Raw genomic sequence first — 72,089 nt, forward strand, 5'->3', positions numbered from 1 at the left:
GTGTACCAAAGAATTGTGTGTGTGTGTTTGCATGTGTTTTCTTAAATCGTGTCAAATTTTAAGAGGGGGGTTCCAAGGAAAAACAACAAACACTGATCTAATCTGTGCATAGTTTCTCTGCTTTTGTGTGATAACATAACTGACTTTCTGTTCAGATACAGACAGCCATGACGATGTAAGCGAAGCACCCGTACGTCAGGATGAGGAGTTCACTGGGAAGAAAGTCAAGAAAAAAAGCAAGGCCACAAAGACTGAGAAGAGACAAGCTTCCCCCAAGTCCCCTGTCTCTATAAACAACCCTCCAAAACCTCCAATTCTGAATCACATGCAGCAGGTCTGTCATTGAAATTAAGCTTAAAAATGGCATGCTGCATTCTATTTTACGGGTGCAACAGCTAATCAAACTCATTGATTAAATTGATTATATAATTTAATACAACTACTTGGGGACCACACAAGGTCAAGGTTGTACTTTATTGTTACATCTTGTGTACAGACACATGAGAGTAAAACGTAGTTTTGTTTGGCCAAAACAATGACCAGAACAATGTACCTTGGGAACGATGCAATTGGGAATACATGCTCTATCCGGTTATGCAGTAGTCAGCCATACCTGTTTTCAGAACACTGGCTTTACCCATGTTTAAGAATACCAGTGCGGTACCATTTATTATTCAATGTTAATTGGTCGACCTGTCTCACAGCAATCTCAGAACCAGACAGAAGTCCTCCGTCCACAACGACTGCACACACTTCCGAAAGGCCTGCCATCTCTGACAGCACCCCTGTGTCTCACCCTCTCAGCCCAGCAGGTGGCAGCAGATTATCACAGTACAAACCTCCAGGTATGACTGACAGATTATCCCAGGGGGCTCTATAGAGCATAGCAGTGGGTATGGTTTTCTGGACCCACTGAAAAATGGGCCATTCATTTTTCATGGAGATTTACAAAATTATCAATCAATAATTGTAAGCCTAGAATCAAGCCACCCAGGATCCTGGTGAGTCATGACCATAACACCTTTGATACTGTGAACGCTAAACAAAGGGTATTTATTGAATGTAGTATATCACATATTTTTCCCGCCACAGAATAAAAGGGTTTATGCCTGGTCATGATTCACCAGGATCCTGAATGGCTTGATTCTAGGCTTAGAGTTTTACAAAAATATTTATATCAATTATTCTATGGGAAAAATGAATTGGAGAGTTTTGAGTGAGAAAACCACAGCCACTGCTATGCTCTATCATCATATAATCTCTTCGATGAAAACAGCCTATAACAAACTCACTGTGAGCTTGTAGAGCTGCTATTTCTGCCAAATGTTCGCCCCAAAATTGGGACGCTGAGGTAAATTAAATAAAGACGAATCGTATGCAATAGATGTGTGAATCTGCATTGGCCTCACTATTTGATTTTATTCGATCACGTTTATTTTGTTAACAATTCTATTTGATTCTGTGATGCATCTCAATTTCTATTTTTAAGCTAAAGGCTTCTTTTTATCAGTTAATACAATACAAGCAGCCAAATGCATTTTACATTTGTAAAGGGAGAAGGAGAAGAAGTAAATGAAAGGCTGAAAATACAACTTAACAGCTTTACTGCTAATAATAAATACATGAATACATGAATAAGGTTTGGATTCCATATACGTCAGCACGTCTTCTATGGAAGCATGTTGTGCAGTTATTATTTTAGCATTAGAGCATTTATTGTGTTCCCTGGTTGGCAGAACAGGAACAATATGACTAAAACATATTTTTACACATTGTGTTTGACATGAAAAAGTTTGAGATCCACTGACAGACTGTTTAGAGGACATTTTTGGAATTTGCCACAAGTCTTAATGGGGTAACAAGTAACATATATGTAAAAACACAAGTGAGTGCTTGCATGCGTGTTCTTAAATCTTGTCAGTTTTAAGGATTTAAGGAGGGGGGTTCCAAGGCAAAACAAGGGTGAACCACTGATCTAATCTGTCCATTGTTTCTCTACTTGTGTGTGATAACGTAACACTGACTTTCTGTTCAGATACAGACGGCCATGACCATTTCAGCGAAGCAGCCGTAAGGACGAGGTGTTCACTGCGAAGGAAGTCACCAAAGGACAAAAAGACTAAGAAAGTCTCTAAGAAAGTAAAACATACAGCAGGTACATTAGCTTTGAAATTAAACTTTGAAACGGCATGCTTCATTGTATTTTAGGGGTGAAAAAGTAAATCAAACTAATTGTTTGACATGTGAGACATGGCCAAAGCATTTCCCAGCCAAAAACATTGAGAACCCCTGCTATAGAGCATAGCAGTGGGCATGGTTTACAAAAATAGATTTACAAAAATATTTATATCAATTATTTTAAGCCTAGAATCAAGCCTGGTGAGTCATGAGTCGACCATAATAACCTTTGTTACTGTGAACGCTAAACAAAGGGTATTTATTAAATGTAATATATCATATTATTAAATATATTTTTTCTCCACAAATCATCAGGATCCTGGCTTGATTCTAGGCTTAGTTTTACAAAAATGTAATTGATTATTCTATGGGAAAAATGAAGCAAAAAATAAATAAATAAACATGCCCACTGCTATGCTCTATAAGCCCCCTTTGTCCCTCTACAGTACACCATATAATCTCTTAGATGAAAATCACCTATCTACAAACTCACTGTGAGCTTGTAGAGCTGCTATTTCTGCCAAATGTTCGCCCCAGAATTGTAATTAAGGCCGTTATCTCAAAGAACGAATCGTATGCAATCGTGTGTGAATCTGCATTGGCCTCACTATTAGATTTGATTCGATCACGTTTCACTTTCACTTAACAATTCTATTTGATTCTGCGATGCATCTCGATTTCTTCTTTTTTTCATAAATGTCTTGACTTTGGATTAAATAATGTAAACCAAAATAAATAAATGGTATAGACTTAGCCTACCTGACGTGAGGAGGTTCAGTCCTCAAAAACAAAACCTAAATACGTCTTTAAACTTTACAGTTTTAATGCTACAATATACAGAAATAACATTCATTCATTTGGATTACAAATAAGCCAACATGTCTTCTATGGAAGCATGTTGTGCAGTTATTATTTGGGAATTTGAGCATTTTATTTGGTCAATTATGTGTTCAGAAGCATCCTATTAATGCTATGCACACTGCTGCCATCTTGCCAGGAAGGTGCTATATGTGCAACTTCCCATAGACAGCCCATTCATCCAAACAGAACAGTCCTATCTAATTGTATTAAATAACGTCAAACTCACCAACATTGCAGTATGGAAAGCTTGAATTATCCTCTTTCTATCTGCAATGTGTTTGTTTAGACACTGTAGACATGTTATGAGCTACTCTACTCCCTGTCAAGAGATACCTTGCAGATTATTTTTTTCTAAGTGCTGGAGTTTGGAAGTTCTCATTGACTATCACTCAACAGCCCATGTGTACCACATGGTACCACATGGAAAGGGCAAAACATAAAGGTTACTGAAAAGGGCAAGAACATAAAGGTTGCACTGAAGCACAACTATCCACAGCTCTATGTTGGACTAAACACTTGTTTGTGTTCATAGATGTTCCTGTGGCCGCTCCCAAAACAAAGAATGTTTCCAATGTGGAAACGTGTCCTGCCAAGAAGGCCAAGGCTGAGGGGAAGGCGGGTACAAGATGGTTCTGTTTCATGGATAGCCGTTCTGTTCAGATGGACAGATGGACGTGGAGGAAGGAGGGTTGGAGAAGGAACAGGAGGAGGCGGTGGAGGAAGGAGGGTTGGAGGAGGTGGAGGAAAGAGGGTTAGAGAAGGAGCAGCGTGACAAATCGAGGAAGAAGGAGCCTACCTGGTGCCAGGTGTGTACACAGATACGTCCTGAGGGTTAAAGGTCAGAGTTATAACATTTGTATGTATAAGAATAATAGAAACAAAACTATATCCACAGAGCTTAAAACATTAAAAGTGAGATGTAAAAAAAAGCTAGTTTACATACACAAAGATTATCATTGTGAAATAATAATTTTAATAATTTTGTCAGGTTATTGTTTATCTCTGTTATCGTCACATGATAATTACATGATACTGGATCAATGCATAGACACAACGATATCGTGTATCGAAGGCCTATCAGATAGCGGTATCAGAACAACTCCTATGTGTCAGATTTGGAGGACAAATCTGCATACAAAGCAACATACTGTACATACTGTATACAGCCTCATTGCAATATGTCCACACACCTTATAACCTTTTCAGAGTTTAGGATTCAGCCATGAGCCATGTTAGTTTACCTATGTAAGCTGATGGCCACCATTATCCTGTGGTTACATTATCCATGTGGTTACCTTTTCCCCCTACCTAAAGGAACGCTGGGAGGCTTTGGTTCTATTTGAGCATATTTGTGTTTCTGGTAATATTATTGTCCACTCATTTTGGGGGGAGGGGGGTGGGGGCTGTGCTCATTCCGCTCATTCTCAAGTCACCATCCCTCTCGCTGCAGGGGTGGAGAGAGGATAGAGCCAGGTTGAAGGTGTCAACAGACCTCTTACACTCTGGAGGTATAAGATTTGCATCATATCAGGCCATGCATGAAGCAAAACCTATTTTTAGCCCATGGCTCTGAATTCCTGTGACTGGTCCTGATACACAGGATACTTTTGTTCAGCCGACAGTATTTTTTATTCTTTATTTAAGGACATCCACAAGCATAATTATTATACAACCATTTTTCAGATAGTATTTATTTTATTTATTTTTTCAGTTTTAAACGGGAACAAAAATATTAATAAAATAAAGCGTATGGGAGAGATAGATGATGTGTACAGAAATGTTAAAGTATAATACAATATAATAGTCATAGGAAGACATATATGGGGTCATTATTGTGCCAAAACGTTTGATCGAACAGAAACAGTTAGTTGAAAAGTAAAAAATTTACCTGAAAGTCTATTTTTTTTTCTTGAACTTGAAAAATGATGTATTCAAAAAAAAAAATCAGTTTCATTTTTAACTTTAATATACATTAAAATGTTCGAGTATAGCCAAAAAAAATCATTCAGATTTTCTTTTTACAGATTCAATATTTTTTTTCGCTTCTCACTTTGGCACAGATCTTGCGTGGGGGCGTGGCCTCAACTGAGAGGGGCGTGGAATCATGAGTGACAGGCGCATATATAGGTGTAGACTATTGTTGCCCACTAGACAATGTTAAATTGCATGCTGTTGGTTTGTTAAATAATGTACAGTATGTGTGACTTAAACAAAATTAATGTAGGCTATTATGGAAGCCAGTACACTAATGTGAATTTCTGTTTGATTGTTCTAGGACCAACTGAAAAGAGACTTTCTGCAGAGGCTACTCACCAAAGTTTCCCAGATAATGCAAAAACTGCCTCTAGATGTGGATTACTTGAGATGTGAAGTCAACCAAGAGATGGTTATTTTTACATCATTGTTATGCCAGGTTGAGATGCCACAGGATGTCATCAATACGTTCACTGAACGTTCTTAATATACGGGACAACACTAATCAGAGTCAGGTGCCACTGTCAGCAGTGTTACAAGGAGAAATAGGACGGCCAAAATATGTTGTGTGTCCTCAGGAACTTCAAAGCCTGATAGAAATGGCCCTACCAGTGTCATGCATTGCAAGAACTCTGTGGACAATGGGACTCCTCCACAATCCAGTAGATTCTCCACAACTGGCAGAGGTACCAATAAATAAATAAATGGTTGAAACCCAAACCATTAAAATTAAATTTATTCACAGGCCTGTGTATAAGACTTATAAATTACCTCTGATAGCAGTCTTCAAACACTGTATGAGACTTATTCCTTTGGACACATTGAAGAAAAAGTGGACCGGATACTATAGATACTTGCAGTGTAGTATGTTACATGTTGATCTGACTGTGCTTTCCTTTTGAATGTGATAGGGAATGGAGGATCCAATCATCCAACTCTTGCTGTCGAGTCTCAACACTGCCAGGGAGATGGATGTGACCATGGCTCTGGAGTGATTCTTACACGTGTTGTATGTCTCCTCTGTGAACAGGATTTGGCCGGCCTCATGGCCACTATTGATGTTACAAGACCATCCGAGTCCTTCGGCAAAGACATTTATTTAGCTGTAGCCTACTGAACTATGTACTGAATCATGACAAAACAGTGCAGCAGCCAGCCACATGGTAAAGTGCCTGTTGGTTCTTTGTAGAACAATGTAAAGTTATTTAAAACCTACATTTAATTGTTGTGACTGACAACAGTGCAGCCACATTTTAAAATTATGCCTGTTGGTTCTTTGTAGAAAATGTAAACAGAACCAACATTTTGTAACTGACAACAGGTAAATTGCCTCTTAGTTCTGCATAGTCTGAACAGTAGAACAATGTAAACAGTAAAACATTTAAGAACTTTGACAGTGAAGCTACAGGTGAAAAAATAAAAATCTCAAAATGCTTCTGAGGCTAACTTAAAGGACAACTTTAGTTTCTTTCAACCAAGGTTCGATCATGTTTTAGGTTATTAGAGAAAATAAAAGTTTTTATTTATTTATTTGCTGCTCTCTTTCGTTTTAGGAATTTTAGCTCCTTTTGACATTCGAGAATGGGGCTAAATATGTATTTTTTTTTTTACAACATTTTATGATGATTTATTTTTATTATTTACTATAGTCCTAATAAACCACAGGAAATTACATCTGGCCACAGAAGATCACAGGATCTACTGAATGTGAAGGAGGCCTACTGGGGGAAGCCATACTGTGTGTCATGTTTGTCACATTCTATAGAGGGTATGCGCATGCATAAAGTGAATGGCAGATCGAGTGGCAAAGTGAGTGACAAAGCTCACGTGTTTTACCGGAAGCGTAATGGTCCTGGCACATGCACTCACAACTGGGAAACAGACAGTGTGCGCTCCTTAAACTCTGTAGCGCAGTCGTGGTTGAAGTCGATAACTACCCCAAAATCCTTCATATCTGAGGGAAGTAGTGGGATGTGTAGTATAAAAAGTTAGGTGGCTAGCGCACATCCAGTTCCTGTCTGGTGCTGGACTAAGGTAAGTACAGTGAAGAGAGGAGAGTCCGCACACAGGTTTGCTCCAAGGTGTTTGCTTTATATTCAATACACCATAAATAACTTAAATAGGACACAACGTTTCGGCCGTGAACGGCCTTCATCAGGTGATAATCGGCAGTATATGTGACAACTCCCTTTTAAACCCAGTCGTCACATCACGTGACTGATGACGACTGCATGGGCAGGTGATTCACTAACACCAATAAGTGACATGACAATAAATATAACAATATATATGAACATGAATGACCACCACAGCAAGCAAGTTTACAATAAGGCAACACAGTTTCAAAAGAACAGTTTCAATAAAACTTGCTGTTTTTTTTTGCTTGTTACAGACTGTTTTAGTATTTTTTAAATACATGTTTTAAATATTTTTTATATATTTGAGATTTTGCATTTTTTGTTTGTTTTTAAGATTTAAGATTTAAAAAGCTTTTGGTACCAAAAGTATTTTACAGTTTGGGCAATCTGCTCCAAAATTGTGTTAATCAGTCAGAACAATATCAAAGGGAACAGGTAAGAGACACATGAAGGCTAACATTCAAGATCAATCAATGGTTCTCTGGACATTGGCCAGTAAGTCGATTAATTAATCGGACAGATTAATCAGTCTTTCTTTACAGATAAACAAGTCCAAAGTAACAGCTTGAACAGATCTACAAGCTCACAATATTATAAGGTATTAAAGTTAAATATGACTTGCCTAAGCCGTGCAGACACCCTGTTTTTCAGAATGGGACAAAATTATAATTTTTCAATACATAATGAGATCAAATCGTCATCAGTTATCGGCCATAACAGCAATTCATTATATCAGATATCGGCCAACATGTCTCATCGGCACATCCCTAATTCAGAGCGAACGTTTTAACTCAAATCTTTTCTGGGGTCCCTGGAACAACATATTTTCAGATGGGGGTCTGTGGCCAAATACAGATAATTCTGGGGGTCCTTGACATGAAAAGGATTGAGCACCACTGACATAGAAACAAGGGATTTAGAAGCCTTTTTATTTAGAATCTGCCTCAAGTCTAAATGGGTTAAAATGGAGGGTATACCCTGGAAAATAATTCCCATTGATGTATATAATATACCATACAGAGGAGAAATGTGCACACGGCAAACGAACTGAAGTTCCACGGTGTTTATTCAAACGGAGTACAGCATACAGCAACAGCAATAGACTCACGCGTCGCCAGCAGCAGAGTGCATGGCTCACGTCTCCCACAAGGCTCGCGCCCCGACTGACTAAAGTGATGGCATTGTAGGCCACCTTTTAAACATTCTTCATTGGTCAAGGGGGTCGACATGGTGCATATTATAGTAGCAAAGTCCTTTGATCAACAGACCCCTTTTGTCATACACCGGAATTAGGCTCCTAGCTACTCCTGAGGAGACCGACACCCCTCTGTAGCAGCTGTTCACCAAAATAGATCTAGCCTACTGTCTGTAGCCTGTAGCCTATGTAAGTTACACAATTGACAAAGGCCTTGCAACACTGTATAATTATGAGATCCTAATATTCTTCATATCCCCCCTTGATCATCACTTAAGATGATCATCTAAAAATATGGAACCATAATTATCTTACACCCGCCTTGACCCTTAGCTTAGACAATACATTCAAGAAACCAAAAACCACAGCATTACAGTACAGAATTCCCCCAACATGGTTTTCAGACATCCATACGTATATGAATAATGGAAAAATGATTAGTACAGGTAACTGACATTAAACAATACATATGCCGCTTTCAGCTCCATTTTACAAGAGCACTTTTTGATACGTAATAACCTACGTGGTTTACGACTAAACTCTGCTATCCAATGTTAAATACACATTATCAGCTAAGACACTCCGGACTTACGTCTGACCAAAATCACACACTGGTGATCCCCAAGTAAATACCCATTGACACGCCAGAGTCTAACCATAATATCACATATCTCTTCATATCTATAGGAAAATACCTCATTGATTCATAATTAGGCTAAATGACTCAACTTATCTAATTATACGACGAACACATACCAATATGAGGCCTATTATAATTCATGCTGAAAACAAACTTGACGCACAATTTGTTAAACAGAGAGAAGAAAGTCCATCTTTTCTCTGTACGAACAAAGGAAACTTCTTCTCTGTATGCTGCTCATTCTAGTTTACCTCGAAATGTTCGCTTAGCTGCACGGATCAAAGTTCAAGAGTCTATTCACTGCTGCTCCGCTGTCCTCGTCATCATCATCCTCTCCCCCCCTCCCAACTCTGTTCACAACAGAGATGGGACGAAAAGAAAAGCCTGGAACATCTACATCACAGACCCCTCGAGCAGGTCCGTGAAGGCCCACAGCTTGTAGGTCAGTCGGCCACTGCTGCTCCGTGCCGCGTCTCACCGATCCCCGCCCGCAATCGCTGTCCCCGCGCCGACGTGATGAATGACCAAGGCCTCCGTGTGACTGTCGCCGCTCCATCGACCGCACCGCAGCTCACCCGTCCGGTGGCTGGTGGTCCCCGTTGCACAACACTCCTCACGGTGGTCGTCGTCAACATCCCCGCTGCGAAATGGACAAAATCACGGTCGGGACAGGCCCGCTGGAGCTCCTTCGTCGCCGCTCACAAAAACTCCCCTCCACCGAATTAGACGAAAAAAAAAGCCGCTGGTACTGTTTCATCTGACGTGATAAACACACCAAACATGACCGGTTTCTGGCACCATCTGATGTATATAATATACCATACAGAGGAGAAATGTGCACACGGCAAACGAACTGAAGTTCCACGGTGTTTATTCAAACGGAGTACAGCATACAGCAACAGCAATAGACTCACGCGTCGCCAGCAGCAGAGTGCATGGCTCACGTCTCCCACAAGGCTCGCGCCCCGACTGACTAAAGTGATGGCATTGTAGGCCACCTTTTAAACATTCTTCATTGGTCAAGGGGGTCGACATGGTACATATTATAGTAGCAAAGTCCTTTGATCAACAGACCCCTTTTGTCATACACCGGAATTAGGCTCCTAGCTACTCCTGAGGAGACCGACACCCCTCTGTAGCAGCTGTTCACCAAAATAGATCTAGCCTACTGTCTGTAGCCTGTAGCCTATGTAAGTTACACAATTGACAAAGGCCTTGCAACACTGTATAATTATGAGATCCTAATATTCTTCACCATCAAAACATTTTGACTAAACTGCAACTACAGGTGAAACTTGGGTATCTTTTTAAGACTACAAGCAGTCAAACTAAACAATTAATGCAGGATTTGCTGGGGACCTGGGGTGGAGGAGGGTGAGCAGCAAAGTTTTCATACAGCAGCGCAGCAGAATCAGCAAGGAGGAGGAGTGCAAACCCTTCCAGTTTAAATAGCCGGTATGAAGATGGAGTGAGTGTGTGATTGGCTGAGCGAATCATATGAATGAGAGCGTGATGCTGAGGCGGCCCAATAATGGCCGGCAGCGACTGCACTGGGGTTTTCTGACTGAGCTCCGCGCATGTCTGTGCCAGGCACGATGCTCATTTATCACAAATGGGCAAGTGGCTATGGCCGTTTTTAGCCCAAGGAGAGTTTTTCGTGCAAAACTAATGCTTGGAATGGATTCAGAATTATTTTAAAAAAAGCCTAGTTTGACACATCGTACATGCTGCTTAAATATATGACATTTCGCATGTTCCCCTTTTTGGATTTTGTAAGAGTAAGACCTTTGATATGCTATTTGTACTAACATATTTATGAAACAAAAGAAAAGTTGAAAGAGATTCTGTTGCAATTTATTTGAGGTTAACCCCTTATTATCCATAGAATGCCTATTCCAACAGGGTGAAGACTGAGTCTCTCAGCCCCGGTAGTCTCGTGAGCCAGACTGTTTGGCTCACGACACCTTTTCTTTTTTCCCCCCCAAATGCTTTCGTGGGAGTTGTGGAATAGTTCTCTGGCTACGCTACACCAGACTGAGACTATGCAGCCCCGGTGGAACTCTTCCCGGCTTGTCTACTCAATCCAGGCCGGAAATGCAAACTGGCAAAATGTTATGGTCTCTTTTTTTCCCCACATAAATTACACTGGATAATCTCTCCAACCCTAACCTCATTGGTCACTGTCTGTTGCTGTTGTACCCCTTTGGTCATTTCAACTTGTATAATAATAATAATCTTTATTGTCCCGAAGGAAATTTGTCTTCACAATCTGTTCAACAGTTCAACACCCACATCAAAAACAACACAGAGCACATGACACCAAGACAGTACAAAAAAAAAAAAACATGAGGTCCCCACTGTGTACAGAACCATCCTATCGGCGGGGCAGTTTGTTTAATGCCGCGATGGCTGAGGGTTCTGTATCTTTGTCCAGATGGCATGAGGTTAAAGAAACGATACAGAGGGTGGTCAGTGTCATTTGATATCGAGAGTGCTAGTCGTGTGATGGCGTTATTGTTCATATCAGAAAGTGTGGGTGTAGGAAGTCCGATGATTTTGGAAGCAATACGGGTGATACTGAAAAGTTTGTTCCTGTTAGGCATGGACAGTATGGTGTAGAAACATGCAGAACAGTACAACAGGGCCTGGGCCATGGCTCAGTGGTCCAGGCACCTTGGCTGGTAATCCAGTCTGGCAGTGTGCGTGGGTTCAAATCCCGATCCCAACAGCCTTTACTGCATGTCTCCCCCCCCCATCTCTCACCCCATTTACTGTCAGCCTACTGTCTGTCCCTCCATAAAATATATAAAATAAAGGCGAAAGCCACAAAAAAAAAAAGAACAGTACAACAGAACAGGTTGAATAATGCTTTTGTACAATAATAGCAGAAGATGAGGAGCAACATATAATGATCTTAGTTTACGGATTACATGGAGTCTTTGCTGAAAGCGTGACTGGATAGATGTAATGTGTTGATCAAACCTAAGTCTATTGTCCAGTGTGAGTCCAAGATATGTGTGAAGCTATCTACCTGTTCTATTGTTTTACCATTAATGAGGAGTGGGTTAAGTCCAGTGTGGGTTGTTGTTTCAATGACCAGTTCATAGCATGGTCTCTCCCTCTTGGTACTGTGGCTGTCACTCACTTTGGAGAAGTGGTTTGACAGGTATGACCAGGGACGTGCACACATAGACATCAAAGGGGGCTTCAGCCCCTGCCTCTCTTAACACTCTCTGCACGTCCCTGGGTATGACCGTCCTGAGAAGTATATAGTCCTATAGTTATCAGCTTGTTTGAGAGGTAGTGTATAACAACGACTCTTCTCTACTCTGTATGTTGTTGATGTCATCGTGTAAATTATGTTATTAAACTATATGTTGACATCATGCCCGCGTGAATTGTGAGTGCTCTTCGTCAGCTTTAACAATATCACACTCGCACACAAAAAAACAACAATGAATGCCACAGACGAAAAACAGTCTAAGTCCACACTATTGATCCATAATGTATAAATGATAGATAAGGGTTCAGAACAACGAGGCCTTTTCGTGGAGGGGTCAGAATGAAATTTGGACTTTACTTAGACTGTTTTTCGTCTGTGGTACTACTGTGGTCTGTCATCCAGACCATGGTCCTGTGCTTCGACAGGCAATTATGATGAAAACTTTAACCAGTGGTGGAAGAAGTAGTAACATTTTGTACGTATAGTAAAAGTGCCAATACTGCAATGTAGAAATACTCTGTTACAAGTGTGTAAAGCAAGTACATTTATTTAAGTGCTGTACTTACGTACAATGTTGTGGTACTTTTACTTTACTGTATAGTATTTCAAATTTTTTATAGCCTACTTTTACATCTAGTCCACTACATTTCAGAGACATGGGGATATCTATATATCCAAATAACATGTGTTATGGTAATACTTATTGTGGGGTAGGTTAAGACACTTTTTGGCAAAACATAAGCATCATCATCATCAAACTAGTTGTATGCACAACTTCCAAATCTGTTCTCTTCAAGTAATCAGATGTCTTCTATATTGTTCTATATTGTAAGACAGTAAATCAATAAATATAACAAACAATATAACAATACAATAATACTATACTAACCCTAACCCCATTTTATGAATTTGGAAGAAGAATAGGCTACAGTCTGAAACTAGCTACTGTGTGAATCTCAACAGTGGCCTCAGCAGTTTATAAGCAGTTCACGAATCATTAGTAGTTACTTGTGTTTGGCACACAAGTAACACATTGAACCACTGTGTACATCAGCGTCGGTTCAGCTGTAATTGCTATAATGTTACAGTACTAGAGCAATATGCTTTAATAGTGCAAAGGATTATGCAAACTTCCCATTCTATTGGCACTGTACATTGCAATGGCAATTTGAAACCACTAGAGGGCGGGGTAAACACATGGTGGGGTTTGATTGATTTAAACTTGTATTAATGTTGATTGATTCATTGAAGTATTTATTAACAGTTTGCAGAATTACAGTACATTTCAAGTACAACTCAATACAAAAACTGTTCTGTTCTTTGTATTGAGTTTGTGCTTGAAATGTACTGTAATTCTGCAAACTGTTAATAAATACAATCAATCAATGAATCAATCAATCAATCATAACAATAACCCCTTCAGTCAGACAGATCATTTCAAGGGGCTCCATCCATGCCCCCGGCAGGCCCGGCTCCAATCCTAACGATGCAATGTTTACTTTAGAGAGAAAAAGATGAAACAATAAACAACAAAACAAATCAACTGTCAGCTAGTAACCAATGACCATGTCCACTTCAACCAAACAATAACAAATGTAAACAAACAAACAAACCAACAAAACAAACTAGTTTCAAATGGACGAAATGTATTCAGGGATGGGTGTTTCTGAATGGCGGTGTTTCTGAATGGGGGTCTGTTCCCATTCAGGGATGAAGTGGGACATTGTAATAATAGGCTAACTAAAGTTTCAAGTAATTGTAGTGGAGTAAAAGTGCAGTAATTGTAGTGGAGTAAAAGTACAATGTTTGCCTCTGAAATGTATAGTGGAATAGGCTAGAAGTAAAATTAACATAGCCTACTCAAGTATGTACGAATACAAACAAATGCAATACTTTGATTGATTGATTGAAATATTAACAGTTTGCAGAATTACAGTACATTACTACATTTCAAGCACAAACTCAATTCAAAGACTGTTAACTGTGAGTGGACGACCCAATTAAGCATTACACTTGTTTACAACAGTGTCCACCTTGTTCAATTCATCAAAAACAAGTAATAACATCATGACGTCAGTGTCTGATGTAAATCATTATGGTATTGTTTATTAGCAGAGTTCAACCTAGCGATAGGCTACTTAGGTCTCGTATTTAAAATAAATACCTCCATGTAATGTAAGGTATTTTTTGAAGAACTTATGTGAAGTCCACAATATGGTCACATATTTCGACAGGTCACCAAATTCACCATAACACCGCCATGCTGGAGTGATCGAGTTTGAGTGAGCAAGTGGCCGAGATTTTGGCGTATTGGAATTTGGCTAAAAAGAACACTTACACAACAGCCTCAGGTAAGGTTTGTTATGGGTTTGATTGATTAAAATATGTATTAACAGTTTGCAGAATTACAGTACATTTCAAGCAGAAACTCAATACAAAGAGTCAAAGACTGTTAACTGTGAGTGGACCGTGGACGACCCAATTAAGCATTACACTTGTTTACAAGAGGGTCCAGTAATTGGTCCACCATTGTTGTGGCAGACAAGGACATGCAGTCGCCAGACTTAGAGGACTCAAGAGGAGGATACTGATCATGACAGTAAAACGTGCAGTGATGGAAATAAGGATATGGATTTAAACAAGAAAAGCAAAGCAAAGAAAGAAAGGAATGGTGGGATCAAACAATTCAGAAAGTGACTAAAAGAGATTAATTGTTGGGATGAGAGCAGAGACGCAGGTCGAGGCATTTTCAATGATAATAAGCGCTGGGAAAGGGAGAAGAGCCAGTGGGGGACAGCGCTTTGAAGAGTAACACCAAGGATGCGAGGGTGATGTCACTGACTGACTGGTTTATAAACAGCTTGAAGTCCATACTACTTCCGTGTTGCATACCAGTGACATCACAGACCATTCCTTTACTTTACCACAGCCTTGTTTCAACGCGTGGTTACGGCATGCTCAGCTCGCAGCAGCACAACAAAGATCAGCTGTAGCCTATTTTGTCACGTTCCGTCGCGCGAATGAAACACTAGATGGGATTATTATGTCATGTGACTCATGTCAGCATTCAAGAACAACTATCAGAAGATGTAACCCAGGTAAAGTAGGCTAATCGGGCACTCTGCAAGTATAACTAATGTTTTTTCCATCTGTCCAAAGTAATTTGTGATATCCTCATTAGCCTGCAGGCTGCAGTCCTGCTCTTAGACAGACAGATAGGCTACATAGATTGATTGAAAGTGAAACATACAAATTGATGTAAACTTACAGATTGATTGAAAAAACAGCTTGGCCTACAGTTCAAAGACACGTTGAAACGAGACGCACCGCATCGCCTCCCTCTCTCTCTCTATCTCTCTCTCTCTCTCTCTCTCTCTCTCTCTCTCTCACACACACACACACACACACACACACACACTGCACACACAAAATATTTGCACTGGCCAGGTCCATTCGCCACTATACGTGAGGCGAGCACCTTTCAACTTGAATTAAAAATAAGGAGCAAGGGAATTATAAGTGGATCAAGTTCCATTGTCAGTGAGACCACAAGCGTCTGTGAGCCTTGTTGACAGTTTTTGTGGATTGTCCAGATTTAGAGATGGGAAACGAGAGGCGGGTGCTTAGTAACCCGATGCTTAGGCTACATGAGCTATCGGGTCAGGCAGGCCATATTATGAAAGAGCACCGCTCAGGTGCTTTTGTTGCCAATTATATGGCAATGTGGCAGCAGTGTGCAGGGAGAACATAAAGTGTGGGGAGGAAACATGCAAAGAAGAGGAATGTAAAGAAAGCCAAGAATAATTAAAGTGTGTGCATTGTGGTGGGGGACATTACACAGCAGGGGCGTCATGTTTCAATAATGATTGTGAGTGCTCTAAAGAGAGTGGAGAAGAGCCACTTCACCACTTTTCAACCTATCTTCATATAATAGATCCTCACTAATAATCATGATAACAATTCTTTTCTACTCAGTCTGTGTCTCATAAGAGGGCTGTGGGCAGTTCAGAAACCCGTCCACCAGTGACATATCGATGGGTAATCCAAGCGAATAGAAAATGCAGGCTTTCTAGTCATGCAAAGTTGCAAAACAAAAATGGAAGCCATCGTTCTCACGATAATAAACCTACATTTTTGTAACTTGTTTAAAAATGTATCTGCCTAACGATGATGTCACTGGTGGACGGGTTTCTGAACTGCCCACAGCCCTCCTATGAGATACGGACAGTAGATTATTTTTGCCATTTTAACATGATTATTAGTGAGGGCCTATATATAAATCTGACAGGCATTCAAAAGGAACTCAAATGTGATGTTAATGTCCTATAAGTAGACTTTGAAATAAAACTAGTGTTGACTAATCATTAGATGTGGCTCTTATTTTGAAGAGGAAGTTATGCACAGAAAGTCAGTTTCAGTTGTAAACAAGCTACTAATATGACACTTTCCCAAAGTCACGATGAAGATAGGTTGGAAAGTGGTGAAGTGGTCCTTTAAGTTTATTTACAGATATACAGACACTTTAGATTCCATGCGTGGACAGAAGAAGCTGCGTCATTTCCGTTTTTTTAGACAGCTGGTGGATGGAAGCTTTTCCCGGAAAAGCTTGCCCCAGTGGCAATCTGCCGCATGGGTGGAGCTTCATTTCCATCCACCAGCTGTCTAAAAAACCGGAGCTGACGCAAAACACAGCTTCCTTTGGCCGCGCATGGAAGTTCAAGTGTGCCCAGGCTGACTCATGCATCTGGTGAATCTTCAGCCAATCAGGAGAAAGTAACCATTTATCAGCTTCAATTTTATTATATTTTTTGCCTGTGTGTTTTCTCTGTGTCATCACTTCCAAATGCACCCAGCTCAGCTTCAGTTTGTTTGTATCTTTGTGCAGAAGCTACTCTATAAGCCATGGAAGTCAGGACAGTGTCCAGCGCGGGGAGGGTCCCAGCAGGGAGGCCAGGCCCCAGCCAGATGTGGGGACCGCAGGTAGGGCTGAAGAAACCTCTTATCTCCATATTCTAACTTTTTGTGTTTTTTGAGAGGCACCAGCCCATCGTGTGTGTGTGTGTTCAGCTGAGCATGGAATGTGATTGATGTATGATGATGCATGATGATAAGAGCGCCCCGGCCTAGTGATGAGGGGGTAAATAACTCCAATGTAGAGTGGACATAGTCTGCTCGTCATGTTTCAGTGCTGACTACTGGTGTAGTAGCTAGGCGGGAAATAGCTGTTTTCAATGCACGATAGTTCAGTTGGTGATAGAAGCATGAAATTTGGCACAGATGTCCTTCATATGTCCCTAATCGATAATCAACCTCGGGCCACGCAGAATTCAACATTTTTCAAGGTGGCCCGCCAGTTTTAAAAATGGCTGCAACTGTAAATAGTACGTTTTGGACTATTAGCTAGGCGGGAATGGGGATGATAGTTCAGTTGGTGATGCAAGCATGAAATTTGGTACAGATGACCTTTATATGACCATAATCGATAATCAACCTCGGGCCACGCAAAATTCCTCCATTTTCCAAGATGGCCGCCAGAAATTGCATAAATGTACATCTGCTCATGGTTAATCCACAGTTGGCGATACAAGCATGACATTTGGCACAGATGACCTTTATATGACCATAATCGATAATCAACCTCGGGCCACGCAAAATTCCTCCATTTTCCAAGATGGCCGCCAGTTTGCAATTGGACAGCTAGGCGGGAATAGAGGTGATAGTTCAGTTGGTGATACAAGCATGACATTTGGTACAGATGACCTTTATATGACCATAAGTGATAATCAACCTCGGGCCACGCAAAATTCCTCCATTTTCCAAGATGGCCGCCAGTTTGCAATTGGACAGCTAGGCGGGAATAGAGGTGATAGTTCAGTTGGTGATACAAGCATGAAATTTGGTACAGATGACCTTTATATGACCATAAGTGATAATCAACCTCGGGCCACGCAAAATTCCTCCATTTTCCAAGATGGCCGCCAGAAATTGCATAAATGTACATCTGCTCATGGTTAATCCACAGTTGGCGATACAAGCATGAATTTTGGCACAGATGTCCTTAATATGTCCCTAATCGATAATCAACCTCGGGCCACGCAGAATTCCAGTTTTTTCAAGGTGGCCCGCCAGTTTTAAAAATGGCTGCAACTGTAAATACGTTTTGGACTATATGACCTTGCTGGGGCTATAAATATTTTATTTCCCCACAATTTGATATAAGAGAATATGTTCTGGAGGTATTTCTACCAAGTACAATTAAAAAATATATATATTGGGTTCCAATATGGCGGCATTTTTTCAAATATGGCTGCCGGTATATTGCATAAATGTACTGTTCATGGTTAATGCACAGTTGGTGATATAAACATTTGTCACAGATCACTTTTATGCCACCCTAATTCATAATCAACCTTGGGCCACGCAGAATTCCTAAATTTTTCAAGATGGCTGACAGGTTTTCAAAATATGCCCAGCCCAATTGACAATTTTTAAATATTGTATAGTGTCATTGCACTACCAGGGCACACTGGTTGACACTATAGCTGTGAGACTCAGCATGGGGTTCAATGCTAGCTATTAATTAATATTTTTTCTAGTTTCCTAAATGTTGTTTAGGTTGCCCCAAATTAAACTTAAACAGCCGCACCTGAATTGACAGGATGTGTCAGCGCGGGAGAGCCGAGCCAAGGAAGACAGGGCTTTAGTCTTTCGGACGGTGTACAGATCACACAGGAATTAAATAGCATTGGATGAATGATCGGACTGGGGGTAGGATAGTCATGTTATTATCTGAGCCCAGTTGTATCCCATACTGTAAAGTGTATTTTTTATTTCATTGGTGGTAAAAGGATAAACCCTCGGCCTACGAAATTGCAATGGACACACTCTGTATGAGGGACTACCGAGGGTGAGCCAGAAAATAGCAGCCAGGAGAATGAGACTAGCAGGACACTGCCAAAGACATCAAGAACTGCCAGCCAGCAAACTGGTGCTCTGGGAACCAACACACGGCCATCGATCACGAGGACGCCCCGTGCTAACATACGTGGATATACTCAAGAGCGATGCAGGAGTGCAAAGTACCAACGAACTGGCCGGATGTATGGAGAACCGAGATGACTGGAAACGACGATGGAGGGCTCGTCTGAGGACGACCTAGAGAGAGACACAGGCAGAAATGGCATCATGTTCATCACAGGAGAAATTCTAAGTTTTATAGGCCCCGCACATTGGTGTGGTCCAATTGCAAACTGGCGGCCATCTTGGAAAATTGAGGAATTTTGCATGGCCCGAGGTTGATTATCACTTATGGTCATATAAAGGTCATCTGTACCAAATTTCATGCTTCTATCACCAACTGAACTATCACCTCTATTTCCCGCGTCCAATTGCAAACTGGCGGCCATCTTGGAAAATGGAGGAATTTTGCGTGGCCCGAGGTTGATTATCACTTATGGTCATATAAAGGTCATCTGTACCAAATTTCATGCTTCTATCACCAACTGAACTATCACCTCTATTTCCCGCCATATGTCCAATTGCAAACTGGCGGCCATCTTGGAAAATGGAGGAATTTTGCGTGGCCCGAGGTTGATTATCACTTATGGTCATATAAAGGTCATCTGTACCAAATGTCATGCTTCTATCACCAACTGAACTATCACGTCTATTTCCCGCGTCCAATTGCAAACTGGCGGCCATCTTGGAAAATGGAGGAATTTTGCGTGGCCCGAGGTTGATTATCACTTATGGTCATATAAAGGTCATCTGTACCAAATTTCATGCTTCTATCACCAACTGAACTATCACCTCTATTTCCCGCCATATGTCCAATTGCAAACTGGCGGCCATCTTGGAAAATGGAGGAATTTTGCGTGGCCCGAGGTTGATTATCACTTATGGTCATATAAAGGTCATCTGTACCAAATTTCATGCTTCTATCACCAACTGAACTATCACCTCTATTTCCCGCGTCCAATTGCAAACTGGCGGCCATCTTGGAAAATGGAGGAATTTTGCGTGGCCCGAGGTTGATTATCACTTATGGTCATATAAAGGTCATCTGTACCAAATGTCATGCTTCTATCACCAACTGAACTATCACCTCTATTTCCCGCCATATGTCCAATTGCAAACTGGCGGCCATCTTGGAAAATGGAGGAATTTTGCGTGGCCCGAGGTTGATTATCGATTATGGTCATATAAAGGTCATCTGTACCAAATTTCATGCTTGTATCACCAACTTTGGATTAACCATGAGCAGATGTACATTTATGCAATTTCTCAGCAGCCATTTTGAAAAATATGCCGCCATATTGGAACGTAATGTTATTGTTTTATCTCACTTGGTAGAAATACCTCCAGGACATATCTTATACCAAAATTAGGGGAAATTCTAAGTTTTATAGGCCCTGCACATTGGTGTAGTCGAAAACGTATAGTTCAAAATTGCAAACTGGCGGCCATCTTGGAAAATGGAGGAATTTTGCGTGGCCCGAGGTTGATTATCGCTTATGGTCATATAAAGGTCATCTGTACCAAATTTCATGCTTCTATCACCAACTGAACTATCATCTCTATTTCCCGCCTAGCTTGTGAACTAGATACCATATTCTCAACTCTCAACTCTCAATTCCAAAACCAATAGATCAACTCCAAAGCAAAGCTAGCGGGGGGGAAATGCTATGTGTGTTTTGTTTTGGTGTGGCTGCAGAAGCTCTGTGTAACCAGATTATGTGAGTGATATAAGCGACCAGGTCTATGAAAACAAGCCCAAAAGAAGCAACCAGTTTCACTACTTGAGCCCTCTATTACATCAGCATTTTTTTAAAATAATTGTGAAAGCATCCCAAATGAGAAACTACACTTAAGAAATAAGCCCAAATTAAAGCAGGAAAACTAGGCCTAAGTTGCTTATAATAAGTAAGTAGAACACTGCAAACCAGCACTGCAGGCTACTTTGCATGGGGAAAAATAATGTTTGCCACATGTGTCTGTGAGGTGACAATACTTCATTAGACACCCTGGAGTCATTTTTATGTGTAATGGTGTATTAACTTTGTATTTAAGGTTTCTTCCTGGAGGCTGAACCCTTGACAGTCAAACGGGCCAATTAAATAAACAGTAATATAGTGACATCACACTATCAGCCCCTCCCCCTTTATCGTACAACTACAGCTGTGGGTGCGGCTTCTGTTCAGGTGGATCACCACCCATCACCAACCACCAGGCAAACCAGGCATACTTAATTAACTGGTGGGCGTGTCCATATAAAAGCATGATTTTAACAAATACTGTACACTTTTTGTAACAAGTTCTTCCTCCTTATATCCTTCATCCTTCTACCCTAATAGACAGGGGGTACACAAGCACATGGCTGTTTATCCGTGCTCCTTATCCTACCAAACCACACTGTTAGCACACATCTCTCCATGAAAAATTTAATCTGCACGCTCCCAGAATCCAGCTGCACTACATAGCATCCACGCAACTGTCATATTTACTGTACAAATATTACTTTTGTCAAACACACTGTTATTGCTCAACATTTCACTGTGATGCAAATTACATCACAACTTTCTCATTCCCCGGCACCTCCCCTTTTCACTGCACACACACACACACACACACACACACACACACACACACACACACACGCACGTGTGCGCACACATACACAGGGCACAGCAGCACGGTACAGCACAGTATGCTACAGTACAGTATGGTAAGGCACAGCACAGTGCAGTATGGAACAGTAACGTACAGTACGGTACAGTATGGGACAGTATTGTACAGTACAGTGCAGAAGATAAGAGAGCAGAACAGAGGAGAAGAGAGCAGAACAGAGGAGTACAGCACAGCACAGCACAGTACAGCACAGCACAGCACAGCACAGCACAGCACAGTACAGTACAGTAGTACAGTACAGTACAGTACAGTACAGTACAGTACAGTACAGTACAGCACAGCACAGCACAGCACAGCACAGCACAGTACAGTACAGTACAGTAGTACAGTACAGTACAGCACAGTACAGTACAGTACAGCACAGCACAGCACAGCACAGCACAGTACAGTACAGTAGTACAGTACAGTACAGTACAGTACAGCACAGCACAGCACAGTACAGTACAGTAGTACAGTACAGTACAGTACAGTACAGTACAGCACAGCACAGCACAGCACAGCACAGTAGTACAGTACAGTACAGCACAGTACAGTACAGTAGTACAGTACAGTACAGTACAGTACAGTACAGTACAGTACAGTACAGTACAGTACAGTACAGTACAGTGCAGAGGACTACAGTATACTATTCCTGCTAGGTTGCCACATTTACGACATCCAAGCAACTTGGTATTTATAAACATTGCCACTTGCCATGCTTGCTTTTAGACGGAAATAAAAACAAGCAAAACAAACAATAGGGCCACTCAGCCATGTTGCCAACTTTGCACTTTCCAAGCAACTGGATATATGAAAACATCATGGTTGCCATGTTTACTTTTCCAAGTAAAACAAATAAATACAAAAACAGTATTGAATATCACCCTTCCGCTATTGCCTTCTTCCCATTTGCGACACGTGGTCCGCCAAATTCTAGTTATAATAATACCTGATGATCATGTTTTAGGGTGGAAAAAAATCGTGGCACTCCATGTTTAAGAAATTGCTAGTCTTTTGCAATCTGACAGTTGTTGACTAGTCTGAACTAGACTGTTTGGTGTGTAGTCACCTTAAGATGAAGAGTTCAGAAACAGACCAAGGCCGTTGTGACATACATTCATAGAATCCACAGCTTGTTGTTTCCCCCTCGTTGGGCCAGTTAAAGTAGAAGTGGGGGGGACATGACAACATTTGGGGGAAAGGAAAAAAGCTGTGTGCTTAACAGCTTTAGCCCTATATTATATTCCGCTGTGCGATGGTATCACACAGCGGAACTACGTTTTGGGTTTGAATTTGAATTCAGGCTCTGTTTAATTTAGCCTGTGTGTGTTTGCCTTGTCTCATGTCTGTCCACCACCAGTCGTCCTCTGCTGCAGCCTCGGCGCCAGCGTCCGCCCCGTCCGCGCCGCCTCTCCGCTCCTCTCAGGGGGACGACGCAGAAGGCGACATCTGCCCCATCTGCTTTGAGCTGTTCGCCGTGGCAGGAGACCACCGGCCGGCCGCGCTGTGCTGCGGACACGTGTTTGGGTCCGGCTGCATCAACCGCTGGCTGAGGAGCCACCTCAGCAAGTGCCCGAAGGTCAGTGTGGAAGAAGTCATTTGTGATGGATCATGGTCTTTGAGTCTTTCAAAATTAAGTCAAAGTAACCCATTTAGACTGTGTCGCCTTATTGCTTTTAAACACTTTAACCATTGTTTTAAACTGTATCTTTTGAAAAATAGCAGATGTACAAGCTCATCGCGCTATGAGCTTGTAGATCTGCTATTTTTGAAAAATTGTGATTTTTGAACTCATATCTTTGCTTCTGGGAGTCCCTGAAATGTAATATTTTGAGATGCGGATTCGTGACAAAATACACGTAATGTTTGACTCCCTTGACATGGTAAAAGTATGAAAACTATAGTAACTACTGATATAGAAACACATTTAGAAATAGAGGAAGGGAAGCACTGCAGGGATCTCTTAGTGGCTCTTAGATGGGTGCTCTTTGGTGATATAGGTAAAACCATATAGACAAAAGGTATCCTTCCTCCAAGTTGTACTGCTTGTCAAAGTGTAAATTGCAGACTTCAAAAGAAAATAATCCAAGGCACTCCGTCTTTGGTGAAAAATTAAATCATTTATTTGAAGATGAGCAAGGCAAATAAATAACAGGACCTACGCGTTTCGACCGGGCTCTATCTGCCAGCTTGGCTGATTAGCCACCCGTAAGTACAACCAGGTGGTGTGTGTGATCCAATCATGTCATTACATCGTTATTATTTCATTGGCATATAAATTATTTAATTTTAGTTACATTATTTTGTTTTATAGATATCATGTTGATTACACATCATAAGATGTTCAATAAATCAAAAAACAAATTATAAAAATAACAAAACACCCAAAGTGACCAGCACTAAGTGAAAAGTAAAATACAATTAATGGGAAAACAAAGGGAAACATATAAAGTAAATATTTATATTGACACATTTAAACAGTAACCCAAATCACAAAGAAAATATGCAAGACCATCAGAGAAAAGGCAGGAAATCAACTTCATAATTTAGGCCAGGAAACATTGTGGCTTTTAGAGTTACTATCTTTTCACTTGGTGCTGGTCACTTTGGGTGTTTTGTTATTTTTATAATTTGTTTTTTGATTTATTGAACATCTTATGATGTGTAATTAACATGATATCTATACAACGAAATAATGTAACTAAAATGAAATAGTTCAAATGCCAATGAAATAATAACGATGTAATGACATGATTGGATCACACCCACTACCTGGTTGTACTTGGGTGACTAATCAGCCAAGCTGGCAGATAGACCATGACGAAGACCTTTTGGTCGAAACGCGTATAGGTCCTGTTATTTATTATTTATTTATGCTAAATGCTAATCCACGCCTTTGTTTTTTCTCGGCTTGACTACTGCAATGCACTTTTTTCAGGACTGCCTAAGAAAACAACTGACAGATTACAACTTGTCCAAAATACAGCAGCCACAGTTTTAACTAGAACTAAGATGAGAGAACATATTACTCCAGTTTTGGCATCACTGCACTGGCTTCCGGTTGTTTTTAGGATTGATTTTAAAATTATTTTACTTGTCTATAAAGCTCTGAATGGTCTCGCACCTTCCTACCTACATGACTGCCTGCCTAAATATGTCCCAAACCGCCCCCTAAGGTCTTCCACTGCTGGCCTGCTCGCTTTTCCAAAAAAATGGCAACTAAAAAATACGGGTGTTCTGCCCTTACTATACGTTGGTGTACATTGTGTATGGCTTGGCAGACAGCTAACAAGGTTCCCAATAAAGCTCCAAAGGCAGTGACTTGGTTTGGGTTCTTTAGTGAAGAATACATTGTAAAACTGCAATACAGAAAAAATAGAAACACAACATAGGTGTCATATACTGTAAAATAATAAACCAAACATAGTTATTGTATGCATCATACAAGATTACAAAAGAACATGTAAATTGCTTTAAGAGCCAAGAAGTTTAACAAAAAACACACAAACTTACAGACTTATCCTGTCCAAGGCCTGATAGAAAGGGTTAACTCAACATGTAGTGAGTGAGCTCTTGACAGTGTGCTGGCTTGAACTGAACTGACTCTGACCAAACTAATCACCTCATAACTACCCTTGTGAAGCTACCAGGTGAGGAGAATTACTAATTAAGCAAAGGAACATTGGTCTCCATTACACATAGGGCCTACTAGGTGAAAGGTGAACTACCTAGAAAAGTAAACAGCACACTCCCCGCATGGTATAATTGGTTATACCACTATACAGTCTCTTTTTGAAGAAGAAGAACAACTTCTGACACAGGTCTAGAGTACACCTTGGGAGTACCTTGTCGGATGACCTTCACGTCGACTTTCCTCACTTTATTTTCGTGACCGGGATCAGCCTTGACGAAGAGTCCTGTAGGCCACCCACCCCCCGTCACCCGAGAGTCCCCCAACAGCATGACATCTCCAACTTGCAGATTGGGCTTTTCGGCCTGCCATTTTCTCCTAGGCTGTAGAGTATCCAGGTATTCCTGCTTCCAGAAGCTATCGGAGAGGACCTTGACTCTACTAGGACTAAAGCAGTTGAACTTCTTATTAACATGAATGGTGGTAGGGCAATTACTTAGTGGTGGGTTGAAGACTTCCTCATTCTCCCCGCTATGATCTTCCTCAGTTGATAAGCGCTCCGTTAAGAATCTTTCCTCCCTAGCTTCTTGTTTGACCGTAGCTTCTCCATCGTTGTCCATTGTTAACTGGTGCACTGATGAAGAGGTAAGTATGGTTTGTTTTGCAACATGGTGTGAATATTTAAAATAGCCTGCTTCAGGCCCTTGTTGCTCTGCTTCATCCTCTCGCTGCTGAAGCACTTCCTCCAGCTGCTGCTGAAGCACTTCGTCCTGCTGCTGCTGAAGCACTTCGTCCTGGCGACGCTGCTGCTGAAGCACTTCGTCCTGCTGCTGCTGAAGCACTTCGTCCTGGCGACGCTGAAGCACTTCGTCCTGGCGACGCTGAAGCACTTCGTCCTGGTGACGCTGAAGCACTTCGTCCTGGCGACGCTGAAGCACTTCGTCCTGGTGACGCTGAAGCACTTCGTCCTGGCGCTGCTGAAGCACTTCGTCCTGGTGACACTGAAGCACTTCGTCCTGGTGACACTGAAGCACTTCGTCCTGCTGCTGCTGAAGCACTTCGTCCTGGCGACGCTGAAGCACTTCGTCCTGCTGCTGCTGAAGCACTTCGTCCTGGCGACGCTGAAGCACTTCGTCCTGCTGCTGCTGAAGCACTTCGTCCTGGCGACACTGAAGCACTTCGTCCTGCTGCTGCTGAAGCACTTCGTCCTGGCGACGCTGAAGCACTTCGTCCTGGCGCTGCTGAAGCACTTGGTCCTGGCGACGCTGAAGCACTTCGTCCTGGCGACGCTGAAGCACTTCGTCCTGCTGCTGCTGAAGCACTTCGTCCTGGCGACGCTGAAGCACTTCGTCCTGGCGCTGCTGAAGCACTTCGTCCTGGCGACGCTGAAGCACTTCGTCCTGGCGACGCTGAAGCACTTCGTCCTGCTGCTGCTGAAGCACTTCGTCCTTGCGACGCTGCTGCTGAAGCACTTCGTCCTTGCGACGCTGCTGCTGAAGCACTTCGTCCTTGCGACGCTGCTGCTGAAGCACTTCGTCCTGGCGACGCTGAAGCACTTCGTCCTGGCGACGCTGAAGCACTTCGTCCTGGCGACGCTGAAGCACTTCGTCCTGGCGACGCTGAAGCACTTCGTCCTGGCGACGCTGAAGCACTTCGTCCTGGCAACGCTGCTGCTGAAGCACTTCGTCCTGGCGACGCTGAAGCACTTCGTCCTGGCAAGGCTGCTGCTGAAGCACTTCGTCCTGGCGACGCTGAAGCACTTCGTCCTGGCGACGCTGAAGCACTTCGTCCTGGCAAGGCTGCTGCTGAAGCACTTCGTCCTGGCGACGCTGAAGCACTTCGTCCTGGCAAGGCTGCTGCTGAAGCACTTCGTCCTGGCGACGCTGAAGCACTTCGTCCTGGCGACGCTGAAGCACTTCGTCCTGGCGACGCTGCTGCTGAATCACTTCATCTTCTAGAACACATGATTGCAGTGCGTCTGCTTCAGCTGATGCAATTTCTGCAGCTTCCTCTGATTTTAGCAACAGCAGATTAGCTTGTAGATCAGCTTGTTGTTTTAATATTGCTGCTTCCTTGTGTGCATAGGCTAGTTTGACAAGTGCAGCTTGTGCTTTAGCACGTGCTTTTACTGCAGCAGTACTGATTGGTTTGGAGCTCTTCACCACCCTTTGAATGTGACATGATGAAGAGAATAAACTGCAGTGTTGAGCCATGTCTTTCTGTGAAGTCCGCTGTGCTTAAAGTCTTTTTACTGTTCTGCCCTTACTATACGTTGGTGTACATTGTGTATGGCTTGGCAGACAGCTAACAAGGTTCCCAATAAAGCTCCAAAGGCAGTGACTTGGTTTGGGTTCTTTAGTGAAGAATACATTGTAAAACTGCAATACAGAAAAAATAGAAACACAACATAGGTGTCATATACTGTAAAATAATAAACCAAACATAGTTATTGTATGCATCATACAAGATTACAAAAGAACATGTAAATTGCTTTAAGAGCCAAGAAGTTTAACAAAAAACACACAAACTTACAGACTTATCCTGTCCAAGGCCTGATAGAAAGGGTTAACTCAACATGTAGTGAGTGAGCTCTTGACAGTGTGCTGGCTTGAACTGAACTGACTCTGACCAAACTAATCACCTCATAACTACCCTTGTGAAGCTACCAGGTGAGGAGAATTACTAATTAAGCAAAGGAACATTGGTCTCCATTACACATAGGGCCTACTAGGTGAAAGGTGAACTACCTAGAAAAGTAAACAGCACAACGGGGAAGCAGCTTTTTGCTTCTACGGGCCGTCGGCATGGAACAAGCTCCCACTGTACCTTCGTCAGGCAGCCTCTGTAGACATTTTTAAAGCTCAGCTCAAGACCCACTTCTACAACATTGCTTTTAATTGATCTTTTTTTTTTTTTTTTTGTTATCCATGTCCTCACTGTATTGCATTACTGCTTGTTTTTAATGTTGTTGCCTTGCTTTTCTTTTATCCTCCATTTTTCTGTAAAGCACTTTGAGCTGCATTTCATGTCATGAAAGGTGCTATACAAATAAAGTTTTATTATTATTATTATTATCATCATCAAATAAACTATTAATTTTTTCACTAAAGACGGAGTGCCTTGGATTATTTTCTTTTCAAGTCTGCAATTTACACTTTGACAAGCAGTACAACTTGGAGGAAGGATACCTTTTGTCTATATACAGTAGAAACATATTTTTCAGAAAACTCAAGTTTCAGAAGACATTTTATAGAATATGGTCTCAGGTCTTAATGTGTTAAAGGAGAATTCCATGCTAGAAGGCTTTCTTATCTTTATTTGTAGTTGTTACGTCCCCACCAAAGAGGTCCAGGTGTTATTTTGTGCAAAAGTGCATTATTGGCTATTTTCCCTACCATAAGCCCTCAATGAATTGAATTGAATTGCATTGAATTGAATTGAATGGGGCATTGGGGTGTTCGCTAGTTATTTCCATCACTCAAAAAAAATATATATATATCCTCTATTCATAATGTAAATAGTATCCCAAGCGGCACACTACTTGTTTCTATGGAAATAAGCGAATTAGCACAAGAACCCAACCCCCATTGTTGAGGGCTTATATTAGGGGAAATAGCCAATAATGCACTTTCGCACAAAATAACACCTGGACCGCTCTGGTGGGGACGTAACAACTACAAATAAAGGTAAAAAAGACTGTCACTCACGTGTTGGGGTGCTCAGACATTGTACAAAGTACTGTTCCCTCAGCACCACCTGATCCAATCCAAGTGCGCTTGTGCCATGGTCTCTCGAGACTGAAGGCCACTACTACTACTACTACTACTACTACTACTAAGGTAGTTCTGCCAACGAGCACCAGGGAGCCATCTTTGGCTCATTATCCTATCATAATGTGTTCTATAAAGAGATTGAAAAATAAATATATATTTTTTTAGGTTTTCTGAGCTCAGTTGCACAAAAAAACCTGGACTTTTAACATTCAGTAGATTCAGTGCTCAGATTTTCCTGCAGACTGTGATGTCACAGCAGATGTCACTGTTTTCACTGTTTTGACTGTTTTCATTGCAGCTCAAAAGGCTTCACAGAAACAGAATTGGTGTAATTGAGGTCATCAAACCTAAAATAAAACATAAATTAAATGATATAATTTTTTTAAATTAAAATTAAAGTCATGAAACTTATACAGACAATATAGTATTGTGTGAATGTGTCTTTCGTTGACCTGATTGTTTATATTTTTGTCGTCCGCAGTGCAATAAGAAAGCTAAACGATCCGATGTGGTGCTCCTGTACGCAAGGACGCTAATACCACTGAACAACTCAACTCAGCTACTGCACATGAAGAAGTGAGTGTCACTGTACATTTCTCTGCAGAAATACTCGCTTTACCTGAAACCGCATAGATTGGTCTCTCTATAGACATGTAAGGGTGCTACTGCGCTACTTGAGGATGCATTACATAAGTGGGCGGGGTCTTTGGGCTTGATCCAGGCTAGACTGCACCTGCTTTGCTTAGCCTTTATTTATCTGCACTGTGATGTTTTTTATGTTGATTATATTGCACTTTATTTAAAATTGCATTGTTAGTTTTTGAGTGGTGCGACAGCAATGTGTTTGGCTGTGTCCCTGGGTCTGTCCCTGTGTCCCTGGCTGTGTCCGAGCACGGAAATAGCGTTATAGCGTTTGTTCACCACCAAGTGTCACTGTTGCACAGCCTAACACACAGACACACACAGGCCAGGGAGGAGGGCTTCTACAGCACAGCACAGTGGTGGTTGTGGTGGTTCTGGAGATACCGGGCACTGCACTCCCTGCGGGGGTGTGGAACGCACGTGTCGAATTATAAGTCGGTGGGGCAAATGGTTCTCGAGTTATGTGCATTACACAAACACACACACACACACACACACACACACACACACACACACACACACACACACACGCAGACACCATAGGCGGCGGGTGAGTTTTACCTTTGGGTAGGCTATAGAATTGCGTTTGGGGGGGGGACTCTCGCCGCCGCGGATTTATTTATTTGTTTATTTCCCAGATGGTCTAAAAATGAGTTATTTAGCATACTTTTACCAATGAATTAGCCTATACACAGACAACGACTTTTGGACGTCTTTTTCTCAAGTCTCGAGTCAGTCAGTACTCAGTGTAGATTACCCGGCGGTGTTGCTGCCCCTCCGGGAGTCGCGGCTCATGGCTCTACAGACGGCACAGAGACAGCAGTCACTCCGCTGAACGTGTCAGTGTTGCTGCAGTGGTGTGAACTGTGAACCGTGCAGCCTAGGCACTGGTGCTGCTGAGTTCTGACACAGCCGACTCACAGCTTCTTCTTCTGAATTAGGCTACTTTATATTTGCATTGAAAAATAAATTTTGCTGTTTCCCAAAACAAACCAGCGCGCGCTACTCTTTGCTACAAAGCGACTGGAAGGACGAGGTTTACAGACATACCAATAGTAGTCAATCATATGCTGTATAGTGTATAGCCTATCTGATCAGCGATCACCAGGGGGCAGCGACAACACACACACACACACACACACACACACACACACAATAGCCTTCTATAATGCTGGCATGCTGCGCACATATATTATATATATATTAAAAAAAATACCCAGCATAATTTTTGGGAAGGCTAAGCCTTCCCTAGCCTTATGCACCCGCCGCCTATGGCAGACACACACGCAGACACACACACACACACACACACACACACACACACACACACACACACACAGACGTGGCACATTTATAGTAGGATTGTCCACAGACATCCATCTGAAAATATTTTGTGCCTTTTTTTATTAAAATGTTTAAAAAATATAAAAAATATTTTCTCAATGTGTTTTTAAATAACAGATGTACAACCTCACAATGTGTCGCTGCGAGCTTGTAGATCAGCTATTTTCACTGTTTTCATAGACCTGGCCACTTGTTTCTCTTGCAAAACTGGCAACACAGCAAGATGAAGAGGAACTTATGCACACACAAACGCAAAGACTTATGGGTTACAGGAAAAAGGTGGATATGAGATGATTTTCAGATGAACCCATGCCATAGAGAAAAACGTCATGAACCACGGGATGAGCTGACCTATAACTACCAACTTTACCATTAATGTGCTGATTATAAAATAATTAATATAATAATAATAATAATAATAATAAAACTTTATTTGTATAGCACCTTTCATGACATGAAATGCAGCTCAAAGTGCTTTACAGAACAATGGAGAATAAAAGAAAAGCAAGGCAACGACATTAAAAAACAAGCACTAATGCAATACAGTGAGCACATGAATAACAAAAAATAAAAGATCAATTAAAAGCAATGTTGTAGAAGTGGGTCTTGAGCTGAGCTTTAAAAATGTCTACAGAGGCTGCCTGACGAAGGTACAGTAGGAGCTTGTTCCATGCCGACGGCCCGTAGAAGCAAAAAGCTGCTTCCCCGTATTTTTTAGTTGCCATTTTTTTAGGCAAAGCGAGCAGGCCAGCAGTGGAAGACCTTAGGGGGCGGTTTGGGACATATTTAGGCAGGCAGTCATGTAGGTAGGAAGGTGCGAGACCATTGAGAGCTTTATAGACAAGTAAAATAATTTTAAAATCAATCCTAAAAACAACCGGAAGCCAGTGCAGTGATGCCAAAACTGGAGTAATATGTTCTCTCATCTTAGTTCTAGTTAAAACTCTGGCTGCTGCATTTTGGACAAGTTGTAATCTGTCAGTTGTTTTCTTAGGCAGTCCTGAAAAAAGTGCATTGAAGTAATCAAGCCGAGAAAAAACAAAGGCGTGGATTAGCGTTTTCTTACATTAATCTTGGTAACATGATTAATGTGTGAATTAAAACTCAATTCAGAATCAATAATTTACTGTGCTGTTACTTTCTACAGTCAGGTTGCCAAGTCTGCTTATTATTGATTCTTTCTGCTCACTAGAACCGATTATAATTATAACCTAATAACTATTATTATTGCACCTATTATAATCAGTCTGCCCCGCAGCATAACTAATAGCAGTTTGGTCTTGAATTACAATACACTATACACAGTATATTATTCAGATACTTTGGGCATTTTGGTGGTTGAATTGCTTTAACCTTTGCTACTGCAATGCTGTTTTGCTCAAAGCAAGGTATAATCAATGGGGAGCAGGTTCATTAGTGAGAAATAAACCCATGACAGGGTGATTCGTCCCCGGCCTGCTAATACATTGACCCAAAAGAAACGACAAAACAAATGATTTCATTGCTTGCGGTAATTCAGTTATTCCATTAATTTATCAAGTGCAAAGCGGACACCTCGGAAAACAACGGGAGTGTTGATAACATAGTATTAGAAATAGAATCAATGTTCAGTTACTGCGTTGTCTATTCCTTGCTTCAAATGTAAAAAAAAGAACATTGTGAGTTAAATGACATTGTGTGTTTGTTCACATAGCTGTAAAGGGTCAACGTCAAAATGCGTCTATAAATGCACCAAGTCTCTGTACGTATGTCTGTAATCCACGTAACTCGAGAACCGTTCGTCCCGCCGACTTCAAATTCGACATGCGTGTTCCAAACCACCACAGGCAGTGGTGTGCCTGGTGTCGAGTTGGTTGGTTGTCCAGAACCGCCACAAAAGGCCTCTGCCCGGGCTCTGTCTGGACAGGGCCCCTGCCCAAGCTCAGGGCCCCTGCCCAGTCTTCATATATGGAGGCTGGAGCTGGCCTGTTCTGACATCACAACACTCCGTATTTGGGCATGCCTGACACAGAACTCCATATATAGGAATAAATGGATACAGAGAGACAGATACAGAAGTCTCCATGCATATATGGGCATAAAAGGGACACAGACAGATAGGTGGAATGGCTATTGCATAGCCGGGTGGGGCATGGATCTCCAACTTCCATCGTTACCGACTCTGTGCTCTACAGCCGGGCACCGGTCTAGTCATTTCAAATGCATTCTTGGTGTGTGAGACCCTTTACCTATATTACAATGTTGATTGAAGCGCCTAGCGCACCATAAGTCAGAGCGAGGTGGTCACATGTTGGATACGGCCCAAAATCAAGCAGTGCATATTGATATATGAGCCATATGCTCTGAGGGCAGATTCACACCTGGGACCACTTGGCAGATGGTCCCCGGAGCTGATCACCCAACCGTTCCCGTTATTCCGTATGTACTCGGATACGGATCGCTGCAATGTGAAAGCATTGAATACAGTTGAATCAATGAAGTATACTCGGGTGTGGAAGAAACTTTGATCTTTGATTAGATAGTGGTCTGCTATTATAATAATAATATAATAATAATAATAATAATAAAGCTTTATTTGTATAGCACCTTTTAAGAACAAGTCACAAAGTGCTTTAACAGATAGACATATATAAAAACATAGCAAGGAGGCACACAATAGAATAAAATACATTGTCAATAATACACAAAATCACAACATTAACAGAAGAAATCAATAAAATAAATCACAAATCACATGGGTACGGGGTTGAATGCAGCTTTGAAAAAGGAGTGATTTAAGCGGTCATTATTCACAAATAAGACTTCAGGCATTGGCCATTCGAAATCAAACATTCAACCAAGCCGTGTAATCAGGGGTGGGCGATATGGAAAAATATGTCACTATTTTCTCCTGAATGAACTGTCTGGTGCTGGGACTCTGGTGCAACGCACAGCTCCTGAGCCTGGTGAGAGCAGGAGTGGACCTGGTGAGACGTAGGAGGGGCCCAGACAGGAGACAACCCACAAAGCCTAGTCCCTCCATGCGCCAGAAATGTACCTCCCAGCCCTGGCAGAGTAGTTCTGGAGTAGTTCCAACGGATTGTGTGCCCCTGGTTTTTCCCCTAGTGGGACTGATTGAGGGTAGCTACTGGGACGTAAGTCGGGAGTCTTGGGACTTGATCACTCCCGGCTGGGTCGCCTGAGTGAGGGGTATGATGTTGAGAGACCCGAAACCCTGTTGACCTCAGGATAGATCACTGAGGATACGTCCGAAGTGCATCCATGCAATGTTTTTTTTTTGTCATCTCCAAGCCTATCACGATACACAATATTACCACGATTTTATTTTCACATGTTTTAATGGTTCATGTCCAAGTTACTTGAACGGTACAACCTACCTACAACTAAGGTAACAAAAATTAAAATAAATTTTAAAAGAGAGATTATTTTTGGCGAACGATACGTCTTTCTACAGAAGTATGGATTAAGGTATAGAACTGGAAATAATAGAATGTGAATAGAATAGAATAATAGCTATACTGCTGGATAGTCTGATGTGAGGTTACTCCACGGTGGAAAATAATACATGTACGGTATGATACAAGAGAACTATAACTTGTAACTTTTATTTTTGTAGAAGAGGTAAACTGATATTGTTTATGCCGTTTGCTTTGATGGAATAATTGATTGAACATGCACTCCGTATTAATATGATTTGATTTGGGTGTGTTCTAAAATAAAGTGTTTGTGTTGATTATGTGGGAATTTATTTGTATGTGTAAACTTAAAACATTATTGTACTATAAGGTCTATTTTCCCTTCATCTTTATCCTTTTTAGTGTAATATTATTAGTTAACTATAATTAGATTAATACACAATAATCAACACTAACACTTTATTTAGAACACTCCCAAATCAAATCATACGTACACGTACGTGTTCAATCAATTATTATATTAGTTTGCCTCTTCTACAAAAATAAAACATACAAGTTAGTTACAAGGCTGCATTCTGTCGCGTGTGTCAAGCTGTCATTCTCTTGTATTATTTATTTCTCAATCTCATCACAGAGTAACCTCGCGTCCCGACAGTCAAGACGGGCAGTGTCGGTAGGCCAATCACAGGCAGGCTGGGCGTTACCATGCCTCAGCCATGCCTATGCTCGGACGCAAACGAGATTCACGCTGTAGAGTGATTGTGGGTGAAAGGTGATTGGTTGAGTTGTGCGTTTGTCTCCTCCTACAGGACACTGGAGGAGGAGCAGAGTCTCAGGAGGAGGGTGGAGCTAGAGTCTGCTCAGTGCAATCTGCAGCTGCAGGTGATGACCGATGAACATAGCAAACTGAAGAGGCAGCTGCAGGTACTGACGCACACATCTCCGGCAGAGACGATTTATTGTCTGTTAATCTTTTAATTTCGGGTTGTGTGACAATTCTTTTTTTTAAGTTGAATTCCTCGCATGCACCTCATAACTTGGTGTTTGTTTGTACTAATAATAATAACGTGGTATAGGAGTTGAAGACATTGATGAGCCAGGCGGGCAGCAAGTCTTCCTCCCAGTTCCCCCAGAGAGCCGGGGGCGCCTCCAGGAGCACCCAGGGGGCCCAGTACAAATTCAACAAGGCTGTGTTGGTGTCCAAGACGGGAGGCTGCAGGGTGCTGGCCTACTGCGAGCCGCTCACCTGTCTGCTGGCCTCCCAGAAGTCTCCATCTGGTAAATATATATATATATATATATATATATATATATAGGCTATATAGCTGCCTATATTATTGGATGACAACAAAGTACAGTATGTGTTATGTGTAAAGACCTTCCTCTTTAGTAAGGCATTTGCCTAGTCAGACGTTTAAGCTGCCCCGTATGCTTCTTTTAACCTTTTAGCTGCTTAGGTGTCCACAGAATGTTTTAACAGTTTTTATTCTTATTTTTCTTTTAAATATTTCTGCCTGTAGAGCACTTTGAGATTTGTTTCAAATGTAAAGTGCGTTATAAATAAAGTGTATTATTATTATTATTACTATAATTTCTGTACTGTACTCCACTGGACTGTACTGTACTGTACTGTACTGTACTGTACTGTACTGTACTGTACTGTACTGTACTGTACTGTACTGTACTGTACTGTGCTGGACTGGACTGGACTCTGCTGTACTGTACTGTACTGTACTGTACTGTACTGTACTGTACTGTACTGTACTGTACTGTACTGTACTGTACTGCTCTATTCTCCTCTGTTCTGTACTGTACTGTACTGTACTGTACTGTGCTGTGCTGTGCCGTGCCGTGCCGTGCCGTGCCGTGCCGTGCCGTGCCGTACTGTGCTGTGCTGTGCTGTGCTGGACTGGACTGGACTGGACTCTGCTGTACTGTACTGTACTGTACTGTACTGTACTGTACTGTACTGTACTGTACTGTACTGTACTGTACTGTACTATTCTCCTCTGTTCTGCTCTCTTCTGTACTGTACTGTACTGTACTGTGCTGTGCTGTGCTGTGCTGTGCTGTGCCGTGCCGTGCCGTGCCGTGCCGTGCCGTGCTGGACTGGACTGGACTGGACTCTGCTGTACTGTACTGTACTGTACTGTACTGTACTGTACTGTACTGTACTGTACTGTACTGTACTGTACTGTACTGTGCAGTCTTTTCCGTTCTGCAGCGGTGCAATTTCCGAACCAGGCAGTGGTGCCGCTCGTCAGAACACTCTCGACGGTGCTCTTGTAGAACGCTCTGAGGATGCGGGAGCTCACTCTGAATTTATTCAGGCGCCTCAGGCAGTAGAGCCGTTGTTGGGCTTTTTTCACCACTGTGGTTGTGTGTGTGGCCCACTTCAGGTCCCTCGAGATGTTTATCCCGAGGAACTTGAAGTCGCAGACCTGCTCCACTGCAGCACCATTGATGACAATGGGCGCGTGCTCTCTCTCTGGTCTCCTGAAGTCCACGATCAGTTCCTTGGTTTTGCTGACATTTAGAGCCAGGCTGTTCTCGTGGCACCACTGTGTCAGCGTTCGAACCTCTGCTCTGTAGGCCGTCTCGTCATCGTCGTCGATCAGGCCCATCACTGTTGTGTCGTCCGCATATTTGATCACGACGTTGGAGCTGTGCGTGGCTGTACAGTCGTGTGTGTACAGTGAGTAGAGTAGAGGGCTCAGCATGCAGCCCTGGGGGGCTCCAGTGTTGAGTGTGTGTGTGTGTGTGTGTGTGTGTGTGCAGTGAAAAGGGGAGGTGCCGGGGAATGAGAAAGCTGTGATGTAATTTGCATCACAGCGAAATGTTGTGCAATAACAGTGTGTGTGACAAAAGTAATATTTGTACAGTAAATATGACAGTTGCGTGGATGCTATGTAGTGCAGCTAGATTCTGGGAGCGTGCAGATTTTATTTTGCATGGAGATATGTGTGCTAACAGTGTGGTTTGGTAGGAGAAGGAGCACGGATAAATGGCCATGTGCTTGTGTACCCCCTGTCTATTATATATTATGTGTAGGGGTGCACGGTTTTGAAATTATGACCGATATCCGATCTCTGATTATTTGCAGGGTCATATCTGCCGATTCTGACCGATTGCGATATTATACAGAGGACCACAATGGAAACAAGCCTAGGCCCTAGGGGGGCTTGGCCCAAAGCCTGTTAATAAAGTATTCAATCAATCAATAAATAGCCTATAGCCTACTCTTTTCCAAGAGTCTGTTTTCACAACTGAATGAGACGAGTACACAAATTATATGATTTGGCTTTTGTTCTAGACAAGAGGTACTATAGACACTTTTGATTTATATTGAATTTAATGGTGATTTTTTTTTTTTTACATTTTTCATTTAAAAACATTTTTGCTGGTGAAAACCAAATAAATAATCTGTATTATTTTGGGACCGTTCCCATTATGGCATTTTTATGGCTGATTCTGATTATGCTACCGATTAATTGTGCATCCCTAGTTATGTGGTATGCAGCCAACATGCGCACGGGCACGGCTCAGAAACTTCCCGCACAGAACAAATCTGTGTAGCGCACATGAACAATAACACCAGAGATAGATTTGTGTAGTTGTGTTGCCTGATCTGAACCCCACAGAGAATCTATAGGTTGTATTGTCAGGAAGGTGTGAGACATAAGACTGAACAATGCAAATTAATTTACGGCTGTTATCAAAGCAAACCTGGGAATTATAATGGCAAAGGCTAATCATGACTTAGAAAATATTTAAAAATGGTTTAAATTACACAAACTGAATATTAAAAACAAATCTAATTTGATTATATTTACATACAAAAATATTTAAATCTAACACCTGTCTGTCTAGAGATGACCCAATCACTCAGGTTACATCAACAACCTTCCTTGGTGTAATTATCCATGAAAGACTAGGCCCTTTCTCAATTCCCCCCTTCTCCATGGCCCTTAGCCCTTCCCCTTGCTGATGCGCGTTCACGTGAGGAGGAAGGGTTTTCTCAATTCTCTTTGGAGCGAGGGGTAGGGCCTAGGGCTAGGGCTAGAATCCCCTTCAAACAAAGGGACATCGCGACCGGACTTAAACATCACAGAGGGCGAAAGGCGGACGAGGTAAGAAGCCTTTTTGTCCTTTATTATGGAAAAATATGATAATAACCAATATTATTTGAACGTATTAACAATCTGCATCGCCAAAAACATTGCAATCTTTAGCAAAGGTTAACGTGCAAAAGTTACATAACTAATTAGCAACTGTGTTTTTTTCCCCAGGCAAACCAGCTATGGAACAGACTGCAAGCTGCTGTACATGTACATTGGATGGAGATGAATCACGATGGCATTTTCATTGTCCTAAATGTTGTTGAATTTGAAACATTGTCATTCATATCATATGTAGCATACCACGACTTGTCATAGGACATGATAGAAAATGACTGTTCTTATAGATATTAAAAACAATGAACACATGTGACCACAGCCCCTTCTTTCTATACTGTAAATCATTTTCCTTTTTCTAACCCTGTATAATTATAATATATATCTGTACCCTATACAAACTGTTAATACAATAATCAATTAATCAGGTACAACTGTTGAGCAGGTGTCAGAATGAGCTATATATCTAGCTAAATTAGATTCTGGTGGGCTACCAAGATGAGTCAAAATTACAATATATTTATTTCATCATAATAATAATAATGTTATATTTACGTTCCATCTCTTCTCCCAAAATAGCCGATCTACAGCTTATGGAAAGTGGTTTCCAAAGTGGGTTATGGGGACTCCCAGGGGTCCTTGAGAGAGTTCCAGGGGGTCCCCAGCTAAATGATAGTTTGGAACCAAATTGACCCATAAGGGTCCATTTGTACACTCTCAGAGTTAATTAACATTGATTTTATAATATAAATTGGGGGTCCCAGAGACTGAAATGCCATCAAATGGGTCCATCCATGGACTAATGCATGTCACACTGGCGGTCCGTGACACTGCTAGATTCGTAAAAATCTATGGGGTCCGTGGCATATCTCTTCAAATGCGATCTGCGGGCTAATTTGGGGGTCCTTGACATGAAAAGGTTTGGGGACCACTGGCCTGTAGTTAGCTTGCAGATCAGCTATTTTCTGAGAACAGGTTGTATATCACATATATCAATATCTACAAGGGACGTTCAATATTTAGGGACGTTCCAATTCCCCCTACCCCTTGACACTCATTATGTAGGGGCAAGGGGAATGAGGGGTATGGTTAAACAAGGAATTGGGAAAGGGCCAAAGACTGCAAAAAAGATTCTGCAGGATTGCCACATACAGTAATTGTTCTGCTCATTTTTTCAGCCAGTTTAATTTCCTTTGCCCGGTAAAGCCTCTTTCAGTTCAACAGTGATGTGCACCATTTCAATACAAGACAGGCAAATCCTTTACATCTCCCAAAGTTCCATACTGTACTGTGTCAGTTCTCCATCAGATACAGGGGGGCCCAGCTATGGAACAGCTGTACAGTGATCTCATCAAATTCTACTTCATTAAATAATTTCAAACATAAGCATAACCTATTTAATTGGCCAGATCACTTAATTATATGTTTTTGTATTATCTCTTATTTTTATATACTGCAATTGTGTATCTTGGAAATTCTATATTGTTTACAAACGTGTTCTGGATGTTTTATTGTGTCTTACATTGTGACTTAGATAGAGGCCTCGCAAGCGAGTGCATGTGTTTGATCCGACGAAGCATTGGTCCGATCGACAACCTACCTCAAACCCTCACCCTAACCCTAACCTCCCCCGGGGCAGCACACCTAAACCTAACCCCAACCCTCTCCCGACCCCCAGCGCACCTCGGACCAATGGTCCGTCGGATCATAGTATGCCTCCCCTCGTAAGCTCCTTGGGCTTTTTTATACTGTGCTAAATAACTATAAATTAGATTCAAGCCCATACTTTGTGCTGTGATGGAACGGTCTTGACGTCGACATGAAATGTCAAATTACAATGAAAACGATCTATTTAGTCCGGTTTCTTTTAAATCCTCCCTCCCTCCAGGTCCAGGTTGCGGAGTGACGAAGATCAGCGCAGTGAACACGAGGGCCATCCAGTACGTTCCCATCCACGCCAAGCAGATCCGAGGCCTGGCCTTACAAAGACAGACCGAGAGCCTGATGCTGTCTGCGTCGCTGGACAACACAGTCAAACTGACCAGGTATATACACACGACACACAGCCTGATGCTGTCTGTGTCGCTGGACAACACAGTCAAACTGACCAGGTATATACACACGACACACAGCCTGATGCTGTCTGTGTCGCTGGACAACACGATCAAACTGACTGAGGAGTAAGGAACACAACACAACACACAAACACGAGTGCAGATCAGGTGCCGTGCTTTTATTTATTTTTACCTTTTACACTTACATGTTGAGAACCGTTTCCACTCTTTGCTTCCATCTCTTCGTCACTGGTCACTACTTGGTTGCACGCCAGTGAAAATGGCAGATATACATAATAACAAGTCACAAAGTGCTTAACAGAAATATATAGAGAAAAACATGGATCAACATGCTCCCAACGCGTAGCAAAATGAGACTTGCTCTGCGTCCCAGCGGGCAAAAAAGTATAAATGAGTGTAAAACTCGAGGGGATTTTAAATTCTCTTGATCTAAACATCTTCTATCGGTCTTATCTTTTTGTCTGCAGAATGTATAACACAAGGCATGCGTATACAGGACAACGACTGCCTGTGACTTGTAGGATTAGATGGTGTGTGTGTGTGTGTGTGTGTGTGTGTGTGTGTGTGTGAGGACATAATAACTGACCCTCTCACCTCTGTTAGAGTAACAGTGACCTACAGTGGACACACCTAAGTGTGAGAGTGAGAGACTATTGTAACGTGATTGTATACATACAGTGCATATTACTGTATACTTTTATATTTATCAACAGCATTTCTTGCTCTGCACTATAGGCTAGACTAGATTGTATAGGATGTATGCATCTGTATTAACCAGCTCAGTGGCCTTGTGGTTTGAGTGTCCACCATGAGACTGTAACTGGGTCGCGGTTCGATCCCCGGCCGGGTCATACCAAAAGCACTCAAGCATCAAGGGTTGGATGAGGATAAATCCCTGCGACTTACTGGCGTCATGTCCAGGGTGTACTTGTACATCATGTCCATGGGGTGTACTTGTACATCAAGCTGCCACAGAAACACGGGATAGGCTCCTCCCCTATATGGGCCTCATGCAAGGCTTACTTACAGTATGCATCTGCATTATACTGTAATTCTTGAAAGTGTATTTATTGTGCTTAAGGTTACTAACATGTACTGCTGTGTTGGCTCTGGCTGCCGCAGCAGACAGGATCAATAAAGGTATCTTTATCTATCTATTGATCAGTCGTGCGTGTGTGTGTGTTTGTGTGTGTGTGTGTGTGTGTGTCAGTTTGATGTCCAACATGGTGGTGCATACGTACGACACGGGCATGGCCGTTTTGAGCTGCTGCTGGTCTCTGGACAACAGCAACTACCTTTACGCCGGTCTGCTCAGCGGAGACGTGCTCGTCTATGACATCAGACACTCCAGCACGCACGTGCACCAGCTGCAAGGGCCGCGCTCCAGGTAAGTTAGTTAGTTAGTTAGTTTAATTTATTTAATATTAACACCAGCACGCACCAGCTGCAACCGCCACCGCCAACCCATTCTGGACAGGAACCCCTTTAGGTTTTTATTTTGCATAATGTTACGCTTTAGCTGTTGAGACATAGCAGATCTACAAGCTCATAGCGCAGAGCTTGTACTGTAGATCTGCTATTGTTTTTAAATGTGGCACAAATCTTTGAATATAGATTATTTCTTTCTTTCTTTTCTTATCGAAACCATTATTTATTCAGCATTTGAGCCACGGACCACCATTTGATTACAGTCATAATGATGACATGTTTAGCTATAATTTAACTCTTGAGAGCGTAAAATATAACCAAAATGTGGTTTTATATTACGGTATCAAGAGTTCCAGATGCAATAAGGGTCCATTTGGTTAACAACCCTCCATAATTTAACTGGGGAACACCTGGAACCCCCTCAACCACTGGTTGAGAACCACTGGTTTAGAGCAATTGAGTTTTCTTTTTGACTGCCACCAAAGACTCCAGCTAGTCCCTTTACTGTCGCCTCGGACGCAAGCGTCTTTTATTTTGAAAACCTTCACTTTCACGTCCTAAAACAATCGGGGAAGCAAAATCGCCAATAACTAATCTAACAGACTTTTATCAGAAACGAGGTATCGCCGATTTAGTATTGAGCCCCTAACATCCGCGTTCTGTGCAATCACCTAAACCTGAGATCGCGGCTATTACAGCCACCTAAGCAGCAGCATGATCTTGGTGCATGTAAATCCACCGAGCCGAGGGGAACGCTGCATTATTCTGAATCAATAAAAACAAATCCTTATCACGTCAATCACGTCAACAGCAGAAATCGACATTGGGATTCATCACGTCTAACTGTGGTCTGTGTCTCTCTGTCTGGAGCTATTATCACAAACTGAACAGAACTCTTGTGTAGAATTGATTGACGTCATGAAATGGCAGACGTCACATGAAGTCCAATATCCACATTGGAGCCACTGTGTTTCTATGGCCCCATTTACATTCAGAAATTCATTCGGAATGAATGGATTAATTCCAGTCATCAGAATAAAAATGCTCATGTAAACACCTCAATTGGAATAGATTCCGAATACATTTTAATTTGGGTCTGGAGGGGTGGTATTACCATTTGAATCGGTATAGATCTACCATATAAACACTTTATTCCGAAAGCTACTGGGAGTTTGGCATACATGTATTATTTTACACATGTCTGCCCTTAGTAGACTATAGTGCTTTTTGCCCATGTCCAAGCAGGGATGGCCATTTGGAGACGTTTTATGCGAGCAGATTGCGCTATTTTAGCCATAAAAAAAGACAAATACATCAGTTTTTTTGCCCCATAATAAAATGCGCTATTTACAAACGCATCAGTGATTGCCAATTGCAGTGTAGCTGCAGTGTAGTTGTTGTGAAGCTATGTAATTAAATTAATATTAGTATTTAAAAAAAATTGTCATGAATTAAAAACAAATTAAATGATTTTCAATGAGTAATTTTTTTTGGAAAATCAAAGAAATTCTTCGCACTGTGACAAATGTAATGCAATAGATGCTAATCTTCTTCACAGCCCTCGGATACAATTAAAGATATTGGATATTGGATTTTGAGTATTCATATTGACCCCAATCCTGTACTAATTATTCTGGGTTTGTCAGACTCCATGCCTATGTTGATGAGAGCACAGAAACTACTCTTCTCATATGGTCTGATTACAGCAAAAAAAACAAATTTTGACTCACTGGAAAAAAGGAGGAGGCTCCTGCATTTAAGCTTTGGCTAAACGAAATGACTAGTACAGTACAGTACAGTACAGTACAGTACAGTACAGTACAGTACAGTACAGTACAGTACAGTAATGCACAGCTCACGTTGTTTCTCCTCCCAGGTACCCAGGGGCGTCTCTGTGCTACGTGCCCAGGGCCGCCTCCGGCAGCTTCCCCTGCGGGGGGCTCATCGTGGGCACCCTGGAGGGGGCCTACTTCTGGGAGCAGGTGGACGGGACCACCTACAAGCCCCACAGCCTGCCCCTGGAGACCAGCAGCTGCACCGACATCCAGGTGGACACGGAGAGCCGCCACTGTCTGGTCACGTACTGGCCAGGTGAGAGAGACTGTCTGGTGGTCCCAAACCGTGTACAAATGTGCAGGCCAATCTCGCCTCAGGGCCTGTGGAACACTAACCGCCACTGACTGTGTCTACAGCCAATCGCCACGCAACACTAGCAAAGGGACTTTTTTTCTTATCACCGCTGACTGACGACCAAAGTCAAGCGATTGAAGCGACTCGAAACAAATGTATATGTTCAGGTTTGAACGCACCTCGTGTTTTGTCCTGAGCATGGCTAATTGTCAGCATGTTGACATCTGTGGCAATCTCTTCACTGTTTGTCAAGGCTTCACACAAGGCGACTGTGGCTCAAGAGGTAGAGCAGGTCGTCCAATGATCCATGGGTCGGCGATTTGAATCCCGGCTCCTCCTGTCTACATGTCGAAGTGTCCTTGGGCAAGACACTGAACCCCAAATTGCTCCCGATGTGCTGGTTGGTACCTTGCATGGCTTCCGCCGCAATCGGTGTATGAATGTGTGTGTGAATGGGTGAATGTAATGCACAATCTATGTAAAGCGCTTTGGATATAGGCGCTATATAAATGCACCATTTTACCATTTATCCATTTTATTATAAAGAAGGGAAATCTTGTTGAAATATGTTGTCCCAGGGACAAAGGGAGAAGCAAATAATTGAGTTAAAAATGTTCGCTGGGATATATATTCAAAGATCTGCACACACGATTTAAGAAAATATATAGCAGATCTACAAGATAAAAGCTTGTACCACGGCACTCTGTGCCGTGCTATGAGGTTGTAGATCTGCTGTTTTTCAACAGCTAAAGTTTAAAATAACGGTTCAAATTGTTAAACACAGGGCCTTTCTGTGTGAAGTGTGCATGTTCTCCCCGTGTCTCCTAGGGTAGGTAGTAGGTACCCTCACAAAAAAACATGCAGTAATCCATTACACGGCGCAATCCTCCTCAATCCTCCTTAACTTTTGCCTCTTTCCAACTCTCTCTTTCTCTCTCCTGCACCCCAGGGCGCTCCAACCCGGTGCTGCGCAGCGTACTGATGGAGCTGAGCAGGACGCCCCAGCGGGACGCGGTGGCCCAGGAGCCCGGCAGCTGCTCCTGGAAGCCGCTCCGGACCTTCAGCGCCGGATCCTACTCCACCCCCTACTGCAGGCTGCTCACCAAGAACGCTGTGTTCGGCAGCCCCACCGGACAGGGCGCCACGCTGGTGTGTGTCGGAGACGAGGCCAGCAACTCCACCATGGTGAGAAGAACACTCCCCTTAACACGCCCTTTAACACAATCAGTCCCGGGATTCCTTCAAAATAGGAGCTCTGGTGTGCTGGGAAGACATGGCCACTTTTACTCTGACCACCCCCCCACCGGAGAAATATTTTGCTTGCTTACCTTGCTCTCGTTTCCATTATATAAATAATCCAAAGCGTTCATATTTCGAACGAGAGGCGGATGAGTCAGAAATGAATCGCTTAGTATTATCGATCAGATCAAAACCACGGAGAGCGCCCTAGATTAGGAGAGACGAGGCATTCTTTCTGCCGCGGTAAATAGGAAGTGAACGGGACCGTGCATGAACAAAGAGCGAATCATTTGGTGGCCTTAAAAAAAAAAAAAAATCTGAATATTCTTCTCGTTTGGTATCATTGAAGATGCGCTAAGACGTGTACACACATCATTGCAACCCGTCGATTGGGTTAGACTAAATGTGTTAAAAGCAGTTGCTCCAAAGAAACATTGATCAAAAGCAAAAAGAGGGCGTTGCACACTGTAGCTCCCTGTCTGTGACTTATTGTGGCATCCACCTCATAAAAGTGACATTTTGAGCACATTGCTCTTCCTCTGACGTGAGGCTTAAGTCTGAAGGAGAAACGTCCCTTCTATGAGGTGGAGGCCACAATAAAGTCATAGACGGGGAGCAAACAAGTATTTTGCTTTTGATCAATATATGGAGCAATTTAAAGGACAAGGGGTTGAATTGAAAGCTTGTGAACAGGCAGGACTTCTGATGGGCTCCATCCATGAAGAGGCCTGGTCCATGGTCGCACTCTGCAGTCAATTGGGGGTTAATATTAGAGGTCCACGGAACTGCGAAGTGGAGGACGAAAAGAGACTCCGGGTAGGGATTCCCCGGATGTTGGGTTAGTGGCAGGCCTTACTGGAGCCTATACAGTGTGTATTACACTCCGGCACTCCGGCACTGCTGGGAGACAAACCCACACAAACAATGTACGACTATGGTATTTAGCAGATACAAAACACAGGTGCAGGTTTTGGCAGGAGGTTCCCCTTACTCAGTTCTCACCCTTATGACTTTGTCGGGTGAGCGAGTACTGAAGACAAGTCTAGCTATAGGCTTTGTCGTAGAGAAAGGTTTTTAACCTAGTATTGAATGTGCAGAGCGTGTCAGCCCCACGGACTGAAGCTGGGAGAATTAAGGATCCACAGCTGAGGTGCCTGGGACCTAAACCCCCTTGCCTCCTGTTGTAACTTTTGATATTTTTGGGACAGTAAGCATTTTTACATACTGTAAACGCACTGGTATTCTATTTGGTTTTTAGGGATCGATGAGTTATTTGAGATATTGTGGTGCCTGACCATTGAGAGCTTTGTAGGTGAGGAGAAGAATGTTGAACTCTATTCTGTATTTAACCGGTAGCCAGTGTAGAGAGGCAGCCGCAGCATTTTAAACTAGCTCTAGGCTTTTCAGAGACTTACTTGGGCAGCCTGATAATAGCGATAATAGTACGGAGAGGAGGTTATTATCTGCTGCAGTCAGGAGGTCATTTGCGACTCTCAGCAATGCCGTCTCAATGCTATGGTTTGCTCTGAAACCTGACTGAAAGCCTTCGAATAAATTGTTGTTATGTAGAAAGTCACATAACTGTTTGGCGACTGCTTTCTTGAGGATTTTGGAGAGAAATGGAAGGTTTGATATGGGTCTATAGTTAGCTAGAATGCCTGAATCAAGAGTAGGCTTTTTGAGGACAGGTTTGATTACAGCTACCTTGGCTTAAAGGATTGTGGCACGTAGCCTGTCACCAGCTACATATTGATCATATTGAGCAGGGATGTACCAAGTTATCATTGAAGTGAAATCAGAGAGCTCGATTGGGGAGAAACTGTCCATATATTTGGGTGTGCGGCCATCTCTCTCATGAAATCGTTACTATTGAGAGTTGTAGGGATACGTGAAGTGTCAAAAAGGAACTTGGGGTTACTTTTGTTGTCCTCTATTAGGGGTGAATAATAGGTGGCTCTGGCATTGTCGAGGGCCTTTTTGTATATTTTGAGGCTAGACTAGTATACATGATTCTTTCTGTTTGGTTGAGCGCCATTTTCTTTGAAGTTTGCGACGTTCGCTTGAGATTTCTAGTTTCCGAGTTGTACCATGGGGCTAGCCTTTGTTGCTTTATTACCTTCCTTTTCTGGGGAGAGACAGAGTCAAGTGTCATTTAAAATGAGCATTTGACTATCAACAAGAAGGACTATAGGTGTGGGGGTCTTCTATTGTGTTGAAATATACCGAGTTGATGGCTAATATTTAGAGCACCAATTAAGATGATTTTATTAGACTCAAGGACTTGATAAAAAGTCAGAGAACTCAGATATAAATAGTGTGTAGGTGCCGGGAGGGCGGTACACTGTGATGAACATTAGGGGCTGTATTGATTTCCAGCTTGGGTGTGAAAGGTTGAGAATCAAGCTTCCAAATGATTTGTAGGTGGCTTTGGTTCTAGGACTAATTGTTAGCCTTGAATTGAAGATGGCAGCAACTCCACCTCCAATTTTACCATTGTCTCTGGGGATATGGGCATTGGTGTGACTTGGTGGGGTGGCTGTATTTAAACTGACATATTCTTGCTCACCCAGCCACGTTTCAGTCAGACAAAATAAGCGAAATGACGTAACAGGCACAATTGGGAACAATTGTTTAGGAAACTGCTGGTGTTGTGGTCTCCTTTCAAACCTGTTTCACAAATCACATAGTATGTCTTGGCCATAGCCTACACATTATTTCAGGCGTGTGAGATATTTTGATGTTTTGCTTCAATCCCTGTACTCTCTTCTAGGTGTGGGATGCAGGGAGTGGTGCTCTCCTTCAGAAGATACCCGCTGGCCAGCCGGTGTTGGACATCAGCCCCTTTGTCGTCAACGGAGACCACTACCTCGCCTCTCTCACAGAGAAGACGGTCAAAATATATAAATGGGAGTGAACACTAGTGGAACGTCATCAATCTGAGCGGCCAAGACGGAGATCTCCGCCCTATCAAATCCCGCTCATCGCCCCGGACGGAGATTATTCAAAAGACGGAACATTAGCAACAGAGCGCACCAGTCTACTGCGTGGGAGCGTCGATTGGTCAACATTCAGAGGGCTAGCTGTATTTTGCGTGTCTTAAGTACCAGGTCTTATTCCCTAACTTGAGTAATCTAAAGACCTGGAGGCGTGGTCAATGCTCTTTGGCCACTCAGAATAGCCAAATGGCATTGACCACGCCTCCAGGTCTTTAGTTTACTCAAGTTAGGGAATAAGACCTTGTACTTAAGACACGCAAAATACAGCCCTGATCAATGTCATTTCCGCTTGGGACATCATCCAAACTGTTCCCCCTCCAATTTTAATGTATGGGATCGAAAATCTTAAAATGTGAATAACTCTTGATCTAAATCAATAATTGCAATTCTAACAAAAAAATATGTTTCTGGCGGCCCATCGCGGTCCCGTCACTAGTCGCGTTAGATGTAATCATACCTACTTCGGTTTGCCGATCCTCCAAAGGGTCTTTTGGCTACATGTACTGTAGCTACTTTTAGCTCCTTCCAAGAGCTGTTTATTATGTTTATTTGCTATGCAAAATTATGCAAGTTTGAAATGCATGCCCCACCCAGTTGTCGGTGTCCCTTTTATTCCCATATATGGAGTTCTTTGTCAGACAGCCACACTAAAGACTACACAGAATGTTCACGCAGGTTTACATTCTTTACGGCGACAATCTAGGATAAAGGACTTAACGGGAAGTTAACTTTCACTATCTTAACCCATTCTGGACGGGAACCCTTTTTGATGTTTTAAATGGGGGTTCGTATACTAATGCATGTCAAACTGGTACTTGAAATTAAATGGGTTGAGAATCACTGCGTAAAAGTCTTCTCTTATGGGGGTTGCTGTCATATATTTTCAAACGGGGGTCCGCGGGCAAATGAGTGTAAATGTGGGGGTCCTTGACATGAAAGCATTTGGGAACCACTGGCCTAAACTATATTGGTGTATGTTTTCTGTGCCGCATGGGGACTAACATTACTTATATACTGTATAAGATCACAGAACCTTGAACAGAAGAACCAAACATTACAGTAAGTGATTGATTGATTTATTAACATTTTGCAGAATTACAGTACATTCAAGTACAACTCAATACAAAAAACTGTTAACTGTGAGTGGACGACACCATAAAGCATTACACTTGTTTACAATAGGGTCCACCATTTTCAATTCATCAAAACATTAAGAGATGTACGAATACACAACTATAGTCAACAGCAAATCATCATAGAGGAGGTAAAAAGGGAAAAGAAACATATACAGTGAGGGGGGAAAGGGGTGGGTGGGGATTCAGATTTTACAGGGGCCAGTTTCGAATTGCAGCCATCCGTAGGTGCCCTTTGAGAGCAGTTTTGAAGGAGTCAAGCAGGATTTGCATGTCTTAATGACTGTTGGTAGGGCGTTCCACATTTTGGTGGCATAGGAGCGTAATTCATTTAGACCCTTGTTTGTGCCGAATCTGGGTTGCACATAGTATGTTGAACTCCCTCTGGTGTTGTGGGTGTGGACTTCGTTGACATTAAGGAAGTATCTAGACAGGTACATGGGTATCTTGGTGGTGTAGCGAATCTTGTGGACCAGACCCATTGCAAGATGCTGTACTCTGTTGTCAACCCTAAGCCATTCCAGCCTGTCAAAGTGGGCAGGGGTGAGGTGGGTTCGGGGAGTGAGGCCAAGTAGTAGCCTGACCAGTTTGTTTTGGGAAGTCTGGAGCCTTGTTTTAAGGGCCTTTGAGGTGCTGTGGTACCAAGAGGTGCATGCATAGTCAAAGAAACCTTGTACGAGGGCTCCTGTTAGGGTTTCAAGGTGTTTTTGTTGACCAGTGAGGAGTTCCTGTATAGGAATCTTGTTCTTTGGTTGACTTTTTTGATTACGTTGGTGGCCATTTTATCACGGAAAGATTTTACTCCATGATGGAACCTAGGTAGGTAATTTCATCTTTTCGTGTCATTTTCAGTTCTTCATGACCCAATATTATTTATCATCTTATTTATCCGTGTTTTTACAAGATGTCATGTCAGTAGTTTTTCTAATACCTTCCCAATAGCCCACATCGTGGCTGCTGACGTGGGGATAGGTTAGCCTGCTATTTCAGGAGACTATTATAGTTGATTGTCTAATAATGTTTGGTGAGTTTTTAAAGTCTAATAAATCAATATAATGAAATATTGTGCCCATTTAAAGAACCACTCGAATTCACAATCAGAACACTTTATGTTATTATGCTCATTTGGAAAACAAAATTCTACTTCAAAAGTTGTGGATAGCATAAACAATAAGTTGAAGGGAAACTTCAACTTATTGCTTCAATTAACTTATTGCTTCAACTTATTGCCGGCCTTGCCGCACACGCCTGCGCCGCAAGGCCGTGGCAGGCGTAAAGAGTGTCCCTTATATTTCAAGTTTTCAAAGGTGGCAACCCTAATAAAGGTGCAATATAAATGTGATATGGACACAAAAAACATAGTTCTGTGTGATAGAGGGGTAAAACATTTACGAAAGTTGCACTAATATTTTAGAAATAGGTCAACGATAGAAATTACGTTAGTTTTGTGGATTAATTTACTTTTAATGCGTAGCCCCAGTGCCCCCACAAAATGACCGAAGCTACTTAATATTCACCAAAACCAGAGCAGAACTCCCACCATACGGGACTCTGGCAATCAATTAATACAGTTGCAACCACTATATTAATGACAAGTATTTCATACAACTTAAATTATCCCAACATCCAGAACAGACTTCAAAAGGTCTAAGGTCATGGTCAAAATGACATAATCAGTATTATCTCTGGAATGGAGAGACCTGCTGTAACAAGAATTATACTTTATGAATGAGCATACAGTGACCCTGTGTCCAATCATGGAATTTGTCATTTTAATGCAACGTGTTGATTTCTACTTCGAATAAGAAAAGGACCTGCAAGGCATGAACTCACTTCGTTTTCTCAGCCTCTCTTCCGAAAAAGAGGAAGTTAGAGCAGTTTACTAAAGAAGAAGTTTCAAAAACCATGCTGAGCCCCACCCCCCCCCGCCCTGCACCTACGTATCTCTCTCTCTCTCTCTCTCTCTCTCTGTAACTATTAGTTCACTATGACCACGAAGTAGAAGGTTTTTCGGAGCCGTTCAAGAGAAGATGAAACTACTCACCGTGGCCTGCGTTCTCCTCTGTGAGTAATTATTTATAGTTGAACTACTATTATTACGATTATGAGTTTGAATTCATTACATCTGTAAATTTACTATTCTACCCCGGATTTGAACCCGTTTTCTGAGTTTTTATGTGTTACCATTGAGCTAATAGAGCCTGCCAGGTCAGATCCTGCGTCTATAGGTGAGACATGACCTTTGACACGATCTAAATGTATAGATAGAAGAGCAGGGAGACAAAATTCAACCTTTTAGTTATAATGTTATATTAATACATTTGGACAATGGACAAAATTACATTTAATGAATGAAAAGAAAATGACATAGTGACGCAGTGTTTTTATTTTATTAAGGATCCTGACCAAGGTTTTCACCTCGCTGTATATTTACAATTTCAACAATATTTGTATTGACTATTACATATAGATACATATTATATATTATAGCAATACAAACCTAAACAACAGGCCAACGCACAGACAGCAGAGATGATGCAACTATATACAGTACAGAGACACCATCATAAAATTACATATACGTTCTTCTCCAATACATCAAACTATGCATTAATGTGTAGCCTCAGACAGGGAAATTATCATAATGGCACTGGCAGAATGGCAGCAGGCCCAGACAGAAAATATATATCATAACTTGAGCGGCCCCCTACGGTCGCGGCCCACAGGGAATATGCCCGCGGTATACGTCCTATGGCCAGTCCACTTTATGAAAGCATTTCAACCTGTTCTTCAGAACACCGTAAACACACGTACACATGCTATAAAGGGGCGTTACTCAGGACTGTGTAAGTCGTGGGTTGCTGCTGCTGTCAGAACCCCAGGAAGCTGCATGACGTAATCTGAAACCTTTTGTGGGGTATCAGAAGTGGAAGTGCTTTTGGAATGGCCCTCTATAGAGACTCCTCAACACGCAATTCCATTGGCAAGATCTGATGAAAATGGATATCAAATAAATGTAGATATTTGATTGAATCAAGCAACTTAAAAACTGTCTGTGGTGAACACAAAAGCCAGGGTAGATGTTAGAATTGCCCCAGGAGTGTTTTACAGTCAAAAACCCCCATTTTGTTCATTTGTTCTAATTTAATTTCAGTCAGCAGTCTGATGGTGTTTTTTTTTAATTAATTTTTTTAAATGCAGATATGTATGCAAAGTGTATTATTGTCTCATCAATTCATTCATTTTGTATTATATGTTTTTATTTTCAGTGGGAAGCTTCTTCTCCTGTGGACTCAGTGAAGGTAAGGATACATGTATTATCTATTGTCTTTACTCATATAAATATCATATTTACACCTGTCACACACTTCATCCTGGATGGCTTAACCCATTCTGACCTGAGATCAGATTCTAAAAATGTCTTCTACATCCTGACACAATTTCCGAAAAAGCCATGTTTCTATGGCAGTCGTTATTCGATTTTTCAAAAATAGCAGACCTAAAGCATAACACAATGCTAACACCAAAAGGGGTTCCCGGCCCAAAATGGCTTAATTCTATCTAGGGTAAACACAGACAGGAGGATTCATTGACATAATGACAATTGGCCAGGTTGTAAAACATAAAATAATATTGTCTACTCTAAATAAAATGAAATAAAAGTTAGGAGGTAAATTGCATTAAGTACTGATGATGGAGTTATCCGCAGGAATATATACATATTAGAGCAGTTACAAAACACCAGTGTTTGTCATAACCAGCCACATTGTATGATGTAAATGTATACATTCCAGTCAAATGCTCCATTATGTCCTAATGTGAACAACAGATCAAGCAAAAGCCACACTGACAGCTGAGCAGACGATCCCAGTGTGTTGATCATTTACAACACATGTTTATTCACTGTGGTTCTGTATCCATAAAGATTACATAACCACAAGAATGTCCTGTATCAAAGATGTCACATCATCACTTACTCACTGACATTATGTTCATGATAATAACATGACATTAATGATGGTTTAACTGTGGTTCTGTAGTACTTTAGCCATAAAGAGATTAATGTGATGGATGTGGGAAATAGGACTTGATAATCAGCAGTGCTTCAGGGCAGAGGGAGTGGTGTGTGTGCGTGTGTGTGCGTGCGCATGTGCGTGTGTGTGTGTCTGTGTGTGTCTGTGTGTGTGTGTGTGTGCGCGTGCGCGCTCTTGTGCATAGCTTTGTGTCTTTGTACCACGGAATGTGACGATTTGATTGGCAGAGCACGGAATGTGATGATGCATGATGATGTATGATGATAAGAGCACCCCTCACTTCACACAAGTGTGATTTTCTTTCTCTGTCATAAACCACACAGATAAACCAAGGCCTACACTGGCATCAAGCAGATACAGGGTACGGCTATATGACAGAGTGACTCTCACCTGTACTGTGGAAGACAGTATACCTCCATGGGACATCTCCTTTTACAGATACTCTAGACTGATGAAGACAGGTCGATCAACCTACACATTCCATCCCTCCAGTTTCTCAGAGAGAGATGCATATCGGTGTCGAGGAGGGAGAGGAAACCCACCATACTACACACAGTACAGCAACTCAGTTTATATCACTGTCTCTGGTGAGTTCTATACAAACTATAATCTAATGTAATCTCATCTCCCTGCAGGGAGTGTGTTTAACAACACACCCTCCCTGTTTGTAGTACACAAGTGATGTACACAAATCGGTAAACGCATCATCTCAGAGATATATTCCATTCTAATTGGCTATATGATTGCCTGCCAAATTAAACAACAGTGACATCATGTACCTGCAGGACTGACTTATCTACAAGAGGGTCTGATAGCAGGACTTGTTGTGACTGTAGTGACAGTACTGTCCATGTCCCTGCTGCTCCTGCTGTGGTAGTCTAGGAAAATTGGCCTCAGATCCTGTGCAGCAGGGGCGTGGCCCAGTGCGTTGCGTTTCAAATGAAATGCGAATCAAAAGACAGGGGCGGGTTCCACATGGAGTGGGCGCTACATCTAAATAAGACGGAAGGGAAACAATTGCTCCTTGAGCGGTGGTGGCCTACTACAATTCAATTTGGAATTGGATTCCCTTCGGACTATTTTCATTGTATGCACAGTGCTTCAGACCGGAAAGGGGAGTGTCCGCTCAGATTCTGAGCGCAACATACTTCCCTCACAGGGATACGTTCCTTTTTTCCCAGAAGTTCCTTTTTTTCTCGCCCGCCTAGTGGCGAAAAATAAAACTTCTGGGAACTCAGATTACTGCTGTGGCGACGCAGAACATCTAAAGGTGAGAAACATATAACAAGCTGACCCGACTGAACAGGAAACACATCCAAGTGGAACAAAGGAGTCCCGGATGCACTACAAAGTACAAAGCCTTTATTTGTGTTACTATATGACAATGAGAGACTTTAATTGAGCTGTGCGTAAAAGGCACCATACTTTTTCTACATGAATATAACCATTATAACTATATTATAAGTACCATATAACATTAAATTCTACAATATATATATATATATATATATTTAAAAAAAGACTCCTAATGTTGTTGAAATGTCCTCTCGGACCCATCTAAAAGACCACCCCTGGGTCCCGGGGCCCATCACTTTAAAAACCTATTTACATCACTGCCCTGCATTAGATGGATTACCTCTGTGGCCTGTGGCCCAAAGGGAGCTCAATCGGATGTTGTCCCTGGCCAAAAGGAACCACCGAGCTGCACTTGAGGAAAGTGTCGGCACCATGAACACTAAGGGTCTATGGGATCATATGAAAAAAATAACGAACATGAACACAAACCGAAATCCCATTGCTACACTGGATGAACTAGCAAAAGCCAATGAATTGAATGACTTTTTCCTCCGTCATGACACTGACTCCTCAGAGCAGGAGTCTGTGGACTTTAACATTGATTCTATCATGTGTAATGCTTCTGATCGACTTCTCATTGATCCTAAACAAGTACAGAGTGTCTTTAGCAGGGTATGCAACAAAAAATCAACGGGGCCTGATGGTTTGCCTGCCTTGTTGTTAAAAAAGTGCTCTGAAGAGCTTACAGCTGCCTGGTGCCCTATTTTCCAACAGTCTGTAGACAAACACATGGTTCCTGATATCTGGAAAAAGTCACTAATAATTCCTGTACCCAAAGTATCTTGTCCCTCTGTGAACAAAGATTACAGACCTATTGCTTTAACTTGTGGGGTTATGAAATGTTTTGAGAGAATTATCGTGAACTCACTTAAGTCTCAGGTGGCTTCCTTTATGGATCCTTTACAATTCGCTTACAGGGCTGGGCGCAGCACGGAGGATGCTGTAGTCAGTATAACTCACACAAGCACTTGGAGGAGCCAAAGGCGTATGCTCGTGTCCTTTTTGCAGACTTCAGTTCTGCTTTTGATACTGTAAGCCCTATGTTACTTGTCAAAAAGCTAAATGACATGAATGTAAATCCATTCATCATTAGATGGTTCCACTCCATGTTAACAAACAGATCTCAACAGGTAAAGGTGAACTCAGTACTCTCAAGCTCCAAATTGTGTAGCACAGGTGTGCCACAAGGGGGGGGTGAGTTCACCATTTATTTTCACTGCCTAGACAAATGATTGCAGAAGCAGCCAGCCTAACAACTTCATCTTGAAATTTTCTGATGACACTGTAATAGTCAGCCTGTTGAGGGGTGTTGAACACCCGGTGGGTTATATCAGTGAGATCAATAACTTTAAAGACTGGTGTGATAATAGCCACCTTATGTTAAACACCACAAAAACCAAAGAGATGATCTTCGATCCAAAAGGTGTCCACATCCATGACCCAGTGGTCATGGGGGGGCACGCAAATTGAGCAGGTTGTATCATACAAGTACCTGGGGATCCAAATGGACAACCAGCTCAAATGGAACGTCCATGTGGACTATCTGTGTGCCAAATTGGCACAACGCTTGCACTTTCTCCGCAGGCTCAGGCTCTTTGGTGTGAGCAAGGGAGTCATGTCAACCTTCTATGATGCAGTGCTAGGTAGCATTATTAGATATGGCATGTCAGCTTGGTTTGGGACACTCTCTGTCCAGCTCAAATCTAGAATAGCTAAAATGGAAAAAACAGCCATGAAGGTAATTGGTAGGAAGGATTCTCCATCTCTTCAGACAATCTTTGAGAAAACGGTGCTCAGTCTGTCTAATAGAGTGTTGTCTGATCCTTCACATATATTATCTTCAGAGTATGAGCTGTTACCCTCTGGTAGACGCTACAGAGCGTGTCGTTGCAAGAGCAACCGCTTCAAACTTTATTTTCTTCCCACTTCAATTGTTCTACTAAACAACCGCCACATAGTTCATAGTTCTTAGTGGGGAAGGGACTTCTGATTATGATACTATAACTGTGAATACTCTAGCACTTTTTTAAATATTATACCTTCGCTTATTGCAATTTGCACTTCTCTTGTGATACTCTTGTGACTTGTACTTTGCTGCTACTGTGTATTGTCTTGTGTGTATTGTCTGTCTGTTTTAAAAAGCGTTGATGTATGTACTAATGCACTTTTGCCCAAGACAAATTTCCCCTCGCGGGACAATAAAGTATATCTCATCTCATCATCTCTAGATTGCATTCCATGGATTACACATAGATTGCAATCACTGAGCAACTCTCATGACATGACAATTAGAAGGTTTAAATACTTGTGTTATAAGGTGTTGTTTTTCATTTACAGGTCCATGTTGTGTCAGGTGAGGACTACTAAGTATTACTCTGTCTACTCATCAACATTTTATTGTATTGTATATTGTATTTCTCCTCTGTTTTGTTAGGCGACCTTGAGTGACCTGAAAGGCGCCATATAAATAAAATGTATTATTATTATTAGTAATAGATTACATCTTCCTTTTTTCTCCATTACTGCTGATAAATATGGATCTTTTAATTGCAGACCCGCTCAGTCTCAGGGAACCAATCAGAGTGCGTCTCCTGATGATGTGTACTGCCCACTGCAGCACGGTCAGTCTTTCAACCAATCACGTTCATTAAGGACACCTGTGACAACTGGGTCTACTGTACTTTGCATCAATTAATGTCTAACTTAAAATAAAATAGATCTTCATTATTTAGACATTTAAAGTACATTTTGGAAGTTCAGTTGTGTTTGTTTTTCCTCATTTGCACAATAGAATAGAAAACTATCACTGAAATAACTGAATTAAGCACCACATTAATGCATGTAATTTACTTTTAGTCTATATGGGAAGATAAACCAGCCTGATGATGACTATGGAAATGGTACAGTATAAACTTTTTTAAACATCCAATCCAATGATTTAAATCTGAAATATGAAACATGAAGAAGAAAGTGACTTTAGTGAATTCATGTTATAACGTATATTGTTTTTAATTCACAGATCCAGCTCATGTCAGGTAGGTACAGTATTGATCTCTGTATTCATCATCATGACAGCAGTGGATTACATCTTGGTTTATTCTTCATCACTGATACATATTTATATTTGAATTAACAGAGTCATTGAGTCTCAGGGAACCAATCAGGCCTCAGCTACAGGCGACCAGGTGACCAATCAAGGAGGAGATCCAGATCATGACCTGTACGGTCAGTATGGTCACTCTTTGAACCAATCATGTTCATCAACCCATTAACCCATTAAGACCTGAGGCCGTTTCTACAAAATGCATTCTAAACCAGTAGTTATTTGGACTTCATTCTCATTTCATTTCAAACTTTGGCTATTAAAAAATAGCAGATCTACAAGCTCATAGCACGTCACTTCGTGCCACACTATGAGTTTGTAGATCTGCTATTATTAATTTTTAATCGTGAACATTTATATAAATCACAGGCACAAAACACATTTCTAACAAATCCAATTAATCTGAACCTGAAAATGAATTCCTAATGACTCTCCTAACATGAATGTTCCACAATGACACCAAGGACCCCCCAAAATGATTTTGGCCATGGACCACGCTATCTGAAAATGTCTTGTTCCAGGGATCATTATTGAAATAACAATTATAAGCATCACATTAAGACTCATTTAGTTTCCCTTCAGGTGACACAAGTGTCTATGAAGTAATCAACCACCCTGATGACCAAGAGAATGGTAAAGTATATATTATACACGTCTATATTTTATAGATTCAATCACCTGATTTTAATTCAGCAGACTGTAGGCTACTCTAATTCCATACTGTTTGTATTACAACACTGATTAGTAGCATCAGAGTCCAGAAGCAATCACATTTTGAGCTTAATAATGCCGTGAACGCAGCATACAATTTACTATTTACAATGTAGGCATTTAGCAGACGCTCTTAATCCAGAGCGATTTACAGTAAGCAAGAGCAAAACATGGTAATACATCAAATAAGTGTTTGTTGTGTGAATTTCCACTCCAGTGAGCGATATGTGAATAATACAGTTGTTCACATTCCTTTTAGGGAAACACAGACTGTGTTTTATATACTGCATGTTTAATGACACAGTGTTACTGTAACTCTGTTTCATTTCCTCAGATACAGCCGTGTAGGAAAACCAAAGCCAACACCACACGTGGATAAAGACACATCTGCACCAAGGTTTACGTTAGCCGATATATATCCACCATTGACCCAGAACATTTTTAATTGACCGTTAAATAGGATAACATTATTGCTGGCCACCGTGGCCGACTGAAAAATGCTATATTATCATCAGGCTATTATCATTTGGATAACGTAACACAACATTGCAATACATAGTTTACATTTACAACCACTAAAAATGTATTTAAAGTTTAATACGAGCCTGCTGCCTATAGTTGATCTTATCCTAGATCAGCCTATTCATTGCATGACTGTGTCGCACGTCGAAAATACCCGACCTACAAGCTCACAGCGCGTCTCAACGCATCTCGTTCTTAGCTAGTAGGTTGGATATTTTTGATGTGCAACACTGTCGTGCGACGAAGCATAGGTCAGCTTCACACAGCTGCATCTCTCTCCTCCTGAGTAAAAGCCTTCTCGGTTCACTCTGGCGTTTATACATGATAAAGATAGAGTGAGAAGCAGTCTGGACCCAAATGACCATAATAGAACACTGTTGTGGATATGAATGTACTGTATGTAGGTAGGGTAAACATTTATACATGTATACCCAACCATACACATTGGGTATGAGTGGCAAAGTGAGTCAGTGGCAAAGTGAGTTTAACATTGTTTAAAGGTATATTCAGTGATTTCACTCAAAAAACCTCAGGTTTCGTTTTTGGCTGTGGGACCTAAGCCTTCGTCCAATCAGGATAGAGAGTCAAAAACGAAACCTACGGTTTTTTGACCCCCAGGGGTTAACTGGGGACAGGGAGGAACTGCTTATATGGTCAGCACACAGTAGAGAGGATTATCACAACAAAACAAAAAAATAAGTGATATTTGAATTAAGTGAAATCACTGAATATACCTTTAACGTCGTAATTAGATAAGACTTTTCTCTTTGGATGTATGGGCTGTCAATCAGATAAGACTTTTCTGTTGGGCTGTATGGGCTGTCAATCAGATAAGACTTTTCTGTTGGGCTGTATGGGCTGTCAAGGCTACTCAGTAGGCGTTCCCACATAACATCCGGGTTTGATGATGTCACCAGCATGCCCTCCATTGGGACACACAGGCACACACGTGCACACAACCAATGTGCGTGTGTAATCAAAATGCATGCGCACACGCCAAATGTAATATATCTAGGCCTAGTATCGTTCTTAGAGTCATTGCTGATGTGCGTAATGTATTGTGTATTGTTGCAACTCCAGGTCACATTTACTATGAAATTGTGCCTTTCCCGTCAGTCACTCGTTATCCCCATACATGGGAATGCATATATGGTCTCGTGACATCACGTGACATCATCAGGGATGGAGATCCTCATGGCAAATTCGACCTGCTGTCGCAATTAAGCCCATATAAATGGAGATCCCTGATGTCATCACTATTGGCCAGCAACTCTACGTCTGACCCTAAGATCTCCATATGGATATATGTCAGAACCTGTTCAGACATTCCATATGTTCATCCTTCCCCATCCATCCTTCCTCTTCGATGTCTCCCTTTTGACTGATACCTGTCCATTTAAACTCTAGACGGGGCCGGCCCCAAAGTTATTAGTGAAGCCACACCCGGCAGCTGGCGAAAACTATAGAGTTCTCAACAGCCCCGAAAATTAAGGCCCGGGCCCTACCTGGCCCCTCATCAAACCCTGTACACTCAAGAGAATGTCCCCGCTGCCACCCATAGATCTATAGATGTAGGTGACCTGTTCTGACATTCCATTATGTTGATCTGACCCCCCCCCCCATGCCAAAGCGCCAGCGCTCGCCAGCAGTCTGCCGGTTTTAGCGTTGTCCCAGCGGTCGTCCCAGTGGTGCACGTTGATGCACGTCATTCCACGTTGTCCCAAGTGATGGAATTCAATGTCCCAAACCACACCAAATGGTCACCATGGAACTCCTTGCAACCGTTTGGACCCAAGGAGTTGCATGGTGACCCTTTGGTGTGGTTTATTGGGCTTTAGACTCACTCAATTGAGAAAGGACACAATCATGTCACCCTCCGGGGGAACTGGGATGCAACTCTGTACTCAGTACTGTACTTAAAGTGGGACTCATAAAATGTCCCTCGGACGGACCCCATCTAAAAGACCATGCACACCTGGGCCTCGACCAGGGATGGGACCCGTAATGGGACCCATTACATTGAAAACCTATTTTCATCACTGCAATGTTTCTAAACATTTATATAACTTTAAAATCCTTTGTAAATCGGGAAAATAGGTGATCTACAAGCTCACAGGTGGTCGCATATCTACACATTTTAAGCTTGTCGGTCAGCTGTTTTCGTTTTTTGTTCTATGAAGAATTGAAGATAATGATGGCATTTTTTTATCAGTATATATTTGCCTGTACTTTGGTCAAATAAGTGTTTATATTTGCATATTTTTTAAAGTAGGCTATGTGAAGATGTATATATATATTAGAATAAACGTGCAGTAGCTTCAGTTTAAGACATTTGACTGAAGTTTGAATATAATCATGGTTCATCTGGTATGTGTGCTTGTATAATTATCATTTTAATTCAAAGCTGTTTGTTGTAGAAACTCCTCCCACTTCTCTTATCAAGGTTCAAGGTTCAAGGTTCAAGGTTGTTTTATTAGTGTCCCCGAAGGGCAATTGGTTTTACAGCAGGTCATAAGGCATTGAAACATGTGAATACATCAGTCAAACCAAAATTATTGCTGCTGGTCGCAAGCGTGAGCTGCGCCCGGGCCTACTTGCATCTTCAGAAATATAAATATCAATATAGAAAATAATATCAATATTATTATTAGTATTATGACATGCGTCATGTATTTAAGACAGTTTTAGCAGTCTCTCCAAGTAATACTGTTTGAAATGACTAAAGATATAAGAACAAGCATTAAGTACAGTTGACCCTGATGAAGGCCCAAGCAGGCCGAAACGCCTTGGTCATTTTTTTAACCCTTGTTTTTAATCTTCATGAAATAAAGGATTTTTCTACTTCAACTGCACAGAGCTGCCTTGGACCCTCTTTATAGTTTGCCACCTTCTTACCTCCTTCCACGTTGATTTGGACTCATTCAAGGTATAGAACTTTTAAAGAACTCTTCTTACCTCCTTCCTTCCACAGTGATTTTGATTAATTCAAGGTATAGAACTTTTAAAGAACTCGTGTGCTGTATTGTTTGAAACCCTCTCCAAAGAGCACCCGTCTGCAGTTATTCTACACAAAGGACCCACAAAGCGCTTGTTCTTTTCTTTTTTCTAAGCATTAAGTAGGCCTACATTTAGAATTCCGGACTTTTACCAGAGTATTTCTATATTGCAGAATTGATCATTTTAAAGTAACGAATGTGAGCACTTTTTCCACCACTGCAAATGTGTGTGCATGTGGTTACTTTTTGGTATAGGTCAACTTGTCAACTTTGACTGCTGAGCCATTCTCTCCATCTCTACCTTTATATGGCATGTCGGCATGTATTCCATTTGCTGCTCTGCTTGCTGACAAATGACACAGGGGAGGTTTCCTACTCATATGTCATTGTAAAGAGGTGTACACCGTGTTGCTATCAGGTCCATGCGCAGCATCCGCCATGCTAGAAGACATTGCTGTAGGATAAAGAGTGTTGGCCTTCGGGTGGACCCTCTACTGCCTAATGTAACAATGCACACCTCTGAAGATAACGGACAAATGCATTTAGCCTGTCAGCTGCATTTCAATGCTCATTCTTTCATTCATACTTTAACTACTTTTTAAGATGTTCTGCTACAGCATGTAAAACAAAAACATTGCTATCTAAAAACATGCATAAACTAAACTAAACTAAACCAGCACCAATAATAGGCTAGACCTCAGAAAGAAAGATATCTAGGCTATACCACCACACAAGTCTCTGCACATCTGCAATGTATGGAGACATTGCTGTCGGGTAAAGTGTGATGTCCTTCGGGGGCCGCCTATAGTGCCTAATGTAACAATGCACAGTACACCTCAGAAGATGATTTAATTGTGCAACAAATGCATTTAGCCTGTCAGGTGCATGTACTGCATTGGGGCGGCGGTGGCTCAGGGGTAGAGTGGCTGGATAGGAAACGCAAGGTTGCCACCCGGGCTCCCCCAGAGTTAGTGTCGAAGTGTCCTTGAGCAAGACACTGAACCCCTAATTGCTCCTGATGTGCTGGTTGGTGCCTTGCATGGTTTCGGTGTGTGAATGTGTGTGTGGATGGGTGAATTGATGCACAATCTATGTAAAGCGCCTTGGATAAAGGCTAGGGTTGCCACCTGTCCCTTAAATTAAAATACAGAATCATCCCTTATTTGAGAATTAAATGATGCGTCCCTTATTGAAGCAATAAGGGACGCAGTTATAGTTCCTTATTTTCCTAACTAGCCCCTACACATCAACACTGAATTTAACAATAATGAACAAAACAAAACACAGGAAATATTAAAGTATAGCCTAAACCAGTGGTTCCCAAAGTGGGGGAGTTCCAGGGGGAACACGGACATTGCTGTTCCTTGGAGTGGTTGCACCACTCAAAAATAGCAGATCTACAAGCTCGTAGTGCGGCACTCGCTATTTTTGGTTTTTTTACTCAAATCTTTGCTTCTGGGGGATCCCTGGAACAACATATTTTCAGATTTCAGTTGTAGACTCGTCCTCTGGTCTAAATGGGTTGACTTACTTGACTTATTACTGTAGGCTCCTAGGTGGAGCATATAGGGCCGCAATCACACCCCGCCATCGGACTCTGTTTTGAGCAGTTTTCTTCAGCTGGGCCCACGATAATCCGGTCGACTTTGCCTCACTCTCCACTGATCTTCTCCAGGTTTGTTTTGGCCTCCCCACTTTTATTTTGCCCTGTGGGTTCCAGTCCAGTGCTTGTCTAGTGATGTCAGTAGGTTTTCGGAGGGTATGTCCAATCCACCCCAACTTTCTCTTCTTCACATCCTGGCTGATGGTGTTTTGGTTGGTTTTCTCCAACAGGCTGACATTTGATATTTTATCATACGTCAGGGAGATCATTATGACCACTATAATTCAGTGAAACAGACAAAGACGTCAGACTTCCCAAATTACAGACCTATTCGGAGCTCATAAAAAAAAGAACAAAGTAAAATCACTTTAGTATAACTATACAGTACAGTTAAGACCTTTAACTCCAATGTTCTTGTAAAGTAAAACACTCCTGTCTTTATTGTTCACGTGGATGCCCAATCGCTGCCCTCCTCTGATGAGTTTAATACTGCACTTAAGTAAAGTGGAGACTTGAGCCTAAATCAACCAATTGACAAATCAAAGACGGTAAACTTCAAATATGCACTGACATGCATTGAGTCGTGTAAAAATAGCGTGCAACAGAAAGAAAAATCAAGAGAAAGAAAAGGCCTTTCTCTAAAAATTAAAAACCCAACAATACTTAATCCTCCTTTGACTATACAGTGCATAGTCATCCATCATTCCAGTCAACCAGGAGTCTATAACTCACATACAAAAATAGTCTGCTCCAAAATAATAATAATTCAATATATAATATTTGATTAAATTAACCATTTTGTACATAAATACATCAGAGCCCAAAGGTCAGGTTCATGCTCATATCAGGTTAATGCTACACATTGGCACACCTGGCGCGTTCAGTCAAGTGGCTTCCTACAGTGTAGGTCCTAATGGCACAAGTTCCAAGTTTGAAACTGGCCTGACGACACTCTACACTTAACTAGTACTACATAACTACCAGTTGGTTGAGAGCAGTGGTGCTTTGCAAAAGGGCAGTGCAAACATAATCCTTCATTCTTCTCATAAAAATGTACTTCACATTCGAATGAAGTTTATAGGAACGGAAATTCCACCTCCCTCATATGAACATTTGGCTGAATAACATCTATATTATTTTGTTCAGAAGAAAAGATCTATACTAATTTGACAGTTGGGACATTTGGTCTGCAGGGCCTATTCAGTCAGCAAGCAAACGCTATTTGTCACAAGCAATCGTGTTGCTATCTTTCAATGTAAGTTTACTCGAGACAAGATAATTTAAGTGATGCTTGAAAACCACACAAGCGGGTGAATTTAAAACTCTCCGTACATGTTGTTTTGTCAGGGACTAGATACACGTTGTATAGAACAGACAACAAGCTTGCAGCCACCATTGCAAAGTGTGTAGTTGTGGTTGTAATCCTGCCTCCTATTCTCTCCCTCTTTCCTTTTGCCTGTCCCAGTGTACATCCCTCCTTTGACACCCATGTATTCCTATAGACAGGTGAAAGTACAGAGTGGGTGGCGTGCAGAGGAAATAGCAGGCAGGCCACATAGTACAGTAACACATTTCACTATTACGTCATACGCTGGCACGGCGCATACACATCAAACGGCGACATGGACGGAAACTATTACTTGCGCGCTCTGCTTGTGCAAATAATTACAACAACTGGGGGAAAAAAGAAAATAAAAGAAAATGCAAAAAACTAAAGAAAAAACAATGATTACTTTACTGAAGTCGCTCTTAGAGCCGACTTGCTATCATATTGATATATTTCTCCAGTCTGGCTTGTTTTTTGCTTAACCAGCATGTGTAATTTTAGAGTAGCCAATCGCTTAATTATTTTCCTTGTTATGTTGTGACAAGGAGGGAGCCAGGTGGTAGTGGTGTCCATCCACCTCATGATCACATCCAAAGGCTTCTCAGTTGTGAGGAGTGCCTGGTGTTGGTTCATGAGGTGGTGGAGCCTCTCATGCAGGTGATGCACATCTGAGGATGGGTGGACCAGTTTCCCTTTGCTCTTCACTGTAGTGAGTACTGCCTCTGACTCCACGGGGTGGAGGCTGTGGTAGCCATGCTCACTGAGGGCACTGCTTGAGAGGCAGTACTCACTACAGGCTTCACATGCAGTCTTGCAGAGTTCAGAGAACACTGCCCATCCTGAGAGGTAATACAGAACCTGCCCTTGTATCAAGGGCAGGTTGTGTGGGCCAAGGTGTCAATGAATTTGACCATTGTGGTGTCGGATGAGGCGCCCTTGCCTTCATACTGGGTGAGGGCAATAGCCTTCAATCTGGCACGGCAGGTTTTGGCGCTGGGGTGGATGACATTATCTGCCCTCAACTGCGAATGCAGATTTTCATTTGCATCCGTGGAGATGCGCCCAGTATGGAAATGTTTGAGGGCTGATACCTGTCCTGTCAGCTGCACCATCCAGCCCCTGTTTGCTGGAAGGAAGGAAGGGGGGACTGATGGCAGGTGCTGCTCCAGTTCCTCTGGGAACAGTGCAGCACCTGCCATCACCAGCATGGTGGTGGTTGCCATTCTCACCCCAGTCTGAGATGGCTTCCAGGCTGTGAATAAAATGGATTCATTTAGTATTGTAAGTCTCATAACTGCTGCCATTAATTCTGCTTTTAATTGTTTGTCTCAGAGGCACTTACACTGTTGTGTTCCCTTTTGTTTTTGAGCGAAACACTATGGCAGTGAATGTTCGCATGAACTCCTGCAGCCTCTCCAATGTCCAGGTGGCCCCAGCAGTGGCGTTAGGTGGATATAGTGCTGTGTAAATCATACATATGTCATTAGTGTCAAACAGAAGGAGCAAGCACTGCCTGGGTTCAGTGGCATTCTTAAACAGGTGTTCTTCAGTGAAACAGGTAGGGGTGCTGGACAAAAGGCAGTACAAGAGGAAAAAATAGTCCGCGACACTGGACACTTATTTGATTCAACGTTTCGATCACTAGGATCTTCTTCAGGAATGAATGAATTAAATGTTTAGAAACGTTGAATCCAGTGTTGCGGACTCTATTTTTTCCTAGTGTTGTAGTGTAACATGCACAATCAAACACCTTTTGTTAATTGTTTCTTGCTAGTCATAATAATGTTGTTTCTGTGTAATACAGATGGAGTGCACAGGAGTTCAAGCCAGAGGAATGCCAGTAAGTAAGGTAAGTAAGGTGAGTGAGTGAGCGTGTGAGTGTGCATGCGCTGACCATAAAGGGGCCTCTCGATGTCATCAGGTCGAACCAGTCATTCACCATGTCAATGAACCAGGCTGTGCTTAAGGCCTCAGTTGGGAGCTGTTGACAGTGCACCAGCATTCTGATGGCACTTGCAGTGCTGTGCGAATACACCTTACATGCAGGTAGGACCTGAAGAGAACATAACTGTTAAGTATAGAAAATACTGCACATACAGTACCCTGTCTGTCTGTATATAGATCTACCTGGTCATTGTATGTCATAGAAAGAGAAGGTACTTTCAGTATTTTATACACTCAGAGCCAGATTTACTAAGCCTTTTGGACCTCAGTTTAGATACTGTCTGCACTTAAATTTAATTTAAGATGCAAGGCCTTTGTACATATACCAAACTGTAAATGTGTGTTGTTAGTGCAACATACTTTCATTTTATCGAAGCTGTTTCGTGTTGATATGGCTCCTTGTGTCAGACCAGGCACCAGTTTCTCTGCCATGTCAGCCTGCACAGAGATCACCTTCTCAATGGCAAGTATAGACACCTGGAAAACATTTCAAGCAGAAGATTTTGTCATTTCAGTAAGTTTAGCTCATTTGGGGTGATCATTCATAAATGTCAAAACCATCTATTAGCTTTTTGTTATTTGGTGATCTGAGTAGCATCCTATTAATAAATGTACTCACTGTATCACCAGGCAAGCTGTTGTTCCTGACTATGTTATCTGGTATGACAAAGTCGTGGTTACACAGTGCCGTTTTCATGCATTTGAGCAGGTGGGGGGTGTCAGGACAAAAGAACAAATATGCTCCATCAAAACATGGATGGGCAATGTATGTCCTGTCCATCGATTGGCCGTTATGAAGGCCAGCCTCCCGCCACATCGCCTGGTTGGATGAGTCCATGTCAGAACACTAGGTGGTAGAAGGTAAGAACATTCATTGACATAATTTTAATAGCAAAGCTGAGAATGAAGCTTTTACAAAGCCAATAACTGGTTTGTTCATATAGGATGTGGTGGTAAATTAAAGGCTAAAGCCTGAACGTACCACAGCAACGACTTGTATGCCGCGCTCTCCACATGCCACACTTATTGATTTATAGGCCCAGAGATCTTTCCCTGACACCGAAGGCCCAGTGTAATCGTACGCCACAACCTGCTTAAAATCTTTGGTTAATGAGGCCAGAATGGTGGTCAGCACCTTTGTGGCCAACATCCCATTTTGGGGGGGGGGCAAGGTTACTGTACCCAAAATAGTTTTGCTCCCTGCGTCGTATTGCATTTCTTTTTTGATGACCATTTCATCAATCTATTAAAAAAAGGAGAAAAACAATATATATTCCATTGAAATGTGCAGATGAAACAAAATACTTTATAGGCTATGGGAGTGAAACAATTTATTTTCAATAAGCAACATGACTAAGTTCAACGGTGTGCAGTCATAAGTCTGTATGTCTGTTCTGTAAGTGTGTCTTTTGGAAAATACTATACTGTGTATGTATTTGTTGTTAATCATTCTGATTTTATCGTACTGATGAAACTACCGGTATACAAATTAACTATACATTTTTATTTTAAGGTACCTTCAGGACAGCAAGGCGGGCACTGGTAAGAAGATGCTGCAGTTTCAGCACCATTAAGTCCAGGATTTCCATTTGGATTCCTGGTGCGAATGCTATGGCCTCCAGGCGCCTGCTGAGTGTCCGGTAGGATGGCATGGGCAAATTCATCTCTAGAATGTGTAAAGATATTTTATCAAAGTTAGTACCTTGTTGTCTCTTCGTGTTAGGAAGATGTAAATATGTTATAACAAGTCTAGGGCTCATACCTTTTCTCAAAAATTCATAGCCACTGATCCCTGCATGTGGCAACTCTGACTTTGAAGCATTTGCTTATAGTTGCAGATGACCATTTACTGACCCTGTCTGCAGACTCTGCTGGTTGAAATCTACAGTATAACCGGCGAGAAGGGAATATGCAGAGACATGAACATGTGCCACAATCTTTCAAGGTAGCGGTAATCAAACCTCTACTCAAAAAGCCTACTCTTGATGCAGGCATTCTAGCTAGCTATAGACCTATATCGAACCTTCCGTTTCTCTCCAAAATTCTCGAGAAAGCGGTCGCCAAACAGTTATGTGACTTTCTACAAAACAACAATTTATTAGAAGGCTTTCAGTCGGGCTTCAGAGCTAACCATAGCACTGAGACGGCCCTGCTGAGAGTTACAAATGACCTCCTGACTGCAGCAGATAATAACCTCCTCTCCGTACTGGTGTTGCTGGACCTTAGTGCTGCATTCGACACTATTGACCACCACATTCTGCTACGGAGACTGGAACATCTGGTTGGCATCAGGGGTGCCGCACTGAAATGGTTCGAGTCCTATCTGTCTGATCGTTTTCAGTTTGTAGAGGTCAATAATGGCTCCTCTACACGTGAAAAGGTCAAATACGGAGTCCCACAAGGCTCTGTGCTTGGACCAATACTCTTCTCCTTATATATGCTCCCTCTGGGCAACATCATCAGGGAACACTCCATACATTGTCATTGTTAAGCAGACGACACTCAACTATATCTATCGATGAAACCGAACGAAACGGACCAATTAGTCAAACTTCAAGCATGTCTTAAAGACATAAAGAGTTGGATGGCACGTAATTACCTACTCCTCAACTCTAACAAAACGGAAGTTATCGTGATCGGCCCTAAGCCCCTGAGAGACAAGTTGGTCGATGGGAACTTTTCTCTAGATGGCATTACCTTGGCCTCCAAGGCCACTGTGAGGAATCTGGGGGTTACCTTTGATCAAGACTTGTCTTTCAAATCTCATATCAAACAAATCTCAAAGAATGCTTTTTTTCACCTGCGAAATATTGCAAAGGTCAGGCACATCCTGTCCAAAAATGATGCAGAAAAACTTGTCCACGCCTTCGTTACCTCAAGGCTGGACTACTGCAACTCGCTATTATCAGGCTGCCCAGGCAAGTCTCTGAAAAGCCTACAGTTAGTTCAAAATGCTGCGGCGCGTGTGTTGACAGGTACCAGAAGAAGAGACCATATCACTCCTTCACTGGCCTCCCTAAACTGGCTCCCGGTCAAATACAGAATAGAGTTCAAAGTTCTTCTTCTCACTTACAAAGCTCTCAATGGTCAGGCACCACAATATCTCAAGGATCTCATTGATCCCTACAAACCAAATAGAACAGCAGTGCGTTTGCAATATGCAAACATGCTTACTGTTCCAAAAATATCAAAAGTTACAATAGGAGGCAGGGCGTTTAGGTCCCAGGCACCGCAGCTGTGGAACCTTCTCCCGGCTTCGGTCCGTGGGGCTGACACGCTCTGCACATTCAAGACTAGGTTGAAAACCTTTCTCTACGACAAAGCCTATGGCCAGACTTGTCTCCGGGTCTAGCTGGATACCATGGTCGTACATTGTTGTGTGGGTTTGTCTCCCAGCAGTACTTGTAATATACACTATATAGGCTCCAGTAAGGCCTGCCACTAATCCAGAATCCGGGGAATCTCTCCCCGGAGTCTCTTTTCGTCCTCCCCGTCGCAGTTCTGTGGACCTCTAACATTAACCCCCAACTGACTGCCGAGTGTGACCGTGGATCAGGCCTCTTCATGGAGCCCACCAGAAGTGTGACCTGGACCCGGCCTCACAGAGCTCGACCTGGACCTGGACCTCTAACATTAACCCCCAACTGACTGCCGAGTGTGACCGTGGACCAGACCCCTCCACGGAGCCCACCTGTTGCTTGCTCTGGGTGGATCTTTGTTGGTTGTAAAGTGTCTTGAGACAACTTGTTGTGATTTGACACTATAATAAAATTGAATTGAATTGAATTGAACATGCAAGCACTGGCAGTGACTGTCACCCTTATATCACACCCTACCAATAATTCAGCAGTGGCTTGGTCGTGTGTTGTAAATCAGTTTGTTTACTGTATTGGTATGGTTGTATGGAATTAACGTTTGGTGCATACGTTAATCCCATCTCCCAATCATCCCCTATGTTCAGACCACTGATGTTCATTCTTTCCCTCTGGTCGTCAGCCTTGTTGACATGCACTTCTTCACTGCCTTTGACCCAGAAATTAGTTGGGTAGAATTGCTTCTGTTACTACCTTGCTTTAAAGCACTGTAAGTAGTGATGTGGTTATTATCTCACCTGCTTTCCAGGCTCTGAAGTTGGTCAGGATTGAAGAGCAGGCTAAGCATCTTATTCTGAAAGAGGAATAGTGAAAAATGGAAAATGAAAAGAGAAGCCTTTTTGCATTAATGAAGGTTTTGAAACATTGCAGTTAAAAAGCTCCTAGTTGGATCTCGGGATCAAGCTGATGGTCCGCCGACAGGCGAGCCCACCGTCCGTCCCAGGCCTTCTGGCGCCTCCCGATGCTCTTAGCTGAGTGTCCTGCTTGGGGTCCGGAGCATAAATAAAGCATATATAATAATACCTTCATCTCTAGCTCAACTTTGAGTTCAGCGATCCGTCTGCGTGGGTCTCTGTCTATTTCCTCTGCAGGTTCTTCGTCTTGTTCTGCAATCAAGAAAGTGGACAGTGGCAGTGACAACCTCAGCATGGCTGTGATGGAAGGTGTCTGGTGCATCTATGTTTCAAAGACCATGGTATTGCATGTGTGTGGCAACATCTTCATACTCTAGTTTCAATTTCAAAAGTAGGGAAATGGGTTAC

General features: G+C 42.1%; 1 protein-coding gene across 1 annotated transcript; it reads left to right on the top strand.

Annotated features, from left to right (window-relative positions):
• Nucleotides 1–17,111: 17,111 nt before the first annotated feature.
• LOC308335361 (E3 ubiquitin-protein ligase rfwd3.S-like) lies at nucleotides 17,112–48,642 on the top strand (the record flags this gene model as incomplete). The annotated part of the gene is made up of 10 exons (XM_080792380.1): nucleotides 17,112–17,189; nucleotides 23,236–23,454; nucleotides 29,761–29,855; nucleotides 35,491–35,605; nucleotides 35,758–35,959; nucleotides 40,745–40,967; nucleotides 42,142–42,318; nucleotides 44,236–44,450; nucleotides 45,439–45,674; nucleotides 48,499–48,642. 10 exons carry the CDS (start codon nucleotides 17,112–17,114, stop codon nucleotides 48,640–48,642), a joined length of 1,704 nt encoding a protein of 567 aa, XP_080648506.1.
• Between the last annotated feature and the right edge of the window lie 23,447 nt (nucleotides 48,643–72,089).

Source organism: Protomyctophum bolini (assembly GCF_963924005.1).
Source record: "Protomyctophum bolini genome assembly, chromosome: 20".
Taxonomy (NCBI): Eukaryota; Metazoa; Chordata; class Actinopteri; order Myctophiformes; family Myctophidae; genus Protomyctophum; species Protomyctophum bolini.